The sequence below is a fragment of the Amphiura filiformis genome, chromosome 20 (genome assembly GCF_039555335.1).
Source record: "Amphiura filiformis chromosome 20, Afil_fr2py, whole genome shotgun sequence".
Classification (NCBI taxonomy): Eukaryota; Metazoa; Echinodermata; class Ophiuroidea; order Amphilepidida; family Amphiuridae; genus Amphiura; species Amphiura filiformis.
Genome location: NC_092647.1, coordinates 57,883,337 through 57,955,425, shown reverse-complemented (window position 1 = coordinate 57,955,425; position 72,089 = coordinate 57,883,337). Strand labels below are relative to the sequence as shown.

At 36.0% G+C, this 72,089-nt stretch overlaps 4 protein-coding genes across 4 annotated transcripts; all 4 read right to left on the bottom strand.

Moving 5' to 3' along the window:
* Positions 1-18,174: 18,174 nt before the first annotated feature.
* LOC140142398 (collagen triple helix repeat-containing protein 1-like) lies at positions 18,175-24,102 on the bottom strand. The gene is made up of 4 exons (XM_072164368.1): positions 23,998-24,102; positions 21,138-21,293; positions 19,920-20,127; positions 18,175-18,420 (listed from the first exon to the last, which is right to left on the bottom strand). The coding sequence occupies exons 1-4, from the start codon at positions 24,100-24,102 to the stop codon at positions 18,272-18,274; spliced, it is 618 nt and encodes a 205-aa protein (XP_072020469.1). The 3' UTR covers positions 18,175-18,271.
* Positions 24,103-30,088: 5,986 nt separating this feature from the next.
* On the bottom strand, positions 30,089-34,830 carry LOC140142397 (uncharacterized). Its single transcript, XM_072164367.1, has 3 exons — positions 34,395-34,830; positions 33,498-33,987; positions 30,089-31,108 (listed from the first exon to the last, which is right to left on the bottom strand). The coding sequence occupies exons 1-3, from the start codon at positions 34,613-34,615 to the stop codon at positions 30,089-30,091; spliced, it is 1,731 nt and encodes a 576-aa protein (XP_072020468.1). The 5' UTR covers positions 34,616-34,830.
* Positions 31,527-33,331, bottom strand: LOC140142980 (uncharacterized). The gene is given in 2 exon segments (XM_072165006.1): positions 31,527-33,157; positions 33,160-33,331. Coding segments are annotated over 2 exon segments (1,782 nt in total). The 5' UTR covers positions 33,311-33,331.
* A 2-nt stretch (positions 34,831-34,832) lies between the features above and the next one.
* LOC140142105 (uncharacterized) lies at positions 34,833-43,403 on the bottom strand. Its single transcript, XM_072164064.1, has 5 exons — positions 43,293-43,403; positions 40,671-40,726; positions 38,609-40,295; positions 37,678-37,871; positions 34,833-37,059 (listed from the first exon to the last, which is right to left on the bottom strand). The coding sequence occupies exons 3-5, from the start codon at positions 40,231-40,233 to the stop codon at positions 36,128-36,130; spliced, it is 2,751 nt and encodes a 916-aa protein (XP_072020165.1). The 5' UTR covers positions 40,234-40,295; positions 40,671-40,726; positions 43,293-43,403; the 3' UTR covers positions 34,833-36,127.
* Between the last annotated feature and the right edge of the window lie 28,686 nt (positions 43,404-72,089).

Here is a 72,089-nt window from a genome sequence, read left to right as displayed (position 1 = left end):
ATGTGGTAAAAAGTAAGAGACCGACTTAGCCGCTTAACTGTGGAGCTTTGGGGATCCCAGTTTTATTATAAAAACTCTAAATTTTACTTTGGCATGGTATTTCAGATAGCATTGGGCAATTACAATCCCCGGTAACAATCATGTAAGAAGTGCAAATTTGAGCAAAATATGCAGCAAATGATAGCTTTACTGTAATACCAGAAGATGGGAGAAATATCTCTTCTGCTGATCAAGCAGATCCCCCCCCCCCCATCCAAAACAGCCTGGAGCCCTGGAGTGACTGTGAAGACTGCATGTATTACAAACTCAAGTGTGTATAACTTTGTTTGCCAAGTCATGGAACCTTTAATGTGTTTGAAGAGCATAATTATCTTTATCCATGGTAAAACAAACAACCATGAACAAGATCTTGTTCTGTTACACATGCATTGTACTGCTCTGTGGTTAAAGTTGTGCAAATTACCAGTTTAGTTTGATTTTGTTTACTTACGTTTTTTTAATCTCCATGTGTTATTCAACCTTTTTATGTTCACTCAGCATGCAGGAGAATTTTAGATGCGCTATAAAGAACATTGTAGGCTTTACAAAAGCAAAACTTTAATGATAATTTTAATGAGTTAAATTAAATAAAGCCTAGTAGAAACGAGATGCAAGGTATCTTAATATTTTAATGACATTATCAATCAAAGTTTGTTTCCTCCATCCCCTACACAAAAACCAATGGCATATAAATATTTAAATTCCTCATCAAATTTATAATATGCTAATTAATCAGGGTCGGTACAATTTGTGACCCTACTTCTCATACCCGATTTTTCATACCCCACTGAACCGACTTATTTTTTAAGTTTTGTGAAATATTCGCAACGAATTCAGTAGGTAAATTTTAATTAAAAAATATTAAATAGTAGGGTCACAAATTGTACCAACCCCTACGCCACTGCTAGTACATGTTTTGAAATATCTGAAATAGAAGATGTGAGTGACTTGTAGCATAGGCCTACATTACTACAATGCAACCCACAGGTATTACTATAGGACGACCATCAAAATTTCATATTGTTTTCTGGATAGAACTCATCAACAGAAGTATGAAAATCGGACAAAAACTTTTCGAATTATGAATTTTCAAAGTGTCCCATTCTGACGGTCATTGGAACTGAATAAAATAACAAAGTCCAAAATTACCAATTTAGGAGCAAAATTAACACAAGTACATAGTTACCTTTTATACATGCATTGTGAAAGTGTCAAATAAAAGGGGGTTTCTTATGAAATGGCACTTTATAAGTCAATTATCAATTATTTTTTTCAAACAGAGGCACTGAAGATCAACAGTCCAGGTGATTTTTTTTTCACACCCAAGAGTTTAAATGTTATTGGGTTTAATATGCGTCAAATAGTAAAATGAACAAAAAAGTTTTGAGGAATTTTTATTTCTGCAGTCATGGGTCAGAATTCTGAAATTTTAAGGACAAAATCACCAAAATCCATACAAGCTGAAACTTGATCAATAATTTATATTTAGTTCTATAAATATTATTTTGTGTATATGTTCCAGTCTCCATAATATTTTTCACAAGTACCAGCATATAAAATATCCCATAATTTTAATATCATAATTCAAATACCAAGGGTGTAGAATTAAGCAACCTTGTCAGCAAAAATAACCAATTTCTCAAACCAGCAAATTATTGTGACTAAATTCAGTGAATTGATTATGTGCATTGTGCATAGTAAGCCTGTGTACATATGCAATCTTAGTGTTAATTAACCAAAATAATTTGGGACCTATATCAATTATCATTTATAGTGACATGACAAATATATAGAATTTAAACCAGTTGAGTAGGCCTAGTCTTATTTGCATCACTTGAAAGTAAAAATCACTCATCATTCATCATTTATTATAAAAAAAAAAAACGATTAAAATAAATTAACACAATTGTACACTCTTAAAAATACTCAACCTTGAGTAAAATCTCTTTTGGATGGTAAAAAGCTAGGGCACAACCCTTCTCTAGCATGATCAATTTTACTCAATTTGATTGAGTAACACGTTTACTCCGGTATTGTGCAAAATTTTACAAAATCATTTCCCCTTTTGCTGTGATTTTTGGTTTACATTGTGCTATTTTGGCTTAAAATGTGATTTTTAATTTAAAAAAACGTGATTTGGGTCAAAAACTTAGTTTTTGGTCTAAAATGTGATTGTTGGTCAATAATTTGATTTTGGTCAAGAATGTGATGTTTGGTATGGAAAGGGTTTTGGTCAAAAAGGTGATTTTTGGTCAAAATGTGATTTGTTTTTTCTTTTAGGCCTATGTATGTTTTGTTTTCCTTCTAAAATATAACTTGTTTTGAAATTGGGAAACAGATGAATGATGTGATATTTATTTATTTCATATACATTGCCCACCTAAAAAATCTGGACAAGCCTATTTTGCATAACATCAGAGAAGATGAGCTCATCTTCACATGTATTTTGATTGCATTTTGTTCCATTCAAAGAATTTTATAGCTAGTATGTTATCAACTCAGAGTCAGACAATCCATAGAGATGAATTCGTCTGACATTTGGTTTGTAATGGAACATTTTCCAAATGCAAAACATGTAAAAAAAACTCAATGTCCGGATTTTTTAGGCGAGGAACATCATTTAAATATAAATTATTTTTAATAATAATAATAATATGCACTTCTTGATTTATGCTTTTGGATTTTTAAATGTATATTTAGAGTCCCTCTTTCAAATTTTATATTTATGTGTAATCTCGCTATATCATATGCTGATACTTTGGTCAAAATTTACATGATCAGAAAAAAACTATTAAATTGTCAAAATGTCTGTTTTTGGTGTCATGTTATTTATTAATCTAAAAGTATTTTGGCGACAAAAAAGACTAAAAACCCACCCTATTATACGGGCGGACCTTTCAACTTCAAGTAGGGTTGGGTGTTTTTTGTACTTGTTTTTCCAGAGAGAGCTATCTTGAAATTACACTAAAATATCACTGGTGAATTTTTCACAAACATATTTTCTATGATTTAAGCAAAATAAACGTGTTTTTTTAATTCTCAAAAACACAAATTCCGGGTCGGTTGGGCCCATAGAGAAGGGTTTTTTCGTAGCCTTTGATACTATTAGTTATTTTTTAATTTATTAATTTTGCAACATTTTATAAAACTTATTAATATTAACAAAAACTGATGCTAAACTTAAAATTTGTATCCATCATTGAAAATCAATCAATCCTGAAATTAAACCTGTTATTAAAACCCCAAGCAACGATGGGTTGATTTGTCTTTAATACACAGAATAATATTTTCCCTCAGCTACGGTAGCACCCAAATCTGCTATCCTAAAATATTCTAAAAGCACAGAGTAAATTTGAAAACAGATAACACAGGGCTACATTTTGTACTGCATGGATGGAAGCAAGGTTTATGACCAATCCATGTGTGTGTGCACTAACTATGTGCCAATGTACCATGAACAAACAATTACGTAATAGTATTGACTTTTGTTGAACCTCATCAGAGTTTCTCTGCTCCTGGTAATTACTGTTTATAAGTGGTAATTTTCGCGTACAGTTATTTTCGCGATTTGGAGTTACAGAGACATTTTTGCAATTGTTATTTTTGCGATGCTATGTCTTGCCCTATACTTGCAATACATTATTATATATATTCGCGAGGTGTTAATTTCGTGGATGGAACTCCATTTGCGAAATCAGCGAAAATAAAATTCACACGAAGCGCGCAAAAATTGGCACTTTTTAGGTTAAAATGGCAAAATATAATGTCAATTTGGTCAGAAACACAAAAAAGTCTTAAATGTCGGGGCGGCCACCCCATCCCACAGGTGGTGGGTAAGACTTTTCAAAGGGGGGGGGGGGCAGCTGTCCCCCTAGCCCTGCCTACGCCAATGAATGGCTTTATCGAGTTGCGCGCAAAGCGCGGCAATTTGGCATTTTAATACTAAATGGGCCAAACTAGGGTTAATTTTGGTCTAAAATAGACCAAAAGGGAGATGCAAATTGTAAATTTTGTCACAACATATCTGTCAACTGAGCAGGGGAGGGGTCTGATTTGACACCCTGCGACTTGTTTACCGTCAAGTTGATGTACCTTGCTCTTTTTCTTTCCTATTAATAATTAGGGCTTACTCAACAAGAAAGTTGGTTGTCATGGTCATCACTTGGGCTGTCAATCATGATGATTATAACTAGTACCCACCACCAACTTGTGGGGATGGGAGACCCCCAACATACATATGCGTATACATAATGACAAATTGCATTGAACTGGAAGAGAATGGAATAATTCCTGATTGCACAAAAGGCTGGAAATCCCGACAAATTATTAATAAAACGATCTGGAATTCCAGCACCTCAATGGACAAAAATGTGGATTATTTTGTTGACCAGAGGCAAAAAAGTCTGGAAATCCAACCAAGGATAAACACAATAAACCTGGAATTCCAAAACCCTCTATGCCTTCAGACTAACAAAATGGTGGAAAAATCTGGAAATTTTGTTGACCAGAGGCAAAAAGTCTGGAAATCCAACCAAGGATAAACACAATAAACCTGGAATTCCAAAACCCTCTATGCCTTCAGACTAACAAAACGATGGAAAAATCTGGAAATTTTGCGCCAAGCATAGGCAAAATAGGCTGGAATTTGGAACAGCATAAGTAGAATAGGCTGGAATTCCGAGCCCCAAAGACCACCAAAAAATCTGGATTTCCGTTGCCCTCTATAGGGGGGGTGCATGTTTTATCTGGAATAGCCCATTATTATCATGGTATATTGTAATTGCATACGTCAATTTTGTTCAGTTTGATTCAACCGGCTTATAAAGTTTTACTTTACAAGGAAGGGGAAAGTTAGCAAAAAAACAATTAATTTATGAGTGTAAAAGGGGGGAGGGTTGATTTTGGGGGAAGGGGGGGGACAAATAATATTTATAAAAATATAAGTAAGGCGAGAAAGAGAAAACCCTGTTCTACGGGCGAACGGACCTTTCAAGTAGGGTCGGTCGGTCGGTTGGTATTTAAAAAAAAAATTTAAATAACCCAAAAAAATCACAAAAATACAACAACAAAATTGTCCTGAAATTTCCGAAATTTGGGGTCGGCATTCATTTGTACAGGAAAAATTTGTTTCCCAATTTGTTCAAAATAGAACAGGGTTTTCGTTTTTCGTCGCATAAATAAATAAATAAATAAATAAATAAATAATAAATAAATAAATAAATAAATAAATAAATAAATAAATAAATAAATAAATAAATAAAAATAAATAAATAAACATTAGTTATGTTTGTACATGGGGGTGCTGTGCAATAATCATGATCCTTTGATATCCATGATTTATCCTTGCAAATTTATAGCATCGAACCTCCAGCCAATGTTCCTTGTCAGTGCTAGCCACGAAACAAGGTCACAACTGTAACCACTCCTTCAATGATCGCCATTTCAGTGATTGACAGTGATGTAATGCAAATATGGCGCTGGCCATCTGGTCACGTGCGCATTTATAAATGCGCATTTATATATACAACCGAAGTCTACTGTTTATACACACATGTTCAAATAAATTGGTGGAATTAAGGGATCTAAAATGAGCGTTTATTGCGTTTCGACAGTATTTTTTGTGTGATATTAGAGCACCTCGGACCTATCGAATTGCATTCTGAATACGAAGCATGTCTTTCTGATATCAAATAATTTTCATTTTTGAAAATCACAATATAATACAAATTTTATGACAAATTATAAAAATTTGATATTTTTCAAATTTTGATATATAACAATCCTCGAAGTAAATTATATAAATCAAATGATATATTCTTAAAGTGTATGTAGCTGGGAGGAAAAGCCGACGATCAATTGAAAATTTTGACCTTTCATATTGAAGATATGGATTTTTTTTTTGGTGTTTTGGGGAAAAAAATCCATATCTTCAATACAAAGGTCAAAATTTTCAATTGATCGTCGGCTTTTCATCCCACCTACATACACTTCATCATCATTTATAAAGTTTACTTCAAGTACTATTAAATATCAAAAATATCAATTTTAATGATTTGCCATAAAATGTGTATTAAATTGCGAATTTCAAAAATCAAAATTATTTGATATCAGAATGACATTCTTCGTATTCAGAATGCAATTCGATATGTCTGATGTGCTCTGATATCCCAAAATAAATACTGTCCAAACGTTCATACCCCAGCCCTTAAGAGTATCATAATGAGACAAATTTACGCAATATGATTGAATTGCGGTAGAGATTAATCTACCAAAAAAACGTTGACAACGTAAAGAAATCAGCAAGTTTAAAAAACCCACCTCGGCTCACTTTTTGAAACTTGGTCCCATTTGTAAAAGGTACTGATTTAAACTTTATCATATTTACATCAATTTAAAACATTTCCAAAAGCGGTATGTATCTTTAATGTGCAGATGCGATATTAATTCGTAAGCTTTCTGGAACGACCTGAACGGTTATTATCTTGTTCTTGCATGATAAGCCAATATCTTTTGTGTTTTGTTTTATAATATCATGATTAATGATTGAATTAAACGAATAACAAGTAGGCTTGTTTGTAATCTTGTTGGAAACGCTGTATTCTGTTGAAATAAAATAAAAACACTGATTTGCTGTTGGTGTTCAAATGGGACCAAGTTTCAAAAAGTGAGCCGAGGTGGGTTTTTTAAACTTGCTGATTTCTTTACGTTGTCAACGTTTTTTGGTAGATTTCTTTTCTTTTTATGAATGTAGCCAAGCAGCTCCAAGCTTGGAAAGTCAGGTTATGAAGTGCACCATAAAACGAATAAAACGAAAAAATGGATGTTTGAAGTTGCCATTCTTGATTCATGACAATAAATAATTAAACAAAACTTTATCAGTCGTTTATTTTTAAAACTTGCTCGTCACGCGTGACTGTAATGTTCAGAGGCGTACACAATGATCAATAAACATTTTAATATACTTTAATTATTCAAGGCTACGTAAATATGTAAACAAAATGTAAATATGAACAACACACACCCAATGTTGACAATGCCAGAGAGACACACATAGAGTAAATCCGATTTAGGCCTACTTCATGTCGGAACTGGTAAATGCGCATATATTTAAGCCTATACTACGGAATCGTCTAAATGCCCCAGATAATCGTGTTTTAATGTTGTTGGTTCTTTGTAGCCCTGCGGGGCAATCTACTTGGCTATCCGAATTTCGCGGTTTGTGGTTCTTTGTAGCCCTTCAGGGCAACCTAGTTGAATATTCCTATTAAGCGGCGGTTGTCGGCGATCTTTCGTGGTTTGTGGTTTTCATGAAGCCCTGCACTCTATCGGGAGCTAATTTATAGTTTAAGCTTGTTGAATATCCATATTTCGTGGTTTGTGGATCTTTGTAGCCCTGTGGGGTAATCTAGTTGCATATCAAAATTTCGCGGTTTGTGGTTCTTTATAGCCCTGCGGGGCAATCTAGTTGGTATCAATATTAAGCGGCAGTTGTTGTTGATCTTTCGCGGTTTGTGGTTCTTTATAATCGAATAATCGATAGGCCTGCGGGCAATCTAATTGGATATCCCAATTTCGGGGTTTGTGGCTCTTTGTAGCCCAGCGGGGCAATATAGTTGAATATCGTGGTTTGTGGTTTTAATTTCCCTCATCAAGCCCTGCCCTCCATCGGGAGCTAGTTTATAGTCTAAGCTTGTTGGATATCCGTATTTCGTGGTTTGTGATTCTTTATAATCGATAGGCCTGCGGGCAATCTAGTCTTTCGCGGTTTGTGGTTCTTTGTAATCTTTCGTGTTTTGTGGTTTTAATTTCCCTCATCAAGCCCTGCTCTCTATCGGGAGCTAATTTGTAGTTTAAGCTTGTTGGATATCCATATTTCGTGGTTTGTGGTTCTTTGAAGCCCTGTGGGGCAATAGTTCCATATCCAAATTTCGCGGTTTGTGGATCTTTATAGCCCTGCGGGGCAATCTACTTGGATATCAATATTGAGCGGCAGTTGTTGGCGATCTTTCGCGGTTTGTGGTCTTAATTTGTTGGATATCCATATAATCGATATGCCTGCGGGCAATCTGGTTGGATATCCAAATTTCGCGGTTTGTAGTTCTTTGTAGCCCTGCGGGCAATCTAGTTGGATACCCCTATTAAGCGGCGGTTGTCGGCGATCTTTCGCGGTTTGTGATTTTAATTCCCTAATTAAGTCCTGCCCTTTAGCCCTGTGGGGAAATCTAGTTGGATATCAATATTCAGCGGCAGTTGTTGGCGATCTTTCGCGGTTTGTGATTTTCATTTATAATATTTATATCAAATATACGAGTTTCAGTCTTAGCTGTGAACAGAGCCACTGATAAATAAATAATAATAATAAATAAATTTCGGTGTTTTAAATGACGAAGATGCCATGATAGTCAGGCATGGTGATAGCATCTGGATGGTGAAAGTAGGCCCAAGGCCTAGGCCTAAATGTGAATAAAAAATCAAACATGTTTGTTTGATGAAAAAAATAATAATATCACAATAGCAATGGATGTTCTAAATGGTGTTATTCTTGATTTACGACAATAAATTGATTATTTATAATAAAACATTAAAAAAAAGTGGTGGGAAGTTTCGAACTTGAGCAAAAATTCATAAATGGATTAGAAGTCCATGGCCTTAAACACTTCGCCACGGGACGTCCCGTTATTACGATGTGTGAAAGTGGAGTATTTATTAATATGAATATATGCTGTGGTCCGGAAAGAATAAAAGAATTGTGAAAAACTTGATTTTTTGGCGAATGGGGTCCAGAATTTGTATGTAGGGTATCCAGGAAAATGCCTGGGTATATTTGAAAGTGAATCTGAAAAATTAGTGCGACAGTGACAGCCATGTATGGCTGTAGCAGTGTCGAAAGATTGTGGATATCAGTATGATTAGCTATGATTTGCCACTAATTTTGGCTATGAAATACCGCGTGAAATAAAGCAAGAATGTTTGTTTATTATCAAACAATCGGATTGACTGTAAGATTCGTGTAACTTTTTGAAATAAAGAGTTATTAAAATATGACACTTTGGACAGTAAATACGATTTAGCATGGTTTTAGATATATTTTGTACCCAGCGAAAAATATCATAGAACAATGGCGTTTTGTTCCGTGTAAATATAGTCTCGCGGTGCATCTGTTTATTCTTCTTTATCAGTCGTTTTTTTTTAAAAACTTGCTGGTCAAGCTACCGCGTGACTCTAATAGAGAGATGATATAAAAGACCGGGATAAAAGATCACTTAGTTCAAGAGAGAGACCTGTACTAAGAGAGACCTGTACTGTAATGAGGTGTCATCGTATTCCTTATAATAACTAAGAGAGGCCTGTAATGTAATGAGATGTCATCGTATTTCTTATGATAACTAAGTGAGGCCTGTACTGTAATGAGGTGTCATCGTACTCCTTATAATAACTAAGAGAGACCTGTATTGTAATGAGGTGTCATCGTATTCCTTATGATAACTAAGAGAAGCCTGTACTGTAATGAGGTGTCATCGTATTCCTTATAATAACTAAGAGTGGCCTGTACTGTAATGAGGTGTCATCGTATTCCTTATGAGAACTAAGATGACCTCTAATGTAATGAGGTGTCATCGTATTCCTTATGAAAACTAAGAGAGACCTGTACTGTAATAAGGTGTCATCGTATTCCTTATGATAAGAGAGACCTGTACTGTAATTAGGTGTCATCGTACTCCTTATGAAATCTAAGAGAGACCTGTACTGTAATGAGGTATCATCGTACTCCTTATGATAACTAAGAGAGAACTGTACTGTAATGAGGTATCATCGTACTCCTTATGAGAACTAAGAGAGACTTGTACTGTAATGAGGTGTCATCGTATTCCTTATGAGAACTAAGAGTGGCCTGTACTGTAATAAGGTGTCATCGTATTCCTTATGAGAACTAAGAGAGACCTGTACTGTAATGAGGTGTCATCGTATTCCTTATGATAACTAAGAGAGCCCTGTATTGTAATGAGGTGTCATCGTATTTCTTATGAAAACTAAGAGAGACCTGTACTGTAAATCGGTGTCATCGTATTCCTTATGAGAACTAAGAGAGACCTGTACTGTAATGAGGTATCATCGTACTCCTTATGAAGGCTAAGAGAGACCTGTACTGTAATGAGGTGTCATCGTATTCCTTATGATAACTAAGAGAGACCTGTACTGTAAATCGGTGTCATCGTATTCCTTATGAAAACTAAGAGAGACCTGTACTGTAATGAGGTATAATCGTACTCCTTATGAAGGCTAAGAGAGACATGTACTGTAATGAGGTGTCATCGTATTCCTTATGAAAACTAAGAGAGACCTGTACTGTAATGAGGTGTCATCGTATTCCTTATGAGAACTAAGAGAGACCTGTACTGTAATGAGGTGTCATCGTATTCCTTATGATAACTAAGAGAGACATGTACTGTAAATCGGTGTCATCGTATTCCTTATGAGAACTAAGAGAGACCTGTACTGTAATGAGGTGTCATCGTATTCCTTATGAAAACTAAGAGAGACCTGTACTGTAATGAGGTATCATCGTACTCCTTATGAAGGCTAAGAGAGACCTGTATTGTAATGAGGTGTCATCGTATTTCTTATGAGAACTAAGAGATACCTGTCCTGTAATGAGGTGTCATCGTATTCCTTATGATAACTAAGAGAGACCTGTACTGTAATAAGGTGTCATCGTATTGCTTATGAAAACTAAGAGAGACCTGTACTGTAATGAGGTATCATCGTACTCCTTATGAAGGCTAAGAGAGACCTGTATTGCAATGAGGTGTCATCGTATTTCTTATGATAACTAAGAGAGGTGCAATGGGAAGCTGTTAGGGGTAGTCACAGTCGTTGTACTGATGGACCCTGCGCCACTTGTAGGCTGCAAACGTGGTTCCGACATATTGTAATGACGGCGGAATAAATGTAAAGCGCTTTGAGGCTGTTTACGGCATAAAGCGCTATATAAATATCTACATTTTTTTTTACTGTAATTAGGTGTCATCGTCGATCGAACTCCTTATGATAACTAAGAGAGACCTGTTCTGTAATTAGGTGTCATCGTATTCCTTATGAAGAACTAAGAGAGACCTGTACTGTAATGAGGTGTCATCGTATTCCTTATGAGAACTAAGAGAGACCTGTACTGTAATGAGGTGTCATCGTACTCCTTATGAGAACTAAGAGCGACCTGTTCTGTAATTAGGTGTCATCGTATTCCTTATGAGAACTAAGAGAGACCTGTACTGTAATGAGGTGTCATCGTATTCCTTATGAGAACTAAGAGAGACCTGTACTGTAATGAGATGTCATCGTATTCCTTATGATAACTAAGAGCGACCTGTTCTGTAATTAGGTGTCATCGTATTCCTTCTGAGAACTAAGAGAGACCTGTACTGTAATGAGGTGTCATCGTGTTCCTTATGAGAACTAAGAGAGACCTGTACTGTAATGAGGTGTCATCGTATTCCTTATGATAACTAAGAGAGACCTGTTCTGTAATTAGGTGTCATCGTATTCCTTATGATTACTAAGAGAGACCTGTACTGTAAATCGGTGTCATCGTACTCCTTATGAGAACTAAGTGAGACTTGTACTGTAATGAGGTGTCATCGTATTCCTTATGAAACTAAGAGAGGCATGTACTGTAATAAGGTATCATCGTATTCCTTATGAAAACTAAGAGAGACCTGTACTGTAATGAGGTGTTATCGTATTCCGTATGAGAACTAAGAGTGACCTGTACTGTAATGAGGTGTCATCGTATTCCTTATGAGAACTAAGAGTGGCCTGTACTGTAATGAGGTGTCATCGTATTCCTTATGAAAACTAAGATGACCTCTACTGTAATGAGGTGTCATCGTATTCCTTATGATAACAAAGAAAGGCCTGTACTGTAATGAGGTGTTATCGTATTCCTTATGATAACTAAGAGAGCCCTGTATTGTAATGAGGTGTCATCGTATTCCTTATGATAATTAAGAGAGACCTGTACTGTAATGAGGTGTCATCGTATTCCTTATGAGAACTAAGAGAGACCTGTACTGTAATGAGGTGTCATCGTATTCCTTATGAGAACTAAGAGAGACATGTACTGTAATGAGGTATCATCGTACTCCTTATGAAGACTAAGAGAGACCTGTACTGTAATGAGGTGTCATCGTATTTCTTATGATAACTAAGAGAGACCTGTACTGTAATTAGGTGTCATCGTACCCCTTATGATAACTAAGAGAGAACTGTACTGTAATGAGGTATCATCGTACTCCTTATGAGAACTAAGTGAGACTTGTACTGTAATGAGGTGTCATCGTATTCCTTATGAAAACTAAGAGAGACTTGTACTGTAATAAGGTGTCATCGTATGCCTTATGAAAACTAAGAGAGACCTGTACTGTAATGAGGTGTCATCGTATTCCTTATGAAAACTAAGAGAGACCTGTACTGTAATGAGGTGTCATCGTATTCTTTATGAGAACTAAGAGTGGCCTGTACTGTAATGAGGTGTCATCGTATTCCTTATGAAAACTAAGAGAGACCTGTACTGTAATGAGGTGTCATCGTATTCCTTATGAGAACTAAGAGAGACCTGTACTGTAATGAGGTGTCATCGTATTCCTTATGATAACTAAGAGAGACATGTACTGTAAATCGGTGTCATCGTATTCCTTATGAGAACTAAGAGAGACCTGTACTGTAATGAGGTGTCATCGTATTCCTTATGAAAACTAAGAGAGACCTGTACTGTAATGAGGTATCATCGTACTCCTTATGAAGACTAAGAGAGACCTGTATTGTAATGAGGTGTCATCGTATTTCTTATGATAACTAAGAGAGACCTGTACTGTAATTAGGTGTTATCGTACTCCTTATGATAACTAAGAGAGAGCTGTACTGTAATGAGGTATCATCGTACTCCTTATGAGAACTAAGTGAGACTTGTACTGTAATGAGGTGTCATCGTATTCCTTATGAAAACTAAGAGAGACTTGTACTGTAATAAGGTGTCATCGTATTCCTTATGAGAACTAAGAGAGACCTGTCCTGTAATGAGGTGTCATCGTATTCCTTATGATAACTAAGAGAGACCTGTCCTGTAATGAGGTGTCATCGTATTCCTTATGAGAACTAAGAGAGACCTGTCCTGTAATGAGGTGTCATCGTATTCCTTATGAGAACTAAGAGATACATGTTCTGTAATTAGGTGTCATCATATTCCTTATGAAAACTAAGAGAGACCTGTACTGTAATGAGGTGTCATCGTATTCCTTATGAAAACTAAGAGAGACCTGTACTGTAATGAGGTGTCATCGTACTCCTTATGAGAACTAAGTGAGACTTGTACTGTAATGAGGTGTCATCGTACTCCTTATGAGAACTAAGAGAGACTTGTACTGTAATGAGGTGTCATCGTATTCCTTATGAGAACTAAGAGAGACCTGTCCTGTAATGAGGTGTCATCGTATTCCTTATGATAACTAAGAGAGACCTGTCCTGTAATGAGGTGTCATCGTATTCCTTATGAGAACTAAGAGAGACCTGTCCTGTAATGAGGTGTCATCATATTCCTTATGAGAACTAAGAGATACCTGTTCTGTAATTAGGTGTCATCATATTCCTTATGAAAACTAAGAGAGACCTGTACTGTAATGAGGTGTCATCGTATTCCTTATGAAAACTAAGAGAGACCTGTACTGTAATGAGGTGTCATCGTACTCCTTATGAGAACTAAGTGAGACTTGTACTGTAATGAGGTGTCATCGTACTCCTTATGAGAACTAAGAGAGACTTGTACTGTAATGAGGTGTCATCGTATTCCTTATGAAAACTAAGAGAGACCTGTACTGTAATGAGGTGTCATCGTACTCCTTATGAGAACTAAGTGAGACTTGTACTGTAATGAGGTGTCATCGTACTCCTTATGAGAACTAAGAGAGACTTGTACTGTAATGAGGTGTCATCGTATTCCTTATGAAAACTAAGAGAGACCTGTACTGTAATGAGGTGTCATCGTACTCCTTATGAGAACTAAGTGAGACTTGTACTGTAATGAGGTGTCATCGTACTCCTTATGAGAACTAAGAGAGACTTGTACTGTAATGAGGTGTCATCGTATTCCTTATGAAAACTAAGAGAGACCTGTACTGTAATGAGGTGTCATCGTACTCCTTATGAGAACTAAGTGAGACGTGTACTGTAATGAGGTGTCATCGTATTCCTTATGAGAACTAAGAGTGGCCTCTCCTGTAATGAGGTGTCATCGTATTCCTTGTGATAACTAAGAAAGGCCTGTACTGTAATGAGGTGTTATCGTATTCCTTATGATAGCTAAGAGAAACCTGTACTGTAATGAGGTGTCATCGTATTCCTTATGAAAACTAAGAGTGGCCTGTACTGTAATGAGGTGTCATCGTATTCCTTATGAGAACTAAGAGATACCTGTACTGTAATGAGGTGTCATCGTATTCTTTATGATAACTAAGAGAGGCCTGTATTGTAATGAGGTGTCATCGTATTCCTTATGAGAACTAAGAGAGGCCTATATTGTAATGAGGTGTCATCGTATTCCTTATGATAACTAAGAGTGACCTGTACTGTAATGAGGTGTTATCGTATTCCTTATGAGAACTAAGAGTGACCTGTACTGTAATGAGGTGTCATCGTATTCCTTATTAAAACTAAGAGAGACCTGTACTGTAATGAGGTGTCATCGTATTCCTTATGAAAACTAAGAGAGGCCTGTACTGTAATAAGGTGTCATCGTATTCCTTATGAGAACTAAGAGAGACCTGTACTGTAATGAGGTGTCATCGTACTCCTTATGATAACTAAGAGAGACCTGTACTGTAATGAGGTGTCATCGTACTCCTTATGAGAACTAAGTGAGACTTGTACTGCAATGAGGTGTCATCGTATTACTTTTGAAACTAAGAGAGGCATGTACTGTAATAAGGTGTCATCGTATTCCTTATGAGAACTAAGAGAGACCTGTACTGTAATGAGGTGTCATCGTATTCCTTATGAAAACTAAGATAGACCTGTACTGTAATGAGGTGTCATCGTATTCCTTATGATAACTAAGAGAGACCTGTACTGCAATGAGGTGTCATCGTATTCCTTATGATAACTAAGATGACCTCTACTGTAATGAGGTCACCACGACCTTTGCAGGACTTAAACCCCATTCAACCAAGATAAACCTCATTGAAAACAGCCCAACTATGTTAAATCAGGGATGTGTCTCATATCCACGGTTAAATCCACAAGCACATGTTTCTGATTTACCTGTGCATTATTGCAATGAGCTGTGGTGAAATAGGTATCATGATTTCAGTTGGATGCACCATTACAAAGCAAACGCACAGTAACAATAGTGTGCGTGGCCTTTGTTTCTCAAATGAGAACAATAGTATGCATATTGTTAACCAGGCTTGTTGATGGTACAACTCTTATTGTGATTGTATCACACAAGTAAATGAGAAACATGTAGTTTTAGACTTAACACGGTTTGGAAATAAGTTTTTCATTTTTTAGCTCTCTATCGGGCAGTCAGAACTCCATATTTGGGAGGACTCGACAACAATCTTCCCAAAATCGCATAATTTAATAATATTTAGATGACTATAGAGGGAAAAAATTGAAGTTTATTTTCAGCTTCTATGGCAAAAATTGATCGAACCGATCACCCGACGGTGCCCCTTCGAAGTTGGAGCTATCACAAGTCAGCTGTTGATCACAATTTGCCATTGAAATTACACGTCCGACTGCTATGAAATTTTGGAATTCTCTCTTCGGAAAAATAGCTCGACAACAGCTTTCCCGTGACATTTTTAATTCAAATTGTAATATGTTAAGGATGAATATTATAATTCAAATGTTAGCCTCTTTGGCTAATATTGGGTGAAGGGTTTTCCCACCAGCTCACTAACTAGTCTATTGTCTATACCTACAGTACAGTGAGTGAGAGGTCAATCATCAATTGGAGCGCTGTGTGTGCACTGAATAGGACAAACGGACAGTAACTGCAATAATGATGATAACTAAGATAGACCTGTAATGTAATGAGGTGTCATCGTATTCCTTATGATAACTAAGAGAGACCTGTAATGTAATGAGGTGTCATCGTATTCCTTATGAAAACTAAGAGAGACCTGTAATGTAATGAGGTGTCATCGTCATCTGACTTCCTTGAAGAGTCATAAATTTCTTGACTCCGCGCAAGAGTCACCGTTGATGACTCTACACAGGAGTCAATTGACTCCCAATATGGAGTCATTTTAGGCATATAGTCACGCAGTGGCTGGACTGTGCTTCTAGGGTAACCCAGACTCCATTTATAGAGTCACCCTGACTCCATTACAGTGTCACTCCGACAGTTCGGAAATAGCTCAAAATAATGATACACTAATGTATCCAATAGACATGCGTGAAATAACGAATAAAAAATACAGATAATATCACAAAACAGTATACCCATTCTGGCTATCAGTGAGACCTGTACTGTAATGAGGTGTCATCGTACTCCTTATGAAAACTAAGAGTGCCTGTACTGTAATGAGGTGTCATCGTATTCCTTATGAAAACTATGAGAGACCTGTGCCGTATTGAGGTGTCATCGTATTCCTTATGAAAACTAAGAGAGACCTGTGCCGTATTGAGGTGTCATCGTATTCCTTATGATATTGCTGTGATACCAAAAACTGTGGCATAGATTGCATAAAATTTTTCGCTATACAATGTTCGAAAGAATGAACAGTTTATCAACCCAAAGTGTTACAATTAAACATGACAACAAATAAACACAAATCCCGACCGGCACACAACCCAACTTGAAAAACAAAAGCAAGGGAATGTGCCGGCATGGGAATCAAACCCCCGACCTTCCGAACTCCAGACGGACGCCTTATCCATTAGGCTACCAGCTCCCACTGATAAACGGTGGTTAAAGCTGGGTCTAATATTGTAGCAGTCATGGTATACAATATATACAAACAAATATTACGCTTAATCGTTTCCCCAGTATAATTATAAGTGGGATACGCAGCCAGCACAAGAACAAATAAACACAATGGGGAACGATTGCTTGCTTATCCATTAGGCGTCCGATCGGATGGTCGTGGGTTCGATTCCCATGCCGGCACATTCCCTTGCTTTTTTTTCAAGTTGGGTTGTGTGCCGGTCGGGATTTGTGTTTATTTGTTGTCATGTTTAATTGTAACACTTTGGGTTGGTAAACTGCTCATTCTTTTTTACTTAATATATTCAGTTTCCTCTTGTCATGCTAGTAGCGAGCAATCGTTCCCCATTTTGTTTATGTGTCCTTGTGCAGGATGCGTATTCCCATTACCTATATACTTTATATAATGTTCTCCATGGCTAGTTTAGCTCACATGACCTTGAAAAATAACTAAATTAGTCTCATCCAAACATGGACCATACTAATAATGCAAAAGTGACAACACAACCCAAAACAAAGTTGGTTTTAATGTACATATATATTTTTTATTCTTTTGTCAGACACTATTCACAGAACATTATAGATCTACATGTATTTGATAGTCAGTGAAATGCTATATCATTTAATAACACAACGATCGCAGCATGGGCGTCAATCCAGGCACTGTTAGAACACAATTAAAAGTTGTAACCAACAGGATTACCAGGTTAACACACAATTGTTGGTTAATACTTGAACCAACAAGTTTAAACTTTTTAACGTACATTTACAGAAGTTTAAATGTGTTCGTTAAAATTTTTGGTTCACATGGTAATCCGTGTTGTTTAACTTTTAACACGGTGGGACACGGGTAATTAGACCACATTAACACATTTCGTGATATTACCATGACTACATGTAATGATGTAACTAACAATTTAGTGTAAAAATGTGCACAAAATTGCTTCAATTTTGGGGGCTTCGTTTGGAAAAAATCCAACTTCGGAGGAGGGTACATCCCATCAGACACTCTCTCGGTCGTGCGATGCTCACCTGCCGAACTCCACTTTTACAAAAATATGCACTCCCCTCCCACATCTCAAACATTGACGCCCTTGAATCGTAGGTGGACATAGAAATATCACAGGCAGAAGCTTATAAGATAGTGTAAATGCAATAGACGTACTATTTAGTTTTAAGCATCAATTGTTTCAACTCCAACAGCATGCGGCGGGAATAGCCAGCAACATCAATAATTACTCGCGTCTGTTGTTATCCATACGGTGAAGCAGGCACTTCTTCTATGATAATCCTTGAAATACTATTCCATCCTGTATATCTGTCGGATTGACCATAACCGGAACAGTCCCCTACTTTAAATTGGACATCAATCCATCCAGCAGAAAGACCGTTACAATATCCTGAAAGAAGAAATAAAAAGTAGTATTATCAAATCTATGTATGTTGCGACGTGATTCAGTTATCATTGAAAAACGTTTTTCAAAATGGTGATCGTAATTTATTAGAGGCCTCGGGTTCAAGTCCACGTAGTAAGTTGGTATTTGTACAACACGCTATTGTTATGTTGAATAAAGAAAGAGTTTAAGTGCAATGGTTTTGCAGTGAGATTAATAATTGTATTATTATTTATATAATCTGAATGAATGAAAGAAATGTATGTTCCCTTAAAGCCATATTATAACATTTCTGTAAAAATATATTAGTATTTATTTTCCATGAAATGTTAGCCTTTACTGTCAGATATGTCCCCTTTTAATTTTGAGCCGAACAAGTGAGGTAAAGCAAACAAAAATGGAATTTACTACTAGCGCCAATGCATGTTACTCCCGCGGTTGTAATACCATGATACGGTACGATCCTCTGGGGTGTATGAGTGTGCGTGTCCCGCACGCCGTGTGCGTACTGTGTTATGTGTTATGAACATCGCATACATTTTTTTATTTTTTTAAATTTATTTACGTGTTCAACTTATATTTCCATCGTAATAATAAAACGATGGTTCCTGCGTTTTATTCAAAATCTCGGATTTTGACTACAGCACCTAAAGTCTTGATTTTTGCAGAGTATCTTTGTTTACTATTTTACATTACAATCGTGTAAAAACCAGAATTTTAAAATAAATTGAGGGCGTTCTCCTCAGCAAATGTTATAATATGGCTTTAAATTACAGAGGTAAAGTAAAACACATTATAAATATTTTTTTTCATTATGTCATTCGTTCATTCTGTTTGAATTTTAACTTTTTAGAACGGGCTTGTCAAAAAGTTGAAAAAAAGGACTAAACATGGAGATTCCTAACTTTCAACTTTTATTTCACCCGTTTTTTGCTTCTGCTAATTAAAGGTTTGTGTTGCCATGGTTACGTTTCACCGTTTAATCGCTTGTTCATCATCAGATAATATTTAATTCTGTTTTCTATCTGCCTTTTTGTGTCAGATTGTGCAGCTTGCAATGCTTGTACAAACTTGCATGAGAATACAACTCTCTGGATTCGACGTGTTTCCACATTTCCACACAACGACCATGCAACCAAGCAAATTGTCATAATAGTAAAACAGGCTGTATAATCGACATCAGCGACATCGGCAAAGGCGTAGATATTGGGGGAATCAATCAGGGCGAATAAGTGGCGTAGCCTGTGGCACGCCTGGGATAGCTCTCCCTCAGTTGATCATCTTTCCGCCCATGTGGGAATGGGATGCTGCCTGCTGTAATCTAGATTTGTAGGCATTTTTTTCTTGTCAACTTGAAAGACGCTTTTCCCCGCCACCCCCTGGAAAATCCTAGCTACGCAACTGAGGGAATAATTCACCCAAACTAAGGCTTGAACCCCAATGCCCCGTCAAAACAGAAAATCACAAAAAATGTCACTTTAGCAAATTTTCCCCTCGATGCTTACCCTGGAAAGTCCGATGTCTGTGCAAGTCAGCACCGCCGAAATTGGTCATATGTATCACCCCTTCAATCTTATCTGGATCACTACATTCTGTTCCATCAAAAGCGAAATACCACCGGGCACAGCAACCAGTGCAACAACATATTCTGGCTCCTCCTCCCCATAATACAAATAAAGTTGTAGACGCAGACTCTTTGTAGAATTGACAGGTCTGTAAAAGAGATCAGTTTTAGACTGTATTTTTGGTGGCAGATATTCATGAGTTAGACTAGTGTTAAGACTACATTGAGGAATAGCAGTTTACGGAATAAACCTGTATAATCATTCAATAGAAGATTTCTGTGCTGGCTAATTCCGTGCAACAGGATAAACTACTTTTAAAGGGCGCATATATTATAGACAACATCATATCAGTGGCAAGCTAATATTATGAGGAAAATGAAAATGACTCCTTTTTGAAAAAATAATTCGTTTAAAATGGATATTCCGCAAAAACCTACTGTAAGAGGTGAGTTACTTCGAACGAGACAGATTTGACCTAGACACTACGGTGATGTCATGATATGAACATGGCCAGCTTTGAGAGAAAGGACTGCCAACACTGTTAATGTGGCCCGAGGGTATTGAATACTGGGATATGAATTAAATTTTTTGGGCGTGGTGGGTAGGAAAATTTTTCTTCACCAAATTGAAGTGCCTGATTCCTGGAAAACCGGGCGGCGCCAGAATGTTATTGACCACTTCCCATTGGTACCGCAAACGATAGACCTCATTGGCCTTTCATAAAGCCGTAAACTAGGGACTGGCTTGGACAAGGCTATTTCACAGGAGGTAAATCTGTTTATTGTAGAGATACAATAAACTTTGTTGTCATAATACAAATATTTGTGATAATATTATATAATGAGTAATATTTTGCACATCTTAACTGTGCAGTCCACATGCACAACCGAATACTGACGTTTATGATATTCAGGTTTTAATTGGTTTTACATATCTTAAATATAGAGATATTTTGCTGGAACAAAGTGTAACGATATCTGTTTGTACTCGTGTATGTTGTGAACATAAAAATTGCTCATTTGGAGCAAGGAGCAAAAAGCAATATATTCACAAAACTAAATAGTGAAAGTACAATAAAAAGGAATTTCGATAAATACATGTATAAGGCAAGTGGAGTTTCCTATACTATTCTAGCATTTTACATTTTTATTAACTTACAGCAACCGTGTCATAATCATTTCCGTTATTTAGGTGAGAATAGGTACACTGTTTCCAGTTCCGCCTAGGTGATATGTCATACCATGTGGCATTTGTACCATTGCCTTGTGGACCTGGAGGCCCTGCAGGTCCCGCTGCTCCTTGTGGGCCTTGACACTGCCAAAGAAAGTAAACGTGTTTTCATCATTATTGTTCAGCAAATTATTATCTACTTATATTTAATGCAAAAATATTTTGAATTACTTGATATTTAATTCTACATCTCTGGGATTTCATCAGAAAGTTTATAGGTAAACACCTAATCCCTTTTCCAGGAAAATTACAACATTAATTCTTTTGGAATTCAAAAAATATTATCCTGTTATGCCAAATGAAACATAACTTAATCATAATCCCTTAGTTAGTTCTAACTGACAATAAAAGAAAAAATTAACAAGTTTACAGTCAGTGGACAAAATTGAATTGGACAGAAGGAACCAGAGATTGTTGATACAATGCAGAGGTAAACCATCTCAATCATGGGAATATCTGAAACAATTAGCATGAAGGAATCTCACAGCGACGATGTACTCATCTGGTCTGGAGTGGACAAGAACAAAATAAAAGAGCTGTCCATGGAGTGGGTTTCTACCTACACCCAGAATTAGTTAAGAACATTATGGAAGTTGACTACATATCCGAAAGAATAATCAGATTCAGAATACAAAAAGAGAAAGAGGTTACAACATACATCCAAATGTATGCCCCATGCAATGATTCCTACTCAGACGAAGTCAAGGATACATTCTTTGGAGAGTTATCTGATGTTATAAACAGTACAAAGAATTAGGATATGCTGGTGGTAATGGGAGACATGAATGAACATGTGGGAAGTGAACGATCACCATGTGAAGATTACCTAGGACCTCACAGTGTACCAAATTCAAGTCGGAATTACAATGGACAACTCATCTTGGAACTTTCTGCCCAACATGATCTCTTTGTCACAAATACATTCTTCCAACATAGGAGTAGCCAAATATTCACAAGTGGAATGACCTCACCAAAGCTTCTCACCTTGACTTCATCCTCATTAAAAAGACAGATCGATGCAAAGTGAATGACTCTAAAGCAATGCCAAACATCTACATAGATACTGATCACAGACCAGTCCTGATGGAAACAAGTGCCAGAAGACCACGGCCAAATAAAAGGCAGCAATGATGCCAATGATGCAAAAAGAACAATCATCAACGCAATCTATACTCCGACTCTCTGTTATCAGGCACAAACATGGGCTATGAACTGAACGGAAGATCATCACCTGTGAAATGACATGCCTACGAAAAGCTGTAAACAAGACAAGACGGGACAGAATCAGGAATGAAGTCATCAGAGACAAGCACCACCAAGCCTATGCTAGACCAGATTGAAAGCCATCGCATCAAATGGTTTGGTCATCTTATGCGCATGCCCCAAATCAACCAGCCCTGCGGACCTACAACAGCAAACTGTCCGGTACCAAGACCAAGAAGAAGAAGGATTGAGGGGGTCAAGAAAATCTTGACAAGGCACAACACCAACCTGGCAGATGCTACCCATGCAGCCCAAGACAGACCACCCATCATTTTCCCGCGACTCTGAGAGGAACAAGTGGAGGACGAAAGTAAAGCGAAGTACAATTTGATGGAAAATGGGCCAAAAACGTACAATTTTGAATGTTTTCTTTATTGTAGTCACAAAATTCTAAAACTTGGCACAAGTCTAAGTACTCAAAATCTTGCGTATAGGCTAAGAGTCAGCCCTTATTGTAATATTTTATTTTATTGTTGATAATTGGTTATGTAAAAGTTTATAAAATGTGTTTTACAAAATGCATAACTTGAAATTAGTGGGTAATGGTGAATCCAACGGACGAGGACACAAAACACATCAAGGATCAATAAATGATACAAGAGGACACCATTAATGGTAATACTGGATAATATTGTTTTGATCGAAAAAAATAGTGCTATATTTTTCTGGAATAGGGAGTAGTCACACGACCAATATTTACGAGAATGGGGTGCTGTTTAAAAATTCCGAAATGAACACCTTTTTCCAAAATAAATTTGCTTACACGCAAAAGTGGCCTTACACATCAAAAATTGACCTTTTCGGACTATTTTGACAGATTAACATTACAGTTGAATTTGGACTTTATTGGCACACTTAAAAATTTCAACCTGAAAGTAGACTTTTTGTCGATTTTTTGCATCGCACCCCCGCACCTCCCCCGACCCCGGCTAGATAGATAGGCAGATTCGAAGGCCTTTGAATTTATAACATTAATCTTGTCTGATGTTTTATTTTGCCCATATCATTTTATGTCACCTAATACCCATCATTATGGGTGTCGATCACGGAGGTGTCCCCCACCCATTTTTTTTGTTCTTTTAAGCCACCACCTCCCCACCCCTACACATTTAAGCCGGATTGGCGCTAATGCCCATCATTAATATGATATATCTGTATTTAGATTAATCATATAATCATTTTTATTTTTAGGCTCCCTTTCGCTGAAATTGCTTTCGTGAGTTTAATCAACATACAGTCATGTACGTACCTGTTCATTATTGCAATATAGGCCTAGATGTATTAATTTCGCGCACTCAGTGAACAACCCAAATATATATAAGTGCTAGGTAGGAATTTTCTTGTTTCGATGATTCTCGAACGCCTTCTTCCCTGTCAGAAATGTTAAAATTATCCCCATCAAGTAACTCGTTTTTGTTACAAACGTGATATTTTAACTCCAACCCACACACGAAACTTTCATAGGCCTATTAAAGGACGTCAACGGTTTTTGAGTAGTTCCTAATATCAATCGTCCATTTCTTACCTCACTTCTTGCAGTTGGAACAACAAAATACAGACTAACGGCAAAAACTGAAAGGAACAAATGCTCTTTACCCAACGAAAACACTGTTGATGCTAACATCGCCATGTTTAAATTTTAGTTACCCCGAAGTGATGAAGAATTATAATCGTGAGCATGAATACAAGCCATAAATAAATAATTCCATGTTGTCTGTAACTATATAAAGAATAATCAATTGTCACATCTAATTTATTTACAAACACGAGTGTATAAATTAAAATGATTTGTCCCATGATGGACAAAATGTATTTTTATTTGTTCAACTGATAATTTTGACCATTATTTTGAAATTTATTCCCAAATTTTTAGGCCTACGTTATGTTTTTGTCATTATTATTAATTTTGCGAAACAATATTGATTTCGACTCCCCATCACTCTATGCCCACTAGGAAATCAATTATACAGATATACAATCCATGTATGTTTCAGGAGCCTCCGCGTGATGTTACTTGGATCGGAATGGACATTATCAATATCATAACAACTTTATGTAAACAAGCAGGGGCTCTTGGCCAATTATTACATGTACTATCGGATCAATTCATCAATAAATTTATCGACAAGGATTCCCGGGGACGGGATATCCACACAAAATGTACTGCCCTGTCAAAACAAGAGAATTTTTCCATTATTGCGAAGTGACTTTTCATTTTAATAGGCTTCAACCTATCACATCGTGATCATTGTGAGCATGTGCGCATAATTATGATAATGGTTGCTCTCAACCTTAATAGTAACATCCAGGGGCGTAGCCAGCTTTCTTGGTCAGGGGGGGGCAAAATAAAATTTTGGGGGCACAGACGAAAAAAATTGCAGTTGCATCATACAATACATAGAGACTGTATGTCTTCGAGCTTCCCGAAAAGGGCCTTATTGGGATGATGTGTGCGCGTAAAATGGTATTTTACACTATTTTCGCCCATTATCCGGCTAAAAAGGGCTTTACTGTTACAATGTGTGCGCGTAGCGCGAATTTTTTTTTGTATTTTACACTATTTTGGCCCTGAATTTTGATAGAAAAGGGCTCCTTGCCCTTTTTCTTTTCCTTTGCCCTCCTGATTTTCTCTTTCATTTTTTGTCAGAGGGGCACTTTTTCTTTCATTTTTTTGTCGGGGGGGGGCAGGGGTGGCAGAGTGCTCTGCCCCCCTGCCCCCCCCCTGCTGGCTACGCTACTGGTAACATCTAAACAGTAACATCTAGAACACGCAATTTAAAAAGACTTCTTTATTCAACCCCAGGAAGCCAAGAGATACAAGGTTTTTCACTTCCGATGTGTGAGGGCAGCATAATGATAATAACGGTGGTATCAGGCTGGGTGGTATAACAGTACAGAGACAGCTAAGTGGCTCTAAAATGTTCACAATTTGAAATTAAATACTACTGACAGCAGGCGGTATAGAACACGCGTCACGTGACATACGCGGATGTCAAAACTACAACTGAAAGCCCGTTCAAAATAGATATTTACTAGTAATAATTATTACTAATTGAAAACAACTTACTTAGAGTGAAAAACACTTAACAGATTTAGATTGTTTGTGAAGATTTCAAAAATTTGTAAAATTGCGATCCCCCCCATATTATAGCAGAGCAGAGACAACCCAAAATGTACACAATTTGAAATTGAGGACAGTGGCAGTAAATACTACTGATCTCTAGTATAATCTTCTTAATTGACTTTGAATAATAATTATACAGGAAAAACGGAACCGGTGACCTCTCCATTCAATAAAGCGTGGACTAGGCCGTAAGATAGTACAAAAATGAAGGACTTACAGACACTTGGTAATTATTTTCATATCTTAAAGTTAAATTTAACAAAATGATATTAAAATTTAGATTAATTTTTGATAAATTTTCAATTTTAACCACTGAAAACTAAGAAAACTACTTTTAAAATAATATCAAACCTTTCCAGCATGAAATATATGTTTGAGAAGATTTTGCCTATATACGTTGGGGAGATTCGTAAGAAATTTTCACACCCATATTCCAAGATGTGCGTGTAGTTTGAACCGTTTTAAGATAAAAGAAACCCCATTCCACTATTACTATTAGAATATACTGTAATAATAATAATAATAATTTTTGAACGAGTTAGCAGTTAGTCCGATATATGTTTCATGATGTGAATTGCCAAGCCGGGTTACCGTCGCTTGGTAAACTATATATACTGGTAGCTAAACAATTGCCTTGGAGGGGACAGTCAAGTTTCACTTTACAGTTGCAAGTTTTTCCATCAACAAATCTTGGAAGAAAATTCTTCAACTTGCTGGACAGATGTTTTTCCCCCTGGACATAAATTGCACAAACTGTTAAACAGAAATACTGTCAACTTAGCTATTGTTGCATGACCAATGTGAAACAAATTATAACTTCACACAACAGATCAATTTTGCGCAAAGCAGAACCCAAGGAACCAGATGGAAACAAAACAAAGTCAAGAGGTTAGGCAGGATAATAGGAAACCACGTGACCAAAACCAAAACCAAAACCAAAACCAAAACTCAATATTTGAAACGAGGCATTGTATAATCTGAAACCGGCACGCTAAACAGTATATATTTGAGAAAATATTGCTCCGGAGCCTCGGGAGGCGGGGGGCACAGTGTAATTTACCCATTACGAACTACGACGCTGAAGATTGCAATTGAAATGCACTCGTGTCATCCTAACACTAAAACCAATAACATACATTAGAGTATAGCTTAACAGTCAATAAAATAATTAACATTATTAGTTTGTTAATATTAGACACATCACCTCAAAAATAAGCGCAGTAGAAACACGTCGTATAAGTTTTCTACATGAATGAGCTTTATTAAAAAACGGAATACACTGTACCGCGTATACAAGAAATAGTGTTGCCTTGGACACACACAGTGGCTTAGAGCTATTGTGGTTTGGAAAACTACTCCCTAAAAATATCTTTGATAATGTTATGTTTCAACTAGTTTTCATTCAATTCATTCATTCATTCATTTATTTTTCACTCATCAAATAGCAAAAATGACACCTATACAGCCTGTCTCAAAAAAAATTGTGCAAGTGAAAAGCGCCCTCTATGGCAATTAGAGAATACCGTTCCGACATAATGCTTACATCAACGTCTCGGGCGTAGTCTTAGCTCTCAAATGCCGTTTGTTCTGTTCAATTTGCTTGTTCCAATTTCGAGATATGTTTATTTAACAACGAAAGGGTAAAATCACAATTGTGCCACTTTTACTAGGGAAGAGCTGTACATGTAAATCAATGATAGCTGATGTTGATGCGTCTATTGCACTCCTCCTTTCGGGGCGCATGCATTAGACGCATCAACATCAGCACGCATGCATTATTTTGTCTAATATCTCTCCCAAGTAATACGCGTTCATTAACCTATAACATGTATAGGTGCGCAATATTTGTTTGTCTTTTAACATGTCTTAAGTGACTAAGAGAACAGCATTTACCATGATAAAATCATGATAAAATCATTGACATGCACATGTATTTAATTTTTACAACAGAATGTGAAATATTTATTTATCTTTTAAGTGGAAAAGGAGAATCATTATTCCTGCATCATGATAAAAACAGTCAAACAAATTTTGTATTGTGCTATTGATGCATTCTTTTGATTTCACGAAGGAACTCTTGATAACCTTGATGCTATCACTGTTACATGTAAAGCCCTCTTCCCTAGTAAAAGTGGCACAATTGTGATTTTACCCTTTCGTCTTTAACTAAACATATCTCGAGATTAAAACAAGCAAATTGAACAGAACAAAGGGCATTTCAGAGCTAAGACTACGGCCTTGACGATGATGTAAGCATTATGTCACAACATTATTTTCTAATTGCCAGAGAGGGCGCTTTTCACTTGCACAATTTTTTTTGAGACAGGCTGTATTACTCCCACAAGAACAATTTTGGCTAGTAATACGATGAAATCCCAGGGACCTAAACTGTGGAATGAACTTCATCATGCTATCAAAAATTCACCATCCTGTGCATCCTTCAAATCTAAAATCAAGAAAAACATAATCAGTAGCTACATTTCTAGTTAACTGCACCCCCACGCTCCGCGTTTAGCAGGGACCTCGTCATTCAATATCCATCATTTTTTTCATGTATTTGACATATAACTATTTGATTTGTAAATGTAAGATTTATTGTAGGCCTATAGCTACATTATTATGTAAATACGATATAATACTATGAAAAAATGAATTTATACTGTATACATGCATATTCATGTTTATATCTCATTTATACTTATAATTATATGCTGATACCTACATTTAACTTGTAAAATGTAAGATTTATTGTAGGCCTCCACCTATATTCACATCATTACGGTATAATTATGTTATATTGACTTAATCTATTGTAATCTATTGTATAATCTTATTTATATTGTGTTTTAATCTTCACCCATTATGTTTGTATCACATTCTTATGGTGATGCATACCACGAATTTACTTCGCTTGATCTGCGTACTCATGCGTAGATCATGTCATAAATTGTATTAAATTTTGCATTAATAATTGCTATTATAATTAATCTTGCTATTTACTGTTACTACAGTTGTTTGTAATATATATTTTTATGTTTATATTTTATAATGTATTTGATGATATTTGTATATTTGATGATATTGTTTGATGAATAAAATATGAATGAATGAATGAATGAATGAATGAATGAAAAAAAACATAGGATACATACAAAATCATAATACAAGTGAGAGTGAAGGAATCACAGGAAAGGCCAAGAAGAGGCCTGAAAGTCTGTGATCCCTTGATTGGTTAATTCATCAAGAGTTTAAGAAAGATTAGTATTTCAGCTAAATGGTGGAAGGTCTTTTATTTCAATAAGCTTATATTTACTGGTTTATGCGCGATCTTCCAAAACTCCATTCAGGCAGTAGCTCTTAAATAAAGCAATATTTAATTTTTGAGGCCCAATGGTAGCCTCGGAAAGGCTTCACACACTATTTGTTAAAGTTTCAAACAATTGGGATAAATGAAACATATGAGGAAATTCATTTTTCGACATGGATGTTTTCTAAAATTGGCCAACTTTGAAGCACGAGCTTTTTAATTCAATGTTATGCTTGCATGTACAGTGTGGCAGAATTATTGTGCAGCCACTGTGACAACCCTATGGAAGAAATTGTCAAAAGGAAGAAAACGGCAGCTCCATTCAAATGCAATAAGTAGCCTATCTTCACGGACAAACTACATCATACTGCAGTTACTGTCCGTTCTCCACTATACTCCCAAAGAACGACACCAATGCCCGCCAATAAAACACTTTTAATACATAAGCTTGCGTTGTGTTGGTATTTATTTGCACCGGCCACAGCGAATCGTGAGCTCAATGAAGTTGTGTTGGTATTTATTTGCACCGGCCACAGCGAATCGTGAGCTCAATGAGAGCAGGCACAATTATTATAATAATTGTGAATCTTTTTTCTTACTCTACTTGTACAAACAATGCAGTGGGATCCTAGACTAATACAATGGGGAAGCCTAAAGCCTAAAAGAAAACAATCGCGGTAGGAGCGGGCTACGAAAACTCTTGAAAAAACTCCCGATTACTAATTTTGGAGAAAAATTGAGAACGTACGATGACCCCTGGCTTTCTACCTCATGTCAACCTGGTGATTGAATTCTTTCCTCCCCGAACAATCAGTCAAATACCCACCCTGGATAACCGACAGAGGCAAAACCTTTTAAAAATACACATAACATTTTTTTTTTGGATTTAACAAAAAATAATGAAAAAAGCGTGTGTGCTGCGTGGTGCTACCAACCTGAAGTGACTACCAAACACTAACACGCCCCGGCGCACACCCAAGTCATTCATTATGACGTAACGTGAAGAAAATAAATATATGCTAATTCGCCGAGGGCGCTCAAACGCACATATTTTCATTTCTCCACTATACCCCCTAAGAACGACACCAATGCCCGCCAATAAAACACTTTTAATACATAAGCTTGCGTTGTGTTGGTATTTATTTGCACCGGCCACAGCGAATCGTGAGCTCAATGAAGTAAAAGTCAGGGAAATCTACAATCCCAACGATTGGGAAACTGAAAGCAATTTTGGTAAACTTTCCTTGACATAGCCATCTTTGGCTGAATCAGACCTCCATCTGCCGTGCCTCTTAAATAATCTTTCAGGCACCCCGCATTAGCTGCCTCTGTGGCACCCCCTGAACGCAGGCTATGGACACCAAATTTTGATGTGTCGCCAACTATTGGCTTGAGCGCATCCAAAATGACTTCGCGAACTCTAGTATATGACATTGGTCGGTTATCCTTGCGCAATTTGTAACCCATTTTTGTGGCAGACAAACTCCTGAAAATGAATGAACATGAATCTTGGACCTGAGCTAACTCTAAATACTTCTGTAACATACGAACAGGACAAACTCTTGATGTCAGACGTGCTATAATAACTGATTTACCTTGCCTATAAATGTCCGTCTTGCTAGAAGGAATCAGAATTGACATATGTGATAACTCAAATGTTATATGCTCTCTTTTTATCTCAGAAAGTTCATCAAAACGGAGAAACCCTGCATAAGCTATCAAGCACATTGTTACAGTTCTAATAGTAAGCAAATTCTTGATGGACAAATCTGCACAATAGTGATCATATACTTTAACCAGAATTTCTGCTGTTATAGGCTCCTTTTTAACGGTAGGAGATGCTAATTTACGTTTCAAACCCTCAGCAGCATTCTTAACAATTGGAGAAAGACAAGGATCTGAACTCCCTGCCAATTTATGAGCCCATGAAATAGCAGCAGTGGCTTTCAAAATAGGTGCTGGTGTGTTGGCTGAATGACTGACATGAATGAGATATAATGAAACATAATAGGGATCCGCTGGAATTTTTGACTTTCCAAATCTGTCAGCCCATGTGCACCAATTGCAAAATGCTCCCCCATATTGTTTTATAGTTGAATCGGCTCTAGAGTTTAATGTCACACCAGGCAATTCTGATGCTAATTTGTTCAGTTCATCATGCTCTTCGTATCCCGCATCTGACCATATACCACTCTGGAAGATTACCTGCAAATGAAATGAAAACAATTTTTAAGAATTCCGCAGTCAAATGTATTTAGGCCTACTAATATTTCTAACATTGTCTGATTACTCTACCTACTTACTAATTTTCACTTCTTGTCAATGCCGTCCTTCACGCATTGAGTACCAAATCAATCTTCATAGATTCCTGCTATATTAGCATGTAACTCTTTCTTCGTTGCAAGCTTTGATATTTGTTGCATTTCATTTATATAAAGTTCTTTGTATTTCCTCGAAAACTCATTACCAATATCATGGCATACTCAATTTACAGAATGTTTCTCTTAAAATATCAAATTTATTAGGATTTCAAATCCAACCGATTTTGCTCAACGCATTCGATTAAAACTGGACTCTTACCGCCAGAATAGCACTTCTGGCTATTTGTTTAACGAACTGCTCGTTATTGTATCTGCCATTTACAAACATACCAGGAAAATACTGTAATTCCTGTATATCCACCACTCCAACTATAGGAGTCTGTCCATCTGGGAACAATATCGGCCAAAAAGGGGCCGAATACCACTGAGGGCAAATAAGAGTTCCTGCTGCCCCCCGAACGCATCATGTGAAATAGGACTCTTGGAATGAGGTGGATAGGTGGCACTAACCAGTTATTTTCGTTAGACCAATCCACAGTAAATGCGTCTATATTCTCACAACCTGGGTTCCAAAACCTCGAATCGAATCTTGGCAACTTTGCATTGTAAAAACTGGCAAATCTGTCTATTGTATGAGGACCCCATCTTGTGTCCAATTTCTCAAATATATAATCTGAGATAGCCCAATCATCAGCATCAATAATGCGACTGATATAATCAGCTCTTTCATTGTCTGATCTAGGGACCCATTCCACTTCTAAAGATATATTATCTTGGACACAAATTCTGAAAATGTTCAAAGCAATTTCTTGTAAATCAGTTTTCATACTGCCTTTTGTTGCTATCGCTGCAACACTTTGGTTATCCGTAAACCATTTCACAACATGATTCCCAAGCTTCTTGACAAATGAAGCCATGACCATTTCTACGGCCTTAAGCTCTCTCCATGCCGAGCTTCGTCTTGCATCAACTTGATTCCATTGCCCATGAGCAATATCATCCGACATATCTACTACATACCCACCGTAGCCAGTGCTACTTGCATCTGAATATACTATTTTAGACGCTGCTGTTTTCGGTTCAACTTTTGCACAATTGAGAGTACGAATATTTTCCCGCCAAAACTCTAATTCACTAGTGGCTTCTTCCGACACACAAACAAAGGATTCCCAGTTTTCTTTACCTTCTACACAGACATGTAAAGATTTCGTCATTAATCTTGCTATATTTCCAACTGCCAGGCTAGTGGAAACAATTTTTCCCGCCACACTAGCCAGAAGTCTAGCCTTCACATTTAAATTCCCACTATTGTCTTTGTAGTTAAGAATAGTGGTAGTACTTTGATGGATGTCTTGAACTCTTCTTCCGGTGACCCCAAATGCACCTGATTCTAGATCAATATCATATCCCAACCACTCTAATGTTATTGTTGGGCTCCAAATCGACTTCTGGATATTCGGCACAAATCCAGATTTAATCAGATCGGCTTTAATACTATCACTAGCCTCTTTTGCTTTATCTACAGACCCACCAAAACCTAGACCATCATCTAGAAATACTACAATTGCCTTGCCTTCGCTTCTCCACTTCTTTACCAACGGTCGAACTATTTTAGTAAAAATGAATGGAGCCGAACTCAAACCAAATGCCAGGCACGAAAATCTAAAATAACGCACTTTACCATTGAGATTCCATGAGAATCCCAAGAATTTTCTATGCATAGGGTGAATCTCTATATGATGATACCCGGACTTCAAGTCAAATTTGAACATGAAACCACCTTTCCTAAGAAACAGCAGTGCTGTTCTCATATCCTCAAACTTAACAGATTGCTTGCGAATGAACTTGTTTACCATCCTCAGGTCAAGAATTAGCCTCTTTTTTCCGTTTGGCTGAATAGAAACAGTGAGTGGGTTAATAACGTGTGGGGAGATTGACAAATTTCTACAGACCCCAATTTTACCAGCTCAGATATGGCCTCAGACACAAATTCGTGATTATTATACGCAGACCTGTTATTCTTGGATGATTGCATCGGAGGCTCGTCATAAAAAGGAATTACATATCCGTTTTCAATAGTTTCCATTATAAACTGTGGTGCCCCAATTTCCCGCCAAAACATGGGCGTGGCTTTTTAGCCTACCTGAAACCTTGATCGCAATATTACCTTCGCTTCTCTCATAATCTGCATAATCAAATACTATATCATCTGAAATACAGACACATTCATCTACGCTACATGAATTATCATACTTAACTTTATCTCTATTTACTTTAGATGCCTCCTGCATTTTGCGGCTGGTTTGTACTAAACTGCTGCCGTCTGGCTGGACAACTTTCTCTCCAGTGGCCGAACTTCCCACAGAAGTAGCAGCAACTGCCTTTGCCTTGCCTGCTGATGGGCCCAGTGAAGGACCCTCCTGCACGAAAAAGCTGACTAGAAGAACTAGGCATACCAAAACCACCACCCACGGAAGCGCCGCCATCTTTTTTGAACTTTTTTTTGCCGCTTGCTTGCTAGCTTGCTTCTGCTTGATCTTTTTTCCTGCTCGATATTCGGCCCGTTGAATTCTTTTGTGATCATCCTCATCAGCTGCCAACTCATTGGTTTCATACTCTGACACGGTCGCCCACCCATGCTCGCTGATGTCAGCCAGTCTTATAAACTTCTGTCTTGTACCGATGGTATCTCTCGCTTTAAGTAGGTGCACCTTACCATCAACTGGGTCATCAATGGCCTTGGTTATTAGGTCGTCAACAGATCTATATTACAAGTAAATAACACGTAACACTTATTAGAGACAATTCATATTAGATCATATACGCGCCAAATCGCACATTTCGCGCCAATCAACCAATTGTGATAATTCAATACATTTCCACGCTGGATGATTTCTTTTTACTCGGACACATTAGCTCATACCAATTGAACAAAATTTCTATAAAAGGTGAGCCACGCGTATCACTGCCCTTTTGCTATAGTTAACCTTGCACACAGAACAGACCTGTTGATATTACACGGTCCACTGTGACACGGTCCATTGGACCCATTACAACTGACCAGAACGCTGCTGCCAACCATTTCTTATTAAACATAATAGGAGCTGAATATTATCCTTCTAATAAATTTAATCATTTTAAGTACTACAGAAACGGAACGAAAACTTAACTGGTTAAACTCGTACTGCCGTTTATTTCCTTCTCTTTTCCACTTTGTTTCAGAGGCCGTCGCCAACTTCTTTTCAAAACACTCCGCTGTTTTCTTATTTTCTTGCCAAAATTCCTCCTTTGCTGACTGTAGTGACTCTGTAAACGAACTTTTTAGCTCTGCTTGGCTACTTTTGAACTGATTCAGTAACTCTTGAATGTCTTCTTTCGTTGCGGCCGTCATATTAATATAGGCCTAACACCAATGCCACGTCACTGAAGCTGAGACGGAACCGAGATATTGAAAAAAGCGTGTGTGCTGCGTGGTGCTACCAACCTGAAGTGACTACCAAACACTAACACGCCCCGGCGCACACCCAAGTCATTCATTATGACGTAACGTGAAGAAAATAAATATATGCTAATTCGCCGAGGGCGCTCAAACGCACATATTTTCATTTTTCCTATACATAATACACAGTGCTCTTTCCCATTGACGCGTGACCTCTACAAATAGCCTACGTTAAAAGTATGGGGATATGCCTAGTTAACGTCGCTGTGTGAAAAATAACCGGCCAATATTAAAAGTACTCTTCTAAAGTTCTAGAAAATATAGTTTTGTAACATGTCCTAAATTTTTAGCTAATTTAGATGTTTGGAAATATTCGTACTTTGGTGTTTTAGGAATGATATGTAAACGACAGATAACACCAAAAAATATGAAGAAATTATTTCCAAACCGTGTTAAGTCTGCAAACCACCATGTTTCTCATTTTCAAGAACGCTGGTTAACAATAAGCACGTATTGTCTCATTTCGTAAACAAAGACCACACACAATTGTTCTCTAGCGCTCGCTTTATAATCGTTCACCCAACTGAAACTATAATCCCAGCGCATTGCTCCATTGTACGTGTAAAAGCAGAAACATATGATGTGTGTATTTAACCAGAGAAGATATGATTTAATCAGTTAAGCTGTTTTCAATGAGTGTTATCTTGGTTTAATAGCTTTTAATTGGGTTTAAGTCCTGCAAAGGTCTAATTAAATTCTACTGTAGCTTACTGTAGACATGTTCCTCGTATTCAGAATGCAATTCGATATGTCTGATGTGCTCTCAGGTCACACAAAAACCCTGTGCAAACGTTGCTATCCGATTCCTCGGATTTGTGCATTTTTGTATTATAGGCTTGCTAACAAACCATGCAGGTGATACTGAGACAACGATCCAATAAAGGGAAACTTCAGTACATTTTTAGGCTATGCCGGCGGCCTTCTAATATCAAATAATTTTGATTTTTTATTAAAATTTGATATTTTTGATATTTAACCATCTTCGGAGAAAATCTAATGATATGTTCTTAAAGTGTATGTAGCTGGATGAAAAGCCAACCATCAATTGAAAAATTTTGACTTTATATATTGAAGATATATATTTTTCCCAAAGACCTATTTTTTTTTGGTATCCACCCGATTGGGCAGTCACAACATCAGTTGGTGTTGCGGGGACCCAACAATGGCCGAACAAATCCTGATCATTACTTGGTTCGTTGGATTCGTCTATAATTATAGCTAGAAATGGTATATTATACGATCGCATGGAATCACTTAACTCTCATAACATGGCATTTGACATCTCCGTAAATGCTTCACAACCTGTATTGAACCCCGGGATTGGACCGTTAGGTTGTCAGAGAACTTCAATCTCTGATCATGCTGATAGGTCAGTTCATAGAAGCATATGCATTCAATAACTCACTACGCAGATAAAAAGTTCAAATAAAACCCCATACAATTACACCAAAGCCAGTACAATATTGCACAACAAAGCGCCGCAGTGCAGATGAGCTTCCAGTGAAGACCAGTGCCTATTAAGCAACTCTGCTTTTCAATGTCCAATTTCACAAGTTCTCGCTTTAGTTTAATTATTTCAATTTTGCGTTCCAAACTCGCGTGTTTGCTCTCTTCTTCTAACGCCATATGTTCAATGGCCAATCGTGTTAGTTCAACTACAGTCTTGTCATAATACGTCATTGCTTCTTCCAAATTCCCCATGGCACGATAAGCCTTGGCAAGAGGTTCCAATGTCTTCGCTCGTTCCTCAGATAATGGTTGTTCCTTCATATGAACTGCTTCGATCATCTTCAGGCATTCTGTTAGTGATTCTACTGCCAGATGAGGAAGATCACTCTTCAAATAAGAGTTACCTAACAGATACATCGAACCAGCCGTGGACGCATGGCTACCTATGAACTTCAGTCGTAACTCCACTGCCTTTGCAAAGTTAATCATAGCATTCTTCCAATCTCCCATCCAAGAGTATACCTTGCCTCTATTGTTGAAAATAAGTGATGTGTCTCGATGATTTATACCTAATTTCTCTCTCATCCTGTATGCTTCATCTAGTAGATCCAAAGCGCGCTGATGTTCCCCTTTCAACAGACTCAAATGCCGAGCTGAGTTATTTAGCGACACTATAACGCCAATACTTGGTTCTTCTTTAAGAAGCTTCCGTCTGACTTTAAGACCAAGGAAACAGAAATGAGCTGCTTTGTTTGATTCTCCTGTTTTTTCGTACATCAAACTTAGTCCATTATATCCCGATCCAACAGAAGGATGATTCTCACCCCATAATTCACGTTTCATCTGCAGACTTTCTAAGTGACACTTTTCTGCTTGTTTTGTCTTCCCTGCAAAGTAGATAAATAATACACATTTTTATATTATAACTTTAACCTGGAAATAATATATAATAGTGCATCGGAAATATATAAAATACAATATGACCTCAAATGTTGGATCTCAATAGTTCAATTTGACATTGTTTAACCGTATAATATGATGAGTGTTGCACCGCCTTTGCCTTCATAGAATGTGTTTTAAACCTCATAGTAGGAATCATAGGCGTAAATCCCGGGGGGATGGGGGATAAATCCCCCCACTATTTTGCCAGGGGGGATGATCCATACAATCATCCCCAAATGTTGACGCCTGATAATCGGTTTCTGACCAAATCAACCTCATATTTGCCCATTTAAGCCGCAAAAGTGCAAATTTTCGCGTGCTTCGCGCGCATTTATTCTACTTTTACACCATATTTTTTATCAATTTAGCTTCAAAATAACACATTTTTTCACGCACTTCGCGCACAATTATACCATAAACTTATTCTGTCGCCAAAAGGTGCTGGATTGACTGTACTTCAAGAAATATTTTCCTACTCCACCCCCCCATGTCAAAAAGAAATCTACGCCACTGGTAGGAATACGGAATGATCAAAAGAGTGCTCAAAAACGTTTACTACATACCTATCCACGTATAGATCACACCAAGCATGTGCGTTGCATTGGCACGGATTCTTCTGATGGCAAGCGCAGCTTCTGGTTTGATTTCGGTTGCTCTTGTTGCTCTCTGTTCTGTCACGACAGGTCCTGGTATGCCCGCCGCGCGTGAATTGTAGTTCTCTAGTCGATCCAATACAGTAAGTGTATCGTGAAGGGTTCTGTTGAAGAATAAGAGTCATTCCCAATATTAGTAACGCGGAGTAAATGAATTGTTCAGTTGATAAGGCAAAGGTAAAGACCATTTGTTTACAGGCCGGAATGATCATTCTCTCTACCGAAACGCGGGTACCAGAATTGTCCTATAATAGTTTAGGTCTAATGTACCTCTCGCATAGCTAGTCTGTTTACTTCCGCAGCACAAGCTGGTACCGATGGGTGGAGAGAGGAAATAGAAAAAAATGGCCTTGCCTACCATGTCTTAGTGCCCAACACGATTGCACCGCCGGGCCGAGGTCGAGAGCCTGCACTGAGCCTCACGAACCCATATCGCTGAGCGACCGTGCCCTTAGTCAATACAGCTACCGTGCAATAATCATGATAGTTATATCTCCCGAATTTGGGTAACAATTTTTGGATGGATTGCAAACACATGCTGTGCACCGCCTCGGTACTGCCACAAAATCCTTGTCACCATCCCCTCGATATGATAAACATCTTTGCCAAAGCCAAATAAACCTTTGGCTCCAATACAGAACTTGTGCATAATGCCAAACTGTGGTGATCTTATTCCAAACTTTTAATGGTCCAGATAGCTGCTGCGAGCGTAATAACCAACATTTTTTTATTTGTACATCCTCTCATTTTGGCATGCCCGGTCACAAAATCATTCATTGTATTACATTTTACAGAATGAATTACATAATGATCTCCACTTAGCTATTAAAAAGTTACTTACTTGATAGCATCAAATCGTTTTCCCCTTGAATGCAGATTTCCTGCCATCGAACACAAAAGCGTTGCCATCTCTACCGTATCACCACGTGGTCTCAGAAGACGCATACATTTCTTGTATTGCTCATATTCAAGCTCAAAGTCAGTCTTAGCTGCACCGAGCATCTTTCCATACACTAACAACATCCGGGCCTCTGAAAGCTTATCAACACCACCTGGCCGTTCCTTCATCTGCGCAGCATTGACACAAGCTTTGTAGAATTCCACTGCTTCTTCTGTAGGTAAGAAAGTCTCAATGATGACATGTGACTCGTAGGCAGCTTCTAAAAACAACACTGTGTTTTCTCCCAGACAATGAACTGCTTCTCTTAGAAGCTTTTCGATGTTTCGTATTTCTATTGTAAATACAGGCAGATGTGACGCGTAATCTTTATCTAACAACGGTGAGATTTTGAGCAAGAGTTGCCCGTAAAAGACACAGTACCGATTGCGAACTTCATTCAAATCTTGATCAAGGAGGTGGTATCGGTCTTCTACAAAGGAACGTAGGACTTGGTGAATATGGAAGCGTTGCCTTCCGCTCATTGGATCAAGCAAATGGTGTACTTCTAGGAAGCAACGATCATGAAGTGGTAATATTACATCATGTTTTACTATGACACTACTTCTTACTTCCCCTGGGGTAGAGGTCATGAAACTAGCCGTTTCTGCAGTAAATGAGGCCGGAATGTAGGCAAGTTTTGTATAATCTTTGCGAAGCTGTCTTGGTAGTTTTTTCAAACACACGTTGATAACACTTCTGACGCGGTTCATCTGGTTGTCAGCATCACCACTAATCAATGTGGCTGTCCAATCTCGACGAAGGCTATCCACTAGGTCTTTTGGATGGATGTTCCTAGCTTTGACGATGGCTCCAATAAGGATAACGGCAATGGGATAACCAGCTGCACATTCTGCAAGGTCTTCTAAAGAGCTTCCAAATTCTTCCTGTCTGCACATTCTAAGGAACCCTTCTTTGACTTCATTTAATGTTAATGGCAGAAGCGGTAGGGTGTACAGTTTACTTATAAGTCGCGGAAGTTGAAATTTAATCGTTGAAGTAACGAGGAGAAACCGTTTAGCATTATTTTGAAACGATGATCTTCTAGCGATTAGTTCTTGACACAATTCTAAAAACTCTCTACCCGCCTCGTCATCAGATAGTAGCCCTTCCACTCCATCAAGAACCAATAGTTCAGAAGTAGTTTTAGTCACACGAGAGTGAAGTTCTCGGATAAGCTTCCGTCCAGATTTGTGGGAAGAAGAGCAACACATTTCAATGCCGATCTGCTTGAGAACATTTCCCATGTTGTTTTCATTTTGTAAATCTATAAAATAAGACTTGAATGAAATTCCATGTTCCATGCAATCTAGTTCCATTTCTTTCAAGACATGTTTCGCCAGTTTGGTTTTTCCAATGCCAGGTGGCCCGGCAATATTGATAATCTGAATAACATCACTACCACTGTCACGACTGACATCGAAGATAAAGTTGAAAATATACTCCTTTATACTATTGACTTGTTCTGCCCTGCCAAAAAACGTATGCAATATGGTCCGCTTGGTGGAAGCGTTATTAGCCTGAGCCATATTGTAGCTAATATATATGAGGTACCTTCATTTACTTCATTTTAGCTCGTTGTGAAGGACGTCTGTAAGAATAAACAAATCGAATAAGAAAACAAATCAATTATGGAATCCAAATAATTACATATTAAGAGATTTTTAATTATTTCAAACCATTATCAGAGAAACAGTCTTTAGAATTTTGCAATTCACATATTCTATGACGAAGCCCTACAATTAATAGTTTAAATTGTTCTTTTCTACTATGTTGTTATTCTTCCAAATATAATATTCCCGTAAAAGTGTCCATACTCGTATCATTTACATTCCATAGTCAGCACAACCTTATCAATAAACATATACACTTGATATTTACCCCAATAAAAACCAAAACAACAGCGTTATTAAAATGTAAATAATTATTTTGTTTACGATTAACCCACTACATGTGAAAATCTTACCTGACATTGCTATTCCACCGAGTTGTAAAAACCAATTCCATTGCAACTTCAAAGTCCTATATATTTAAGTGAAAAGAAATCATAATAATAGATACAATTGCAATAGTTTCTGGTTCAGTGGTTCTGGTTCAATTAGTTGACGTTGTGCATATCATCAGTTAACTTTGAGTTTGACCTTGAGCATAATACGAAGTTACTAACACAAGTTGTTGCAGTATAAATATAACTCTTGTATTTCAACAGAGTAAAATGTAAAATGAATAATAGACAGAAAATAATGCATGTGTTTTCGCGTTCAGGTTAAGGAAACATTAGAGAATACTATATTATTTTAACATGCATTGTTTCGATCTCGTGAGAAATTTAAAAATAAGTTTAGTATCGGTTTCATAGTGTCATTACCCATGTAGTGGTTTAAAAAACAATATGAAAATGGAGGGGGGGGGAGAATTAGATCATCGACAATCTAAATATTCGAAATTCTTGTTTATGGTTTGAAAAGCAGTTTATCAATTGATATCTTGCCATTAGGATTCGTATATGACCCAACTAAGAATGATACAAATAATAATGGGGAAGTGAAAATAAAATACAGAAAAGGAATGTATATGTATGTTTATGTGGTTATACACACAATACTAGTAAACCCTCAAATAAAGAAAGTCCGCAGTTATGTAACCCGGCCTACACCAAAACCTTATCTTGTTATGACAATTTTATTAATTTGCTACCAAACACTCTAAATTGACAAAGATTGATACCCAGTATATGAACGTTGGTCCATTTTCAAAACTTGCAAATCAAAACGATAAATGTAAAAGGACTATTTTGACCCTTAAGTTCAAACTGGACATTACTTCAAATTTTCATCCTTTTAAGGGGGTACTACACCCCTGAGGTAAATTTGTGACTATTTTTGCATTTTTCTCAATAAATAATAACACAGTGGTAACAAAAGTTATGTATATTATTGGGGCAAGGAATCCAATTACTAAACTGAAATTTCAGTGACTCAAGACAAGCGGTTATGTATACATGATAGGAAATGAGGTACATCCTAGCTGTACCTCTTTTCTTATCATAAATATCGAACCGCTTGTCTTGCGTCACTGAAATTCAAGTGTAGTAATTGGATTCCTTGCCCCTATAATATACATAACTTTTGTTACCACTGTAGTATTAGTTTTTGAGAAAAATGCAAAAATAGACACAAATTTATCGAGGGGTGTAGTACCCCTTAAATACCATAACAAAGGATTAACAAAGCAAGATACTAAAACAAATTGCAATCAGCTTATTTAAAATATTATAATATAATTTTAAAAAATAAGTAGTTTTATGGAATTTTAAAGTAAAGCCCGGAAATTAAGAAATAAATGGTAATGCCGAATCAGTCATCCTATTAGGGGGTGGGGGGTGGCACCAGCCATTTTAGGCAATATTCCTATGGAATTTTCTAAATTTACAGATCGATTGGGGTGCACGTAATCCCCACCCCGCGCCCCTATGACGCTACGCCACTGAACCGTATTCTTTACACCCAAATAATGAGGCAGTAAATAATAGGTGAGGCGCAGCCCATCACATTATAAAAAAACGTTTAATTTAAATTATCCTTTTACCGCAAATTTAAACTACACTACACAAATTTTGTACTATTCATTGTTTTTAATAGAGTCCCTACTCATTTATTAGTTAACAGTTAATTTTAAGAGTGTATTCTTTTCCCGGAAATTTTAAACTGTTCTTTTACCGCAAAAATAGAGTGATTTAAAGAGAAAATATAACCTTTTCCCAAAATATTAAAGGTTCTTTACAACAAGGTAAAACGCGGATTATATTGTACTCGTAACCAAGCAATGCTAATGCTACCCATACATTATTGCAGAATAGCTCAGAATAAAAGGCTATCACGTGATTGGATTGTTAACAAATCAGGGAGCGCGATTCTGAATAATGGGCAGTCGGGGTAATTAGCGGTAAAGACCATTACTATAGAGGCCCTGCATGAAATTATTGATTGGCTCCAAACAAAGGTTTTCAACCGGTGTCCTTCACCGTAGTTATGGCGGAGTGCAGTCCATTCAATCAAATGTTGTCATCAACCTATTTGATCGTAGTGCAGGATTATGTGTGTGAGACGAACTGTCACGGTAGATTGCAATCATGCTTTTGTTGAATGCATTTGAGTAGTCCGCCATATTTACGGGATGATACGTCGCATGCAAGGCCTCTATGGGGACAACTAATATCAAAATTAATTTTACATTATTATTTTAGCAACGTATAAAATCTGTACTTAAATCGTTAAGCATTTATTTTCTCTTTAAGCTTGTCAGTATGGTACAATAATTCTAACATATTATTTGAAACATAAGCGTTACTCCCGTGTCATTTTCAAAAACACATAACCATTAAAAGAATGATTATATTTGGGCAACGTGGGGTACCAGCTAAGGGTGTTCTGTACACATTTATGTTGAGATAAACTTTAATATATAATGAGACGGCCATATAGTGGTTTTCACAAAATATAAATAGACGAATAATATATGGCGATTGTAGGTGAACATGATTGTAGCTACTCGTATATTAAATCTATGTTTAAGATGTTCTTCTTACCGTAACACATTTCCTGAAGCATAATTATGAAAGCAGTGACATTCAATTACGATGATGCATGGGATATTGTTACGTTCGTTCACCCGTTTTGTCTGCAGAAATTGCCGTATTCGACTCAATGATGCAATGTCGGAATAATGTATAATATATACGTAATGTATGCGCAGGTAGAGCGCTAAATGGTTGGGTCAGAGATCATCATTAACCAACTGCCTGTTGATATTGTTATTGCATGAATATCACATAAATCTGTTATTGTATTTCTATAATTGATATGTAATTGAAGAATGTTTCTTCACTCTGAAATGCAATTATTTAGTGATATGATAGTACGACTCTATCATTATTCATTAAAATGTGAAAAATCGCATAAGGGGCAAAATTAATTTGATTCCAATAACACTTTCAAACATGTCAAATCACGCGTCTGGCCCCGTGGATCCCAGAAATGTAATGTTTGTGTGTGTACGACCTATCGTTAAGAAGTTATGGGGCACAAAAGATCACAGGTCGATTTGCTTATTGTGTATGGGTCTAATCTAACACAATTCCCCATATACTATAAGGTCAAAGTTGCTGAAATTGTCGTAAAAGTTGTGGCAATTTATTCACCTAGTTAAGAGGTTTCAGAAAAAGAATAGTTTGCACTATCTGCGATATCTTGTTAGCATGTTACACAGCAACGAGTCGTAAAATATGTACGATTCCATATAGGATTCAATGGAATTTGTTTTATTTATTATCTATCTTCTGAACTTGACATCGCAGATAGTAAAAACTGTTCTTTTCCTGAATCCCTTGAACTTGAGGAACAGTTTGCATCCATTTTGACCTTGGACCTGCTGAGCCTCGTAACTTGGTAATTATAATCCTACGTGCAAATATATTTTTGTGATCCTTAGACCCAGACGAATAATTTGACATGTTTTATAGTGAATTTTTAATTGTTGCCCCCTATATGAACATGTAGCGAAATTGGGTAATTTTTTAAGGTCACGGGGTTTCAATATAGCTTGGCAGACAAAATATTTGAACTCAGCATACCCGAATTAACCAAAATAATTTGGTTGCCAAATTTTACGCGAACTTGCCGCTAGATGCTTAAATAAGCACATATTTCCAAAATAGAGTCAGCCTAAATTAAATCAATGTTTTCAATATTTTGGGAATTACATTCAACACGAAATTGTACCAAAATTCGGCTCTTTACCAACTAAACTAATGGGGTTGCGACACAAATTTGCAGTGTACTTGTTCGTATAACTATGGGCATCGATGATTTGCTCAAAACCCTTTACCCTTTTGTGGATGGAGCACTTCATCATTGCATGTTTTAAAAGCGCTCGATAGTAAGCACATATGCTAACTATCGAGTTTTTTACGGTAATTGCTTTCAGGAAAGTTCATCTGTGTTGGTATAAATCATGATTTTGATTTAAACTTTTGATCCCAACACAAGGAATTAATTCCTACCTCGGAATTTTCAGATGGTACTCCATCTTTCATCAGCGAGTGAGTGACTGTATTAGGTCTTTGAAAACGCGGTGTTATGAGCATCTGAGGTCTCAAACCATATTCACATCGAGTCTCCTGGACACTTTGTTGACTTGGACAAAGTTCATATACTAGACAGGGACATTAGGTGGTTCCTACATGGAGTCAAAGAAGCAGTTCACATCAAAGCCAACCAACCATCTCTCAAAAAAGACGCGTCCGGTTCAAACTTTCAGGAGTCTACGAGTCTGTTATCGGGTCAAAAAGATCACGACCTGATACAGTCACTCACTTGCTGATGAAAGATAAATTACCATAATAAATTATTATTATTATTATCTGAAAATTCCGAGGTAGGAATTAATTCCTTGTGTTTGGATGAAAAGTTTAAATCAAAATCACACATTATTGCTGTTTTTTATACTTCTTTATCTATTTATGTTTAGCCAAATGTTACTATATTAATATCTTTTTGATATAGACATATTTCAAGAAACTTAAGCCACAGTCTAGAAATACATGCAATTGCATTTCTTTGACAATTATTCATATTATTTTCAAAATATTGAACGTACAAATGCGTAATAATATTATAAAGCCTTATACAATTATTGTATCTGTAAAGAAAAAAATAAACGATAATTGCTCGAGATATACAAGAAGAAAACAGACTTGCATGTTAAATAAATCACATTCGCGACTGTGAACAAACCCATTATGCAATTGAACTGGCTCAAAGTGATGCAGTTGGTTTAAACAAACTAATACAAAGTCTTACACAATTATTGTATCTACAAAAAAGATAATAAACGATAATTGCCCGAGATATAAGAGAAGAACACAGACTAGCATGTTAAACAAATCACACTCGCGACTGGGAACAAACCCATTATGCGATTGAACTGGTTCAATGTAATGCAGTTGCTTTTAACACACGCGTAAAAATAATACATCTTACACAATTATTGTATCTGCAAGAAAGATAATAAATGATAATTACCCGAGATATAAAAGAAGAACACATGGCATAAATATAAATTACATTCGCGATTGTGAACAAACCCATTATGTGATCGAACTTGGTGCTTTACAACGTTCGTTTTTCTGTTATTAATTTATTTACATTTTATTTCCATAAGACTTTCCCTGAATGACATACACATCTCAGTGAAAATGTTAAATATGTGATGCGATCAAGCAAAATCAGTCGGAACTCGGAAATATTGATTTTGAGATATAGCCAAACAAAGGCAATATTTCCTTTTGTTTCCTGCTGTTTTGGAAAATCTTCAATTGCTCATATCTTTGGAACTGGTTGTTCAATTTCAGTGGAGTTTTCTGCAAAATGCAGCTTTGCAAATGCTATTTACTATCCTATAAGAAACTGAAAATTTAATATTTCCGAGTTCCGGCTGATTTTGCTTGATCACATCACATGATATTATAGCAGCTAGCAAGCATCTCCGGAATATTAAGTATTAACCGTTTTGGGAGAATAACGTCATACATCAATGCACGTGAACCGTGCCATTATGCTTATACAGCACTAACTGCCCATACACCTGAATGGTAAAAAAAATACTTATAGAACACAAATTTGAGTAGATATTATTTAAAGGGGGTCATATTAACATTTCTATCCGACCAATTTTTTTTCTTAATAGAGCTGGAAACTTAGAGCTCTAATTCAAGTTTTAACCGTTAAAACAGCAAACATTTTATAGTTTCTCATGTCCCACAAAATTTATATTATATGGCGAATTAAAAAAAATCAAAATTATTTGATGTCAGAAGGACATTCTTCGTTTTCAGAATGCAATTTGATATGTCTGGTGTACTCTCATGTCCCACAAAAATACTGTGCAAACGTTCTATCCGAGCCCTTAACACATGCATACAAATGTGCACAGAAGAACAGAACAGGTGTGGATATCAATTCGCGTTCTTGTGTTTGCTTCTTTAATAGCACAATGTTGTATTTTTATTTGGGACCACTAAAATGCTGTGATTTCATTGCAAATGTAATACTGTAATAGTGTAATTTTGAATGATAGTCTATATAGTCATAGCAAAGAACGATTTCACTTGGAACTAATTGCAACAGAATTTGATTTCTAAAATAAAGCCGAACAAACTAGTGTGACCGTTATTTTTAAAGGTATAGCATTATAAGGAAACCTTGAAATGTATACACAAAATTGACACCGTATTGAAAACCCGAACAAACATTTAAAAATATCATATCTTTTTTTCCATGTACCTTGTTTCTTTTGATAACACTGTCATATCAAATTCTAAGGAATCCATCGCAGCCTGTGTCAATTCCACAAATTGACCGCCTTGTTTGTAAATTATGAATAACATTTCAAATTTTTGCTTTGATAATTGATATGCTGTATTGTATAAAACACAGACAATTGCATAATATCAAGAAAATAATATAGAGCTCGTTTCAAACAAAATTTGACTGCCTACAGGTTTATGTTGTTTTTCATAAAACGAACGTTTTATGAAAAACAACATGGTATAATAATTGTGTCACATAATATAAATGCTGTTCTTTGTGTATTGAGTTTTTGTGCTTATTTAAAGGCCTGCCTCGTCCAAAGGCAACATTACATATTCTTTGAAATGACCACAATTTATATTTTCATGACCTTTCATAATATTTATTAACAAATCTGGTGGATCATATTATTGTATTTTGAAGTGGCACTCTGTAAATGAAGGGTGCTTGTATTATAAATTTGTGAATATTCTCAGTCATCCAGGTAGATAAACATAATAAAATGAATATTGAATCTGTTCATCTGGACTTACTATTTTTGATAGCGACAGTATCGCGTCTCATCCAAGACACATCATCAGGCTGACTGATCAGATGATGAACTATTGACATGTGACACACTTGATGATATTACGTCACAGGAGAGTCGCCGGGAGGAACCTTCTCTCAACAGAGGAGGGGGACTGCGCACAACCTTTCAAGGACCTAAGACACAGCAATCAGAAAGCTGTGACATCATACCATTAATTGTGTCACAGGTCAATAGTTCATCATCTGATCAGTCTTGGATGAGACGCGATACTGTCGCTATCAAAAATAATAAGTCCAGATGAATAGATTCAATATTCATTTTATTATGTACTAAAAGTTCAGATTGCTTTCGCTCGCATGCTAAAAACAAGTCTGTTGTATGTAATAGATTTTATTATTTTTTTGGTTCGCAAGTATACCTTCTCATTCTCTGTTATATGGTACAGTCTCCCTTACATTTTATTTATTTGATTCTTGCAATGATAATAAATATCTTGTAATTGTGCTTCTATGATCTTTCTAATCAGAGTCATACTAAAATATTGTTCAGCAGAACAATTGTTCAGAGTGAATCCTTTGTTTAACCAACAAAATTATCATCATGGGTCGTCATGAATGGAATCTTGTAGTTCAAATATTGTTGTTACGAAATGCAGGAGAAAAAGACACAATTCAATTATCATTCAATCCAATCCAAATTCAATTTCAATTCAATTACCATTCAATTCAAATTTATTTCCACAATTAAAAAAACAATAACAACAAACAACCTCAAAACTGACTTCCGTGAAGACTATTATTCCAAATAAGAGCTGAAAGGTTAATGAGACCTGGTGTAGATAGCCCTTCTGTAAAAGAAAGAAATATCTAGAACACGATATCAGAATAATTACTAAAGAATAAAAGCAGAGACATTTACACAAATGCACACACAACGAGGCAACTAATAAGTGCGCTTCCGCTTTGCGTATCGGGTTTAAGCTGTAGCATTCTTTCGTGGCAATATTTTGTCAAAGGTGTGTTGACTTTGCTGCTCGCGGAGAAAATTCAGCAGACGATGTGTCGATGTCACGATTGCTTTCTTTCTTTTGATGTATACATTGCATTTTAAGGGTCAACGTTCAACGATGAGTTTGTTTTGTGGAAATAAGATGTCCCTACATCTTGTATTGATCAAAATAGTCAGTGATATTAATGATAACTCATCACCAACTCTATAAATGCAGAAATTGTGAGGCTGTCATTACTTCGTCAGGTTTGTAATAAAACTATTGTTAATGTTTCGGATGATGAAACTGGCCATGCTGGAAATTCAACAATAACCGATATTGGAATTTCACGCATGCATTGCATTATGGGATAGTTTTTGGTACATCTTGAACTCTGACCTGTCGCCAGTGTAAGGGAAATGTGGTAAATGTCTCCTTTAAGGCAGCAACGAGCCCTAACGCCAAACCCTAACCCTGACCCTAACCCTAACCCTAAACCTAACCCCTGACCCTAATTAGCATACCGTGATTTTCTGTCTTGAATGAGACATCTACCAAAATTGTAAGGAAATTATTCATCATTCTTGTATTAATTTATTATTAAAAACATTTTAAATAATTTATTCGCAAGACTACACTATGTTGGGTTTTGTTTAAACTTATTAAAACATTTAAACAATATTTGGTAGTCACACACAAAAACATCGGATGTTCAGCTGTTCAGCTGTACCAAAATTTGCAAAAACTGTCCCACAATGCATTATAAATATGATGCTGATATCACTTATTAATTCAATGTCAATATGCAAGACTCATTATTATAAGATTCATATCAATCCGCGGCGTTATGAGGCTCGCAGATTCTGATTATACTACTGTATACTATAAAGTATGGGTAGCGACAATTATGTAGGCTACATATTATACCGTTATAATTCTGTTCATGTTCATACAGCATGTACACGCATTTTCAGAAAAAACGGTGATTTTCGTGATAAAATATTATGTTTTGCAATTTTGATAAAAGACTTTGTATTGGATGTTTTCACTCAGAAACGTAGCGCACCTCTACATTAGGACAAGCGTCATCATCCAGTCGCTTCAGTTTGTCTTGATTTTTGACATACTACTTGTGGCGTAAGAAGGCAAAATGAGTTTAAAGTTTGCAAACTTGATAATGATTAGTGTTTTGCTTAGTCAAAACACGTTGTCTATGGATATCCAGATCGGTCTTCTTCTTCCTGAAGGAGACGCCTATATATTCTATTATCGGAGACTGCTGCCAGCGGCAGATATAGCACTAGAAACTGTCAATGAGCTTGCACAAGAAAACAAATTTCTAAACTTTTCTCTTTCAAGTATCTATCGCTCAACTGGGCACATTTGCAGTCCAACGAACAGGGTGGCTGGTGGTTTGTCTTCAGAGCTCTATTACAACTCTGGAGTTGTTGCATTCATAGGACCACCCTGCAGTTTTGCGGCACAGGCCGTAAGCGATCTTGCAGCATTCTGGAACATCCCGGTAATCTCTATGACGGCAACCTCATCAGATCTCGCCAGGAAAACCCAATACAAGACACTCACTAGAACATCGATGAATATGAACACACTGGGAGCTTTTGTTTCCCGCGTTTTTCAGCGATATGGCTGGAAGCGATGCTCGCTTGCGTGGATAGACTTTGATGGTACTTCAACGTGGAGACTCATCGCCAGCGCAATTCGTGCTAACCTTGTATCGGACTCGGAGTTTTACGTACATAATGTTCATATTCCAGACTTTGATACAGTTGAAGACGCAATGGACGAAGCAGCTAGATATGGAAGATGTAAGTATCATTCATACATTAAGTAATCGTATATAAGATTAAAGGTGAATGACCCGATTGACAGCCTCACGTATCCCACTTTACCACATTAAAATTGAACTTTTGCCATCTGAAGATCTGAAGAAAGCTCGTATTTTCTCATCACCCCATTAAAAAAATAGACCTGGTGTGCGTTTTATATGGCATATGAACATACACACGTTTCTTCCAATATCCAAACCGCTGGCGAATTTTAACTACAAACGTGGAGTCAGAGTGATTGGCCTCCATAAAAGGGATAACGCGATATGAACGGTTAACCAGTGTTCTGGTTAGCTTATTTCTACTCTAAGCATTAGCATAGAAAACAAACCATGTTCACATAATGATTGATTTCTTGTTGTTGACGTAATGGTTTACTTTAAAAAAATTGAAATATTCAATAATTTCCCCATTTAATAGCTATATACAGCCTGTCTCAAACAAATTGTGCAAGTGAAGAGCGCCCTCTCTGGCAATTAGAAAATATCGTTGTGACATAATGCTTACATCAACGTCAAGGGTGTAGTCTTAGCTCTCAAATACCGTTTGTTCTGTTCAATTTGCTTGTTTTAAACACGAGATGTGTTTAGTTAAAGACGAAAGGGTAAAATCACAATTGTGCCACTTTTACTAGACTAGGGAAGAGGGCTTTACATGTAACAGTGATAGCATCAAGTTTATCAAGAGTTCCTTCGTGAAATCAAAAGAATGCATCAATTACACAATACAAATTTTTTTTGACTGTTTTTACTGTTTTATCATGATGCAGGAATGATGATTCTCTTTTTCCACTTAAAATAGATTAAAAGATAAATAAATATTTCACATTCTGCTGTAAAAATGGATTTCACATGCATGTGCATGTCCATGATTTTATCATGGTAAATACTGTTCTCTTAGTCACTTAAGACATGTTAAAAGACAAACAAATATTGCGCACTTATACATGTTATAGGTTAATGAACACGTATTACTTGTTGGGAGAGATATTAGACAAAATAATGCATGCGCCCCGAAAGGGGGGAGTGCATTAGACGCATCAACATCAGCTATCGCATGTATATTCCCTAGTAAAAGTGGCACAATTGTGATTTTACCCTTTCGTTGTTAAATAAACATATCTCGAAATTGGAACAAGCAAATTGAATAGAACAAACGGCATTTGAGAGCTAAGACTGTGCCCGTGACGTTGATGTCAGCATTATTATCTTCTAATTGCCAAAGAGGGCGCCTTTTCACTTGCACAATTTTTTTAGACAAGCTGTACAATACGATTGTGAAAAAAATATCTGCATTTGTACTGCACTGAAACAAAATTAGATTGCTAATAAAACGATTGTCTTCTAGTTGGCTCCATTCTTCCTCTCAATTAAATTATCCTCCCTGGTAAGACATCAATATAAAATATTTTACAGTGATTGCAAAGTTTTAAATTTTGCCCAGAGAGTGGCAATGTTACACCCACCCGAATCTCATTTTGGGCAAAGACATCTATAAATTATATAGCCTCGGCCTCGCACTTCCTACCGGACTATTTTTTTTAGTCGTAACAACATTTCATTGTGATGGGAATTGAGACGAATATCTCAGGATAGGAATATACACACAAAAATAAATATAATGCTATATATATTAAACTACTACTTTGAAGCAAACGATATAGAGAAAATGTTTTGTTTTAATACGATTTTAATACTGCTTTATTTATTTTATTTTACTTCAAGTGGGGTTGTCTTAGAAATCCTCTTATATTTCTTCTCATTTTAAGCGCATTAGGTCATCTTAATTGAAATCTCTCTCTCAAAATAATGAAACAGATTACCGTTATTATAGATTGAGCGTATCGTCCCTATAGACAGCAAAATCTACTATGTGTATTTTCACTGTTACATATTTTGCAAATAGGTATTGTCGTTTTGTCAATTTGATGGGGACAAAAAAACCACCAGACTGTCCAAAGAATTAAGGAGTTTATTGGCAAAAAACAGAGAGTACACTTCTGAGAAAAACACATTTTTTGAAATGGCAACTTTGATTTGGTTGGTTTTATTAATAATGTGTGGGTTAAGGGCTCTGTATTCCACATTTGCAGAGTATTTGTTTTGTTTGACCCGGGAGCGCATCAGATACAGCAAATTACATTCTGAATACGACGAATGTCCTTCAGATAATAAAGCTGATGTTTTGTAATTCGCGATATAATGCAAATTTCATGGCAAATTATTAAAAATTGACATTTTTGAAATTTAAGAGTCTTCGAAGTATATCTTTATAAATCTAATGATATGTACTTAAAGTGTGTATGTAGCTGGTAGCAAAAGCATCCATCATATGAACATTTTGACCTTTCGTATTGAAGATATACGCGAAGTTTACCAAAAGACTTAACAATATTTCAGGCCTTTTGGGAAACCTTATCTTCAATACAACAGGTCAAAATTTTCATATGATGGTCGGCTTCATCCCAATTACATAAACTTGAAGTACCCAGCAAACACAAAACGTTTTCGACATCATTCGCAAAAGGTTATAAAAGGTTGTCAGAAAACGTTTAAATGTCGGGTTATATAAAGGGTACATTAATGGTATAAAACGGTTTCATAACATTAAATAACATTTGTTGGTAATTTACTGCATAGCAAACACAAATGTTTTACAGAAAACATTTAAATGTCGCGTTATGTAAAGGGTATAAAAACGTTCAAATAACATTCCAAAAACATTTTTGAAAACTTGGTACAAATTATTCTAAACAGAATGTTATTTTGGGGTTGAAAAAATATTTTGCAAAAAATGTTTGCCCAAAATATTTACAATAACGTTTTTAAATGTTTTCACGACCTTTATATAACCCGACATTTAAATGTTATTAAAACGTTTTGTAAATAATATTTTAAGAACATTTCTGTGTTTGCTGGGTGCAAATATTTAAACATACGAGGGTTGGTCAATAATATCCCGCAACCATTATTTATCTCCGCTCATGCATGCCTTAGATGACTGTTACTTACGATCAATAAAGTTTGTACCTTTGTCTTTCAAAACGCACAACAATTAGTATCAGAGTACCTTTAATTACGTATTCTCATTTGCATAAAGTCATTGCTGTATGTACACTGCCAATTGTCAACATTGGCGAGAAATTTGAATTGGCTTTGAGGAACATGTAATAAAAAGAAGCAGAAGTAAGGACCAAAGCAGTTTACAAGCCTTATTTTTGGTATGAGATAATCTGAGTATATTCAATTGATAATTGTGATAGAAGAAATGTATCCGTCAACAGATGAGGAAAGGGACCGTCTTTGAACTTCACCAAAAATAGGCCTATAACAACAAGCAAAAATGGTGTGAAAATCGCGAAAAAGAGCCCACACGGCAGGAGAAAGAATCCAAATTATCTCCAAAATAAAACAAAACCAAATATGGTTATTGGTATGGTATTAGAAAAATGTATGGAAAAAGTAAAAATTCATCAAAAACGCGCTAAAAATATGACTAATACAAGGTTTGCGGAACAGTAGCTGTGTGAGTGAATTGCTATACCAAGTCTTATGCTAAAATTAGACACACCTTTCGAAATTCACATTTCTTATTCAATTCAGATCCTCTCTATGGTGTGCTACTTTAATTACAAAAACAAGACCTTTTGAAATTAATGGTTCATTAAGAAAGAAATGTTTATGGTTTCACCACTGGGACCTCCCTTTTTATAATCAGTAGATACCCAATCAAACCAGGTACCATTGGTTAAATTTTGTCATCGATTAATCTTTCTATCTCTTATTATGTAAAGAACAATGGGTGATAAAGCCTACTCAAAATTGGAGATATTCAACACGATTTCTTTTCTTTAATAAAAATGGTATATGTCTAAAAAGAGTCCAGCAGCATGCCTATGTTATCGGTCTATAAAGCTGCAAAAACCGTGCCAGATTCTATACTTTTATTCTCGAGATATTTGGAATTATGTAACAATACCTCAATTTGGCGCGAGATTTTCTTGACTACTTTTCACCATAAATCAGGCAGTGCCCATACGCTATTGTGTTTATGCTAATGTCATTACGTAATCAAGCATTCAGCATCGCTAATACATATTCGTTTTGAAAGACAAAAGTACAAACTTGAATTTAGCGTAAGTAACAGCCATTCAAGTCATGCATGAGCGGAGATACACCATAGTTGCGGGAACTTATTGACCAGCCCTCGTAATGATATTTAAGTGTTGACAATATGTGACGTGTCATGTCAAAAGGAGACACTTTTGGGCAGGTTATCAATTTTGAGGTTTTTACATATCTTAAATAAAGAGATATTTTGCTCCACAATGCCGTTTCCCCCAATGAAATCGGACATTCCTAAGCGAAGATATTGAGGTTGTAAGTTATGGTATTATAAAATTGGAAATTGAGATATCGGCCTTTAAAAATATTATTGACAATGTTGAGAGTAGGAATTACCTTGAAAAATGTCTCAAAAAATACAAGATGCCAGTTACATTCCGGTCTGAAACTATCAGACGATATTTTAAACATTAATAACATCACAACTTCGCAACAAACCCAAATTGTGACAAAATCACCCCGGGCAGATTTTTGGCTATTTCTCCATTTACGATCCTGCCCAAAAGTGTCTCCTTTTGACATGACACGTCACATATATTTGGCCAAAAATGTTTGCAAAAAAAGTTTACAATGACATTTCGAAAACATTTTTAAAATATTGTTGTAGTGTGTTTTCATACAAAAGGTTTTAAAACGATTTCATGACATTTATATAACCCGACAATTTAATGTTATTAAAACGTTTTTACCTAAACCAAAACCCAAAATATACCTTATTTAAAACGTTTTAAAAACGTTTTTGTGTTTGCTGGGTACGTAGCATTAGGTTGACAAAGTCTACTGACTTACTTCAAGGACTGTTCAATGTCAAAAATGTCAATTTTTAATAATAAGCCATGCAAATTATATCATATCGCGAATTTTAAAACATCATGATTATTTGATATCAGAAGGTGCTCTCAGATCCCTTAATGTGTTGCTAAAATAATGGGTTTGATTGAAATTTTTTCAAAATTCTTATTTAACAACAGGATGCAGAACTACCTGACTGTTCAAAGAATGGTGTTTTTAACATAGTAAAGTGTGTCTTTTGTTCCTGAAAACCCCAGTAAATACTGACATTTTATTCCTTATTTGCGAAATGGGTAACAGCGAAAATGCACTTGTGAGATTTATCCTGCCCAGGGACGGTGGTATTTTGTTATTTGGTTCCAGGTCATCGTCCGGACTTATGTCTCTTTGACGGCTTTTTACATTAAAATGTGTTAGAGGGAAAATGCAGAAACAACGTTTACTGTATGTGCAAATGCAAAGAAAGGAAATCTCGTTGCCAGTTTTGAAGGTCATGTAGTTTGCAGTTAAGGAAATAGAGAGTGCAATCATCAAAATATGTAATATTGTATACTTTTATAGTGAATTTTATATAAATAAATATCCTCCGCCAAATCAGTTTCAACTTGAAACCATGTTTTCCACTAATTTAACGGGAATAAAAACAGTCTGAATACTTTGAGCGTCTTTGGTAGCCTTGAACTACCTAAGTATCCATGTTTTACGAGATATGTCTTGGAGCAACTGCAGAAGATATTTGAATAAACATCATTAGTATGATATGAGGCTATAAAGCAGTATACAGACTTGTTATTGTACATACAATATTATTGTATGTACAATATGTACGTTATTTAATCTATTGCCATTCTATTTCAGTAATGTTTAAGTTCTAACGAATGTTTGATGACGTAAAATCGATAATATATTTCTGCTAGATATTGTATGTAACATATTATCGATTTTTCGTCATCAAACATTCGTTAGAACTTAAACATTACTGGAAATAGAATGGCAATAGATTAAATAACGTACATATTGTACATACAATATTGTACGTACAATACTCGAGTCTGAAGCGCGCTTAATAAGCGTGTTTTGCTGAACTTCTAGCACATCATTTATGATAGTGTTATATATTTACCGCAACCATTGATCTTTATATTGATCAAAAAGTAACATTGCCTCAAAAATTTAAAAAAACTGTAAAAGCAGCGTACTGTATAAACATGATAAACGTCACATGCTGTTATATATGTTACTTTGGATGACAGAAGTAAAATAAACCCAGGGGTCACCGCATATATTTTCCCTTAAATCCAAGATGGCGGCCAAAATCCCCCAATTCCACTAATATCCCTAAAACCCCTGTTTACAGTCTTAAAATATGTATTTCATACATTATACAGATATCGTTTACATAATAATGCGCACAACAAAAAATATGTAATTCACTAAATGGATTCACCATGTGACCCAAAATGACCCAACTCTATATGACAAGCTGAAATGACACAATGAGTCCACGTGTCATTAAGAAAATATGTACTTTATCCTTGTATGGACCTGCCTATATCATGTGTATGTGTCTCCACTATCCATTGATACCAAAATAGGTAGCATCCGCCTCCGTCGTTACATCACAATGACGTCTTCAGGAAAATCACCAAATGAAAATCCTGGTTAGATAACGATAGTAGCAATAACTCATACTATAGAAACTCGATAGTTAGCATATGTGCTTACTATCGAGCGCTTTTAAAGCATGCAAACATGAAGAGCCCATCCACAAAAGTGTAAAGGGGTTCGAGCAAATCATCGATACACATAGTTGTATACGAACAAGTAAACCTGCAAATTTGTGTCTCAACCCCATTCGCTCAGTTGGTAAAGCGCCGGACTTTGGTACAATTTCATGTTTTCAAAAGCGCTCAAGCACATATACTAATATCGAGATTTTTACGGTATAGATGAGTAGGCTATGCCTATATCCTACTATCTAGCAGAACATAATGGCATCTGCAGAAAGGAAGTAGGAATGATGATATCTCAACAAATTATCTAGTGCCAATAAGCTACGAAGTAGTTTTACCTAGAATTCTTAGAGCTAAATTCAAAATGACGAAGAATATAATCTGCATTTACATGTGTGGAAGACAGTAGGCAGGATTCACGTACCGCGCCCACGGTGCAAAAATCTAATCCTGTCTAAAGGGCCATACAGACTCCAAATATTCGACGTAGAATATTCGTTCAACAAGACTAGTATTCGTTATTCAATCTATTTTAATTCATTTTTTATCGTCTAACGAATGTTTGCTGGCGGTAAATCCATTGTATTTAATGTCGAATGTATGTTGGAAATAATGTGTCGATTTTATGTCAACGACCATTCGTTTGAAGTAAAAACATGATTAGATGTAGGATGAAAATAAATAACGAAGACATCGAATATTCTACGTCGAATTAAAAGTCTGTAGCGGACCTAAATGTCACGTGAACAAATCGATATCACTTTATATCAAACGGTTGCTAGGCATCTCATCATTGAATTTCTTTTAATACATTTTATCAGCAAACCTAGCAATTGTATCACACGATAATAGAGCTATCCATTACCAAGTTTAACTTTAAGGGGGTACTAACACCCCTAGCCAATTTGTTGCTTATTTTTGCGTTTTTCTCAAAAATTATAGCGCATTGGTGACAAGTAAGATATGTATATTATACAACTACTGCACTGAAAATTCAGCAACTCAAGGCAAGTAGTTATTGATTTATTGATCAAATATTGGTTTTCCCTCATTTTTGACTGTAACTCCACAACTGTTGTCTGTGCTGAAATAAAATTTCCAGTGTAGCAGTTGTAGTCCTTGCCCCTATAATATACATATCTTATTTGTCACCAATGCTCTATAATTTTTAAGAAAAATGGAAAAATAGGCACAAAATTGGGCAGGGGTGTAGTACCCCCTTAATCAATAAGCAAAATCCTTACCCAGCACAAAGAAGAAACAGTTTAGTTTTCGAAGCTGATCAAAGAACAGCGGAAGAAACTTTTAAAATTGAGAAATGCATTAAACTTGTACCATGGTGTCGCGAGGACCAATATAGGCTATGATGGAATGAGATTATTCATACTTTCGATTAAAGGTAATTTACTATCATTTAGAATTGTATGGTAAAACGGTTACGTCTATATTAAATTCCGTCGTTTTATATTGTATCCACGCCCCGATTCATATTGAAACGTCTTGGTGAAGTAGTATACATCATTATACCATCGGTGTTTTTTGATGAACAAGGTCTTTTCCGCTTACTGCTTACGAACCAAATTATTGGATGATCAAACTGAAGGATATTACATGTGAAAATTGGATACACTTCTTGGAATTAATGAAATGAAGTAAAGTAAGTACATGATATCGTAATTGTTTATTTGCCACATTATAATTAGGCCTATGTCTTTGCATTAAGGGGACACGACGTATTGTTGGTCGAAGCAGCCAAAAAAAATTTTTCATTCTTTGAAATAATATTATTGAAAAATAACTCTTTTGTATTTTGCAAAAGTTCATTCTACAATTATATACTTTGAAAAGGTGCTTGATTTGTTGTTGTTAATGAGTTATGTACGTTTTACAAAAGTGTTGTTGTTTCAGCCCTCTTTACAACATAACTTAAAAACCACAGGACCTACAAAAGTATATCTGTGACATTTGAATTCTTCTAAACGGCTCGCTATGAAATGATCAATGCAATTTTTGCCAAAGCTCACTACCATTAGCAAGATGCTGTGAACTACCAAATCGCAACAGTTTAAAATATAGTTGCTAACCTTAATACTGCTAATTCTTTTCTAGTCTATAGATATCTACCTCCAGTCCTTCTTCTTCTTCTTCTTCTTCTTCTTCTTCTTCTTCTTCTTCTTCTTCTTCATCTACTTCTTCTTCTTCTTCTTCTTTTGTCTGGGTTACTCATTCAGTGGATGTTTTTAAGGCATTATATGTTCTTCAATGAGGCCCAGGGGTCACATTAAAATATACATAAAATACATTAAAATAATTTAACAAAATATTTAAATACATAGGCTAATATACATATAAGCAATTAAGCATACACACTCACGAACTTAAAATGGGCAACTAATTCATAATTTACAATTATAGAATAAATAATTTGAACAACGTTCGGTTTCGAAAATTTAGTGATTTTTTAGGGTTAAATTTGCACCTTTTTTCTTTGCGGCAAAATAGCAAAAAAGGGAGATGGTCATCAATATACCGTTAAAATAATAATATTCATGATCAGCTTAAATTTGATGTAAGGAGATTAACCAAATTGAAACAATTATCATTACAAAATACCAATATTACGCTGATACCAGACGATAATTTTACAGGATTGAATGATTTGCAAATCTTGTATTTTAATTCAAACAACATAAGTATTGTGGAAACAAACGCTTTCAAAACATTGACTAAGCTAAAGGTTCTAGACGTCTCTGATAACATCGCATACATTACAAGTAACAGTTTCGATGGTTTATAAAATCTGGTTCAACTTAAGGGGTACTACTGTGGTAAATTTGTGACTATTTTTAAATTTTTCTCAAAAACTATAAAACACACTGGTAACAAAAGTTATGTATATTGTTGGGGCAAGGAATCCAATTACTACACTGAAATTTCAGTGACTCAAGACAAGCGGTTCAGTGTATATGATAGGAAATGAGGTACATCCTAGCGGTACCTCATTTCTTATCATAAATAACAAACCGCATGTCTTGGGTCACTGAAATGCCAGTGTAGTAATTGGATTACTTGCCCCTATAATATACATAACTTTTGTTATCAGTGTGTTATTAGTTTTTAAGAAAAGTGCAAATATAATCACAAATTTATCGAAGGGTGTAGTACCCCCTTAAGCTGCAACATAATAAACTTTCTCGTTTGGACAAAGCGCTGTTGCAGTCTTTCGTTTTTTTGAAAAGTTTAAATCTATCCTCAAATTTTATTCAAGTAATTGACCTGAATGACGTAGACATATACTTCACAAAATACTACTTTTGATATCTATACGCTGTCGAAGTTACGTAATATCAATAGATGAATACAATTTTTGAATAGATTGCCCTGCACTACAAACAGGTTGCACTGATCACCTTTGTACGCCTGCAATCATAGATTGAATAAAATACAGCACTTTTCAAAAAATACTAATCTTACAGGTACGAGTGAAAGAGCATTTCTTTCACATAATGGTTTAATGCATGTACCGCGTGTACGTTGTAGTGCAGGGCGATATATTCAAAACAAAAATTGTATTCATCTATTGCTATGATAATTAATCATGTTACATCATCACTTCGACAGCGTATTGTTTATAACATTTCTTTGTGCAATTATTCCTGACAATAAAGAAAAACAAGATATAGCTTGTGTAAACGATTTTGTTTAAAATAATTTTTGCAAATTCTGCGGTATATTCTGAAACATAATCAATCGTTCCTACTTTTTACTTTGATGCTGTTATTTAACTTTTGTAAAAGAGATAGCAAACGACAAAAATAAATTCCGCAAAACCAAAAAGCAATTAAAGTTCAGTAAAATCAATGATATGCACCACATTTGTTCTTAGATCGTGGTAGATCAAAACAGGTAAGATGTACTTTGAAGATTTGAATTTAACCAAAATCAATTTGAAATCCATTAGGGATAAAAAAAAAATTGGTATGAAAGTGTTTTATATTTTGATGATGGCGATGATGGCGATGATGATGATGATGATGAGAATGATGATGATGATGATGATTATGATGATGATGATTATGTCGAAGCCGATTATGGCGATGACAGTGATAATGATGATGATGTTATCGTGTAATTTTTAAACTTTTTATTACAGCCATCTCAATATCGTCATCATTCCAGTTCAATATAATCATACATTATTAAAGATGTGTATAAATTGACAGCGAATATCACACCTACTCTCCTTGGCATTGGGGTGTTGTCGTAGAAAGTCACCAATGACTTCTTTTGCTAATCAACTTTGAGCTTTTCTACTCTCTATCCGCACGGAGCGGAGAATGATATAAGATGTGGCGGTTCTCTAACATTCACTTTCTATGGTGTATAATACCACAGTTACTTTTTACGCCAGTCACGTCACAACCTGGACTGTCGCCGTCATGGGATGTAGAGATGTTTGATAACTACGAAGCAAGTTATGCCTTACACCCAAACACTGAAAATTCGTGTTCGAAAAGCTACTTCTTGTCCTCGAACACGTCACTTACCTTACGTGCATTCACTGCAACAGATTGCAGAATTCAAATTTTGTCAACCACGTTTTCGAGGTTTCAAATTGAAGTTGAGCGTATAGAAGCACACGAGAAATTCTCGCTTTTATTCGTCGAGCATGCGCAGAATGAAGATGGTGATCCGCCAGTTATCAATAAAGTCGTTTCATTGCCATTTCATCCTTGCTCAACTAATCTCACGGGGAAATTGTTAGTATTTAACCTTGTAATGACCTATGTTGATTTTAAGATAAGTATAATTAAGGAAAACGATAATGGTAATTTTAGATTTACCCTTAGTTCGTGTAACATGACTGAATATAAAGATGCACATTGGTATTATGCGCAAAACCATTTATTCGCGTATGTCATGATAAGAAATATTGAATATCCTGTCATGATATCAACATACACGTATACTACAGATTGTCCAAATCAATGCACTTGTACATTAGGTCATAAAAAATGGGAAATAAAATGCGCATCAACAGCAGAAAGTACAATCTTGCTGGTTTGCAATCCAAACATAGCGGGACTTTCTTTCGTAGAACGAAATATAAGACGCCTAGAACTCGGAGCATTTCGGTGTTTTCCATCTTTGAGGAAACTGATAATGAAATCAAACAAAATTAGTTCTCTGCCTGCGCGAATATTTTATGAACTTGAAAATCTAAGATATTTAGATTTAAGTTATAACTACCTTTATTCGCTGCCCATTGGTGTTTTTGACCGTCAAAGTAAGTTAGATTATCTGTTGTTGAAGAGTAATAACATTACTATAATGCCGTCTCATACCTTCGCGTCGCTCTCTAACCTGGTAACCTTGTCGTTAGGCTACAATATCATATTTTCTCTTCATGAAAGTTCTTTCAGTAGCTTGGTAAGTTTAGAGGAGTTGATGTTGGACCGTAACAGGTTAAGGACACTCCCAAATACCCTGCTTCATTCTGTGGTTAGTTTGAAATCATTATATTTGAGAAGTAACCGTTTAAATCGGGTTCCAAGTAATACGTTTGTATCACTACGGTTTTTACAAGTGTTAGACATGGGAGATAATTTTATCTCAATTTTGCCTCAAAATATTTTTAGTAACCTGACAAAATTGTCCTATTTATATCTAGATATGAATCGGATCGATACTATACAAGATAACATTTTCGATGCGCAAGTAAATTTAGCGATCTTAGACTTATCACACAATAGTCTAACCATTCTTCCTGACAGAGTGTTTAATTTTAATTTTAATCTACAAATTCTCGTACTGTCAAATAACACGATATCCATTTTGCAATCAGAAGTGTTTGCTAATCTTAAGGATTTGTTATATCTGATGCTAGAATTGAATAACATTGAAAGTTTACCACCTGATATTTTCAACGGTGTTGATAACTTACAACGCCTTTATCTCAGTCAAAACACACTGACCTTCGAGTATGACATTTTTGCCAATACTGCGTTTCTTGAAACGCTAGACATAGGACGCAATAACATAATTGTGTTACCACCAGGCTTGTTCAACAATTTAGCACTACTGACCCGTTTGTACTTAGGTAATAACCAAATATCACATTTACCTGATGGTATATTCGATAATCTTGTGTCCTTATCGCAACTTACTTTGACGAACAATATCCTGAATTCATTACCAGATCACATTTTTAGATACAATATTTTTCTTCAGCATTTGACTTTGAATAATAACTATCTAAAAGCTGTACCATCAGGCGCTTTCAACATTCGTGGCAAAATCACCGAACTGAATTTGAACCATAATAATATCGACCAATTACAAGGCGATAATTTTGATGGTTTTAGATATTTGAATAGCCTTCATTTGTCTTACAATGGTTTGGCAAATCTAACAGATAATGTTTTCCAAGCAACTTTAAATTTAGTATATCTTGACTTGAGTCATAATGAGTTACAGACGATACCACCAGGGGTGTTTAGACATTTAGCACGGTTGAATTTTCTCCGTTTAGATTTTAACTTTTTAACAAATTTGTCCTACGACTCTGTTGACGATCTAATTAATTTAGAATATTTTATGATATCGGATAATAATTTAATCTCAATATTGGACAGCATTTTTAGTTCGAATTTAAATCTGAAATATGTGACATTGGACCGTAATAATATCACCGTTCTGCCGGACAGGTTTACCAGTACTTTAAACCCTTTACTGTATCTCTCTTTAACATCAAATCATATCATTAACCTATCATATAGTATCTTTCATCATCTAGTACATCTTAACATTTTGCTGTTGTCCAAAAACAGTCTCACTACATTGCCAGATCTAGTTTTTCATCCACTTCGGAATCTTTTGGTTCTTAATTTAGATAATAACAATTTGAACATTTTACCACAGACTCTGTTCAATAAATTAGGACTGTTATCAGAACTCTTCTTGAATTCTAATAATATTACTGAAATTCCGGATTACATTTTTGACAGTCTTGTACATTTGAATTACCTCGATCTCTCTGATAACCGACTTAAAACTCTGAGGTTCGAAATTTTAAATTCAACTTTGAATCTCAAGTTCTTGGATTTGGGCGGAATAATCTGATTGTAGTAACGTTTAACCTTTTTAACAGTCTTGTTAATTTGCTTGCAATTAACATGACAGGTAACGCATTGATCTCCCTGCCAGCTAACACATTCCAATCTAACTGGAGACTACAATCACTCTATTTGGAATATAACAATCTAAACACGCTGCCTCCAAACGTATTTAGTGGTCTTTCACAATTACTAATCCTTTCTCTGAAATTTAACCAAATTTCAGATTTACACGCTAACATTTTTCACCACCTTGAAAAATTAACATACCTTGATATGTCTCACAATAACTTGACTTCACTTCCGGGCAACATTTTCGATTTATCAACAAATCTTCAGACTCTTAAACTAGACAACAATCATATAAACCACATACCGTCAAAACTATTCATTAATATCTACTACTTATCGTCGCTTTATTTGCATTTAAATGAATTGAAGCATTTGTCGAATAATATTATTGATAATTGTAGAAATTTGGCAGTTATAAGCCTCGTGAATAACCGATTTAACCACGTACCAAGTCTGTTCCGCAACCAAAGTCAATTGTTTTTCTTTTTTTTGGATGACAATGAAATTGCGGGATTATATAATGACAGTTTTATTGGCTTAGATGACTTGATAATTCTTCAACTGACGAATAACTTGATAAGTTCCTTGACACGTGACGTTTTTCTCTCGACTCAAAATCTCCAGACTTTGCTTTTGAGCAAAAATAAAATTGTTAATTTGCCATTAGGGCTGTTCAGGAACGCAACAAACCTGGACCAAATTGCCATTGATTACAACCTGATCATGGAGCTACCAACTGGTATCTTTGATGATCTTATACGTTTACGTGAGTTGGACGTCTCTCACAACAGACTCAGTACTCTAAAAGACCAAGTTTTAGGACCAACGTTGATCTTAAACTATTAAATTTGCAACATAACAAGTTAACGGCTTTACCATTAGGTTTATTCACAAACTTTCAATTGTTGATCGAACTTTATTTGGATTCCAACTTGATTACAGAGTTACCAAATGGAATTTTTGAAGGACTAGAAGATTTAAAAATCCTTGCGTTGTCATCTAATAGATTACGCAAGCTACCAGAGGAATTATTTTCCTCAAATTTTCATCTCTATTTTGTATTGCGGCCATAATAGTTTTCATTATTTACCACCAAACATTTTCATGAATCGTACCAACTTGAATCAGCTTACATTACAGGGAAATAATATCATAGACTTACCAAACAACATTTTCAACGACCTTGTAAATTTGGAAAGATTAATTTTGTCTAATAATAATTTGAAACAAATTCCTGTAAATACACAACAGTTAGGTATGTTATATCTACATCTCGACGTCAATGAAATAAGATCGGTGACCAATATACATTTCAGATCGACCTTGCGTCTTGAATTCATAGATCTTAGTTATAATAGGATAAATATGTTTTCTTCACATGCCTTCACTAATTTAACGCAACTAAGATTTCTTTACCTGAAATTTAATGAAATTGCAAGTTTACCAGAAGGTATTTTCGATGGATTGAAACAATTAAAACTTCTTACTCTGAATGGCAATAGCATTAAGGAATTTCCAAGCACTTTATCGTTAATCCACTTGAAAATACTTGAAATTAAAAAGAACGGTGTCGTTACCTTAAATGCGGATTTAATCGTATCCATACATTTAGATACCATAATTCTTTGCTACAACCAGTTGTCCTCATTTCAAAATAATTTATTTGATCGCAATATAAATCTAAAGATATTGGATATCTCGTACAATCGTTTATCTTCTTTGCCACGTGATATATTTCGTCAAAATGGTAATTTGCAATTACTTTTTATAGAGAACAACAGGCTTTTTACGCTTCATGAAAGCACTTTTTATTCTCATAATTTAAATATACTGTATCTTTCTGGTAACATGATTTCTGAATTACCGCTACAAATATTTGAATTTGCCAAAAGTCTTACCGACCTTTATCTCTCTGAGAACAGCATTTCACAACTACACAATACTATATTTCAAGATGTGATACTTCTAGAACGTCTGTATATAGAAAACAACAGTTTGACTACACTACCGCATGACATTTTCGTGTCCAACACACAATTGAAATACATTAGTTTCTCTTACAATAATCTCCATTCGTTACCTGCCTCAATATTTGACACACTTGTCGAACTACAAATTTTAGACTTATCCGAAAACGATTTAAAAGAGCTCCCACGTGGACTTTTGGATTTTAATATAAATTTAAGAAGTTTTTTCATGCCCGATAATAAAGTTTCATACCTTTACGACAACATGTATGATACAACCGCAGACTTACATAATTTAATCCTTTGTTGTAACGAGATAAGCTTTTTGCCGATGGAAATCTTTACACCATTGCTTTTCTTAGAATCCTTGGATTTGGCGAACAATACACTAATTCAACTGCCATCTCTCCTGTCTTGTACTAATCTAATATATCTTGGGCTCTACGGATAATTTTTTGTCCGAGTCCACTTTTGAAAGTATAAGACGATTAACCAAATTGAAACAATTATCATTACAAAATAACAACATTACGCTGATACCAGACGATGCTTTTGCAGGATTTAATAATTTGCAAATCCTGTACTTATATTCAAACAACATAAGTCTTGTGGAAACAAACGCTTTCAAAACATTAACTAATCTAAAGGTTCTAGACCTCTCTGAGAATAATATCGCATACATTCCAAGTAACAGTTTCGATGGTTTACAAAATCTGGTTCAACTTAAGCTGCAACATAATAAACTTTCTCGTTTGGACAAAGCGCTGTTACAGCCTTTCGCTTTTTTGAAAAGTTTAAATCTTTCCTCAAATTTTATTCAAGTAATTGACCTGAATGACGTAGACATAACTTCACCAAATACTACTTTTGACTTAAGTGATAACCCACTGCAACTGCTTAAGACGCAATCTTTAAGTACTGTCAACAGGTTTACATTGTTAGTAGATAAATATTCGACATGTTGTTTTACGAATATTAATATCACATGTGTCCCATCATATGCTCGTCCCGCTTACTTAACGTGTAAACGTATGTTACACAATCTAATGTTGAGATTGATCATGTGGCTTGTAGGTGTGGCTGCAGTCGTCTTTAATGCTGGTGTAATCTTGGCTCGAATAGTCATGGATTTAGGTTCAAGCGAAGTACAAAATGTGCTTATATTTCATCTTGCGCTCTCTGATTTTTTCATGGGTGTTGACATGCTAATTTTGACATCTGCAGATGTATATTACGCTGCTTACTTTCCCAGCTACTCTGAAAGTTGGATAAATGGGTATGTATGTAAAATAGCTTCAGTTTTATCGACCCTTGCGAGTGAAGGTTCCGTGGGTCTGGTTACCCTTATTGGTTTAGATAGATATTTGGCGGTTAGATATCCGTTAGGAGTTCATCGAGGACTTGGCAAAACACGCATGAGAATCTGCGTCTCAATTTGTTGGTTGATATGCATTATCATTTCTGTTGGACCAGTCGTATTGGGGTTGTTCTATCCCGAGATTATTTCATATGATATTTCAGAAGTGTGCGTTGGATTACCAATTGTCAAAGGCAAGCTAACGGTGGAAGAAATTACGTCATTTCCGGTTGTAACTCAATACTTCCAAATAGCAAGACAAGACATAGTCGACTCTTATACGCCTAGTTTGGACTTCCATACAATATATAATATAACAAGCTACGATATTACATTGGACATACCCTACAAAGCTTCAGTGCTTATTGGTTACAGAGTAGCTAGCTACATGTCTATTATCGTATTTATTGGCTTAAACTTGACCTGCTTCGTCGCAATAGGCGTGTTCTATCTAAGAATATTCCAAATTGCGCAGAAGTCATCGAGAAATGTTCGAAGTACAGCTGCTACGAGAGAAATGAGAATGGCCTTTAAAATATCGGCTGTGGTTTTAACTGATTTTCTTTGTTGGGTGCCGTTATCTTTAGTGTGTTTATTTGTTCAGTGTGGTGTGTTTACGGTTGGTCCGGATATGTACGCCTGGACAGTTGGTCTAATTTTACCAATCAATTCATCCATTAACCCGTTTCTGTATACATTGGCAATTATGCTATCAGACTGGATCGACAAAAGAAAACAAAGGACATCTTAGGCCAGTGCATTTTACGTTTGTTTTCCAAACTTTGTGTTCTCCACTGCCATTTTGATGTGGCAGTAACGTTAACGCGATGAGGCAGCTGTTTCGTTCGTGCATGTTTGCGATGTCTTTACGCGCGTGCGTATATATACGCCAGCGCTTTGAGAGAATGCTAGCGATTGAGATTGCGCCCAATAAAATGCGCACTGACGTGAGCTGCCACATCTGAGGGTAAAATGATGTAGTGTTCGGTGTTCCTTAACCATCTACAAGTATTGATTCTTAGTCAGTGCCAGTGGGTGTGGTTAGCTTTTGGCAGGGTTCCCGTTCCTTGAAGCCTTTAAAATTCAAGGACTTTTCAAGGTCCAGAAGCATGATTTTTAAGGACTTACCACAATACAAAAAGCTACGTATTAACGAAAGTGACAACTCCTCTCCACTCCCCAATTTTTGTCAAAATTATACTTAAAGTAAAAATCCAATTTTCAAGGACTTTCAAGGACCTTGTGAAAATTTCCAGGAATTTCAAGGCCTTGAAAAGGTGTTTTCGAATTCAAGGACTTTCAAGGACCGTGGGAACCCTGAAAAGCGCACTAATTTTGATTGGTTCATAGGTGTCATTTGGAGGTGATAGACAGAGTGGCCGCGTGGTCGAGAAACACGCTTGTCGAGCCGCGTGGATGTAGCACGTAGTTGGCATAGATGTAGAGGGGTATATTCGAACGCGATCGCAGTACGATCGCAGTCCAATTTTTACTTAATGACGGTTACTTTGCCAAATTTTTGCTAAATAAAATTAGCTTTTAGTGAGGCCTATTAAACAGTCCGGGCAAATTTCCAATTAGGAAAGGTGACAAATCTGGTAATACATTTCCTGATCAGGAAATGGGTCCTTGGTCATGTCTGTTGAATTCTGCAACCTTAGGTTTTTTGGTGGAAACTTTATCTTTTGGATATTGTTAAACATATAATATCACGCAAATCAGTTATAAGTTGTTGTTTTTATTTGCTGTGAAGTTTGCATATTAATTAAAACAATCACTTAATGAATTTTCTTAAATTAAGTTATGATCATACAATGTTTTAATATAAAATTGTTGTTCCAGCATTCCTAGTTATTTTCTGTAAAGAAATTAATAATCAAATCATACTTAAACGGTCGATCTTAAAGCTAGAAATGGGAACTAAGTAAACCTATACGCAATGCATGGTGGGATCTGTATTTCCTGGTCAGGTAATGTGTTGCCTGAATCGTCACATCTCCTAATCTGGAAACCTGCCGGAATTTATAAATAATAAATTATTGGACACCCTGGTGTGGAGAAAAACAACATTAATCCCTGATGTTGCATATTATTGGACACCATATTGTAGAGAAAAACAACATTAATCCCTGATGTTGCATATTATTGGACACCATATTGTAAAGAAAAACAACATTATTCCCTGATGTTGCATATTATTGGACACCCTAGTGTAAAGAAAAACAACATTATTCCCTGATGTTGCACATTATTGGACACCCTGGTGTATAGAAAAACAACATTAATCCCTCGATCATGTTGCACATTATTGGACACCCTGACACCCTATTATTGGACACCCTAGTGTAAAGAAACCCGACATTAATCCCTGATGTTGTACATTATTGGACACCCTAGTGTAAAGAAATACAACATTAATCCCTGATGTTGCACAATATTGGACATCCTATAAGTGTAGAGAAAAACAACATTAATTCCTGATGTTGCATATTATTGGACACCCTAATGTAAAGAAAAACAACATTTTATCCCTGATGTTGCATATTATTGGACACCCTAGTGTAACGAAAAACAACATTAATCCCTGATGTTGCATATTATTGGACACCCTAGTGTAACGAAAAACAACATTAATACCTGATGTTGCATATTATTGGACACCCTGGTGTAAAGAAAAACAACATTAATCCCCGATGTTGCACATTATTAGACACCCTAGTGTAAAGAAAAACAACATTAATCCCCGATGTTGCACATTATTGGACACTCTAGTGTAAAGAAAAACAACATTAATCCCCGATGTTGCACATTATTAGACACCCTAGTGTAAAGAAAAACAACATTAATCCCTGATGTTGCATATTATTGGACACCCTGGTGTAGAGAAAAACAACATTAATCCCTAATGTTGCACATTATTGGACACTCTAGTGTAAAGAAAAACAACATTAATCCCTGATGTTGCACATTATTGGACACCCTGGTGCAGAGAAAAACAACATTAATCCCTGATGTTGCATATTATTGGACACCCTAATGTAAAGAAAAACAACATTAATTCCTGATGTTGCACAATATTGAACACCCTAGTGTAGAGAAAAACAACATTATTCCCTGATGTTGCACATTATTGGACACCCTGGTTTAGAGAAAAACAACATTAATTCCGGATGTTGCACATTATTGGACACTCTAGTGTAAAGAAAAACAACATTAATTCCTGATGTTGCACAATATTGAATATTCTAGTGTAAATAAACTCGATATTAATCCCTGATGTTGCTTATATTTGGATACCCAGGTGTAGAAAAAGCAACATTGATCCTTGATGTTGCATATAATCTTCTATTTTTACCACAAATTGTGCGGTAGTGATACATTCTGCAAGTATTGACTCCATCATATAGATCGCTGGTTTAAGGGTGATCTTAACCCTGGAATTATGGATACTTTGGGGTATCATAACTTCTAAATTGTTGGTCTAAAGTATATAAAAGTATACATATTTAGAATGAAAATGTCTTGATGAATCCATCTGTGAGGTCAAAAAATCGGTGCCGTTGTTTTTATACCATATTTATTTATCTATTTATCCGTATCACTATATGTTGTGAATAAAATATTGTGCTTATGTATTATTGTATTGTGGTACATTAAAAGGCACGTAATGCAGATATGTATTGAAAATTGCAAAACGTGAAATAACATTTAATCTATTTAATTGATGTTGTCTGAAGTTTATTTTTGTACGAATCCTTAGATTTTCGTTTCTTTTAGAATGAAGGTCACAGCGTTATAGCCTACTTGAAGGCTTTGTCAGTGATTTATTCATCCGGAGGATTATAAAAATCATCCGATTTACATTTCTTGAAGTATGGGGGAAAAGTACTACCCTCTCATTCTCCCATTTTCTGCGCCCCTCCTAGCGACGAAGGTCAAATTTTTTGCGCGTTTCGCGCGCATTACAGCACAATATCATTTAAAAGATCAATTTAAGGGTAGACGAGGTATTGTTGGTCGAAGCAACCTAAAAATCGATTTTCATTATCTAGTTAAATATATTAATGAAAATTTACACCTTGATGCTTTGCAAAAGTCCAATCTACAAATCGTATACTTTGCAAACTTGCTTAATTTATTGTTGTTAATGAGTTATGTACGTTTTACAAAAGTGTTGTTGTTTCAGCCCTCTTTACAACGTAACTCAAGAACCGCAGCACCTATAAAAGTATATCTGTGATATTTTAATTCTTTTACACGCTCGCTATGAATTGAGCAATACAAATTTTGCCAAAGCTCACTACCATTCGTAAGATGCTGTGAACTACCAAATCACAACAGTTTAAAATAATTAATAACCTTAAGAAAGGTCAGTATTCAACTTCTTCACAATTAATGAGAGATAGGCTCCACTTGTGAAATTTGCGCTTCGCGCGCACTTGTTTCATGAGTTGGGGAGGGCGCCATTATGGATCCTTAGCTCTGGGCG

Bases quoted from the DNA above. Each gene is read 5' to 3' on its own strand.
- LOC140142397 (XM_072164367.1), bottom strand. From the start codon at position 34,615: ATGACGGCCGCAACGAAAGAAGACATTCAAGAGTTACTGAATCAGTTC. The intron at 33,988-34,394 runs GTTAAGTTTTCG...CTTGTAATATAG, and splicing joins CGGCAGTACGAGTTTAACCA to ATCTGTTGACGACCTAATAA. The intron at 31,109-33,497 runs GTAAATAGAGAT...TTTCATTTGCAG, and splicing joins AAATGCAGGAGGCATCTAAA to GTAATCTTCCAGAGTGGTAT.
- LOC140142105 (XM_072164064.1), bottom strand. From the start codon at position 40,233: ATGGCTCAGGCTAATAACGCTTCCACCAAGCGGACCATATTGCATACG. The intron at 37,872-38,608 runs GTAAGTAACTTT...ATTCTTCAACAG, and splicing joins AAACGATTTGATGCTATCAA to AACCCTTCACGATACACTTA. The intron at 37,060-37,677 runs GTATGTAGTAAA...TCTACTTTGCAG, and splicing joins TGTGATCTATACGTGGATAG to GGAAGACAAAACAAGCAGAA.
- LOC140142398 (XM_072164368.1), bottom strand. From the start codon at position 24,102: ATGGCGATGTTAGCATCAACAGTGTTTTCGTTGGGTAAAGAGCATTTG. The intron at 20,128-21,137 runs GTAAGTTAATAA...TCTCTTTTACAG, and splicing joins ATGATTATGACACGGTTGCT to ACCTGTCAATTCTACAAAGA. The intron at 18,421-19,919 runs GTAAGCATCGAG...TTCTTCTTTCAG, and splicing joins CAGACATCGGACTTTCCAGG to GATATTGTAACGGTCTTTCT.